At 39.3% G+C, this 72,089-nt stretch overlaps 2 protein-coding genes and 1 non-coding gene across 3 annotated transcripts; 1 reads left to right on the forward strand and 2 right to left on the reverse strand.

The window, feature by feature from the left end:
• Positions 1-55,314: 55,314 nt before the first annotated feature.
• On the reverse strand, positions 55,315-57,319 carry LOC110897775 (probable (S)-N-methylcoclaurine 3'-hydroxylase isozyme 2). The gene is made up of 2 exons (XM_022144506.2): positions 56,391-57,319; positions 55,315-55,994 (listed from the first exon to the last, which is right to left on the reverse strand). The coding sequence occupies exons 1-2, from the start codon at positions 57,297-57,299 to the stop codon at positions 55,374-55,376; spliced, it is 1,530 nt and encodes a 509-aa protein (XP_022000198.1). The 5' UTR covers positions 57,300-57,319; the 3' UTR covers positions 55,315-55,373.
• A 908-nt stretch (positions 57,320-58,227) lies between these two features.
• LOC118485757 (secreted RxLR effector protein 161-like) lies at positions 58,228-58,776 on the reverse strand. Its single transcript, XM_035982193.1, has one exon. The coding sequence runs from the start codon at positions 58,774-58,776 to the stop codon at positions 58,228-58,230; it is 549 nt and encodes a 182-aa protein (XP_035838086.1).
• An 8,058-nt stretch (positions 58,777-66,834) lies between these two features.
• Positions 66,835-66,941, forward strand: LOC118485997. The gene has a single exon (XR_004877854.1). It is a non-coding gene; the product is annotated as a small nucleolar RNA R71 (small nucleolar RNA).
• Positions 66,942-72,089: the final 5,148 nt, after the last annotated feature.

Genomic DNA, 72,089 nt, shown 5'->3' on the forward strand with positions numbered 1-72,089 from the left:
TAGAGGAAAACACCTTAACAAAAATCAAAGGAAGTTTTGAAAATAATCAAAAGGATCCGACAATTTTCCAGTAAATTCATGATCATATCATTCTCAAGTTATTTTGACCATTGTTTGGGTCAATTTCTTGTCAATTGATTGTAAATTCCTTTTAAGCACCATCACTGAAGATGCTATTGTTACCAGAACAATTCCTGTATTGATGAATGCACACAGTTGCACAATGACCACTGATGATCTAATTTGAACCTCAAGAGTGTTTTATGCTTATACTCTTTTGTTTTTGATTTCAAAAGTTTGAGATAGCCACACTTTAAGATTTGTTCATTTTCCTTTTCCCTTTATACCCTGTTTATTCATATGTTCAGAAATACTCACTAGGAGATTATATTTTGAACATACTTTGTCCATAATCATTTTGAAGCAATGTTTTGAGAGATCTGACCATGTATGAGCATGTTTTTTTTTTTTTTTTTTATTTACAGATCTCACATTACTTATGATTAGGACTGTCTTGACATCTTATTTTCTCAATGTGTTTTTGACAAAGTTGATTTGGTCCTTTTGAAGGTACTCAACCTGCCTTTGAGCACTTGAGAGATTTTGACTAAAGTTTTATTCCCTCTTTTCTTTGTCAGCAGTATTCTAGTGTTTTAGATGAACACAAGTTTTGCTGAACTGAGGTACATACTTTAGTTGTTTACTTAAAACATCACAAATATCAAAACAACAATTGAAATCAATTTTGAAAACATCGAACGATCCCATAATTTATCAGATATTTTACAGATCTGAAAACTATGAGTGACATGTGCATGATAACGCTTGTTGTGTGAGATTTGTGTGTCATATGACATCTTGGTTGATTTTCAGAGTATTTGAATATTCATTTAACCATGATTCACTCGTTACTTTGTTTTTCAACTGAATACAACCAACCTTGGTATCAATGAATTTTGAGCTGAACTGTTATGTCAAATTGATTGTAAGATCGAATTGGCCTGTCCAAGCTCTGATACCAATTGTTAGGATCTAAGGCTGTCTGTGATTGTGTTTGTTTGCATAAAACGAATAAGTGCAGCGGAAATGAGTAGCAAACTTTGTAAACACAAACAAAGGAAAGTGTAGATTGATAAACAATTGCTTTTCATTGAGTCAAAAGATTTACATAAAAGAAAAAGATTACAGTGCAGGCTTACAATCTAAACTCCCCCTCAGCCTGATACACTAGAGTTGGTTGCACAAGATGAAAGGATGAATTGAGGAGAAAAATTCACTCAAAACGATCAAGTGTAACAGTACAGAGTACTATCATACTTATAGGCAAACCAAACTACTGATATGCTTCAGCTGACGTCACCATGATAGTGACATCTAACGACCTAACAAACTATAAATACTGTTCTATACAAACTACTGTTATGTAACATCTGATAATCACTAAAGTACAAAACATAAGGAAACTACTGCTTCACGTTCCACTGTTGTAGCCTTAGCACAGATGTTGAGTCTTCAGTGCTTTCTTCAAAGGTGATCAGTCTTTGAGAGGGCAGTGCTTGAGTCTTCAGCAGTACTTAGGATACAGCAGTAGATAGAGCAACAGAGTTTGTCTTCAGCAGTTGTTAGATAATTATCAGAGTTTGGTTTATCAGTTGTTGTAGTTGAGCAGCACTTAACATCCATCAGCTGTTAGATAACCACTGTCAAGGGGAGAGATTAGAGTAAACTGCTGCTTATTAAGTGTCCACTGATGGGATCCGGTTTTGGCTTTACATTATCTGTTCCTCTGTGAGGGTTCAATCCCAACATAATTGTCGCATGTATTTCACCCCCGAAGTATAAAACTGAAAACTAAAAGAGAAAAGGGGGACATGAACTCACAGAAGTGCGTATCCAGAAACGTCAATCTCCAACTCTATCTGCTGCGTGACGACCTACACGTACTAATTCCTATTAGACGGACGGCCGTGCCTTGGCTTAGGGTTTAACGTTGTTGGTAAAATAGTTAGGTAACTATTTCATATTCACACTTCTTATTTATCTTATAAGTATATTTTCCTTCCCAAGGATGGGGGTTTTTATACATTTACACGTTATAATTCCGAAAAATATATTTTTAAGTCTCACTTGAAAGATATATTTTAATCACTTGTCTAAAATGTTTTAAATTCCAAAATATATATATTTTTTCCCAAAAATATTATATTTTATTTCATAAGTTTCTCCAAAATAATATTCTACCAAAATATACGTAAAAGAGTATTTTTCAGAAATACTACATAAGTTACGTTTTAAGGTTCGCGTTGTAATAACAATACTTGTGTAACTTAAATATTTATTTGGTGAGAGCGTTGATATTATTTTGGAGTCGTAATTTCACGGTATTTCCAAGTTATATTATTTTTGCCCTAAAAATAATATATCTAGTTCACATAATAAACAAACAATCACACAAACGTTTTATTATAAAATATATATTCTAAATATATATTTAACAAGTTTTATTTACGAAAATCATCCTCCGGCACTTGGTATTTTTGTAATAAAAATCATGGCGAAGTTTCTTTTGAAAACCATGTTATAAATATTTTTGTAAACGCTTGTTAGAAAAATATTTCTAAGTGTTATATTTCTAGAAAAATTTCGCCAGAGTTTCCTCTGTAAATGGAGGTGTCCATGCTTTTTAGCATATCATTTTCTTTTGTAAAATCATTCAAACAATTTAACAATCAACAATATACAATCTTTAATCACTAATCTTGACAAAAAAAATAAGTCTAAATCATAAACTCATGAACTTGAAAGTTTGTAAAAATATGCAGTAAGTTACTAACATGTTTAGTGGGTCTTGTTATCTTTAAAAATAAGATTAGTTACTTAAAAACTTTATTTTTAAAGAAAGTGTATTTTCACAACTTCTAGTCTTATTTTCCAAAAATATTTCTTTGTTAATTTTTCTTGTTACACAAGTGTTCCTACACTTGTTTACCCACTAAAAATGTGTTTAGTTCATACAAGATCCGGGTTTTACCAAAACTAGTATTTTTCACTTGGTTTTTTCAAAAAACCACTTGTAGATCTTTAGATCTACAAGTTTACAACTTTATTTTTCAAGAAAGCTTATGTTTATTCAAGTTTCAAGTTCATGGGTGGATGGTTTCATCATCCTTCATAATTCTAACATTTACATCTTGCTAGTTCATGTTCTTAAACATGATCTAGCAAGTCTTGATGATGATCCATCTTACTTCTACTAACAAACAACATCCAAATATCATAAGTACACAAGATCGACATGATTTAACCATACATCCACTCTTTATCACTCTTTATCCCTTTATGTTTCAAGATTAGTTTATGTTCTTTAGTGTTTCTTAACATTTCACCATTCAATCATCTATTAACCACTAAATACAAGAACAAGATGAGGTTTTAGAGCACTTACTACTAGCACAAGGCTAGGGAAGAAACAACGCGTAAAAGTGGTGGATAAAAGGATACTAGAGTCTTCCTTGAGCTTCCGAGTGCACCAAGCTTGTTTGTAGGACTCCTTGCACCTTTGTATGTATGTAGATGGCTTGGAAATGGCTTGAAGGTGGTGGTAGTGTGGTGTGGTGGTGGCGGCCATGAGCTAAGAAGAAGGGAGGAGGAGAGCTTTGTAGGATCGTGTAGTTGACCCGAACGAGTTGTTCAGAGGAGTTTTGATCTGTTTCAGGTGCGGAAAACAAGAAACAGACTTAGAAACAGCTTGTTCTTCACTTTAAACACCTTGTTGATTGATATTACAGCTTGTACAATCACTGGATAAACCGGCAGCACTTCGGTATCCAAGTTCACAAAACATACAATTGATTTCGCTTGTAACCTATTTATAGCCTAGTGATTTCACTTGAAAGAGACAGAAACCAGTTCAAGCGAAATCTGATTGTGTTGATTTCGCTTGAAACACATTCAAGCAGAATCTCTCAGTTCAAGCGGAATCAGCCTATTCAACTTTACCAAACCCTAATTTCTCGTACAACGTGCCCTGATCTAACCTATCTAGTACAAGACTCAATACAAGACGAAGTCGACAGATGCATGCACAACGAGTCGTTCAGAGGAGTTTTGATCTGTTTCAGGTGCGGAAAACAAGAAACAGACTTAGAAACAGCTTGTTCTTCACTTTAAACACCTTGTTGATTCATATTACAGCTTGTACAATCACTTGATAAACCGGCAGCACTTCAGTATCCAAGTTTACAAAACATACAAATGATTTCGCTTGTAACCTATTTATAGCATAGTGATTTCACTTGAAGGAGACAGAAACCAGTTCAAGCGAAATCTGATTGTGTTGATTTCGCTTGAAACACATTCAAGCGGAATCTCTCAGTTTAAGCGGAATCAGCCTATTCAACTTTACCAAACCCTAATTTCTCGTACAACGTGCCCTGATCTAACCTATCTAGTACAAGACTCGATACAAGACGAAGTCGACAGATGCATGCACTAACAGACTCCCCCTCAGATGTTGACGAGCCTTACGGCGTCGAGTCTTTGCAACTTCGGTCTTCATCAGTCTCTGGGCTTCACTCTTACTATCAGCAACAACAGACTCCCCTTAACGATGTGCTGGCATTCCTTAAGTTCATCAGCATCATTAGCTTCAGGATCGTAATCTGGCTTTCACAACTTCAAGATCATTGCCTGGCTCACACTTTGTCTGCAGAATCGAAACCTGGCTCATGCTCTTTCCACAGAATCCTTAGGTATTGGAACCTGGCTCTTTAAACACAAGCTTTCTCAGGATCGATCATCCTGGCTCAGACTTACACCTGCACAATCTCTACCTCAAAGTAAATTTTACACATTTAAACATTTCAAATTAAGGTATTCAAACTCCCTCTCAAGTTTAACCATAATCTTGATGAACCACTTGTAGATTTGTAGAATCATGTTTGAAACATATTTGATTAAATATACTTCCCTTCACAAACATGTCATCATGTTTAGCACTAGGAACTTTGAAAATCAGCTTTTCAACACCAGTTGTCAAAAATCTTTTTGAATTTTTCAAACTTTATGCTAAACACACTGAAAATCTTTTTGAATTTTTTTAAAGTTAAGAAATGCATTAAAAAAATATTTACAGACAATATTTTTGTGAGTTTGTGTAAGAGGATCATATCAGTTAATGAGACATATCACTAACACCGTTAAGCTTTATTTCATTTTAAGTTCTAAACAATTCACTTAGATTGTCAGTATATTGGTCCACTTAAATTTTCACACAAAGTTCAATTGTTTCGAGATACGAGATTAATGTCTTAAGCACTTAAACTTATTCGTGTGTCCTACTACTTGAATATACTCCCGTATCCAGATCCCAATATTCAGTCTTACAGGTGAATATACCACAGATGATATCTGTAAGGGGTTAGATGCGAAACCGTGAGAGCTCAGGTCAGAACTTCCGTTTAGCAGAGAGATGACAGTTCGACTTTTGGTGTGTCCCCTTTAGAGGATCTTTTCTTCAACAGCACATGATTAGCATTTTTCAATGTTTCATCATTTTTTATGCTGAGGGCGGTGCTATATTTCAAGAAATGCGAAAAGTATTATGCGGGGACTAGGTCAGAATTTCCATTTAGCAGAAGTCCCGGGATAATACCCCAGATATCACTGAGCATAAAGACCTAGTATCTCAGAAAGAGGGACCTTTCAAACAAGATTTCAGGGGTTACCTATATATCCAAGTAATTGTTCCCCACGAAATAAGCAAGTTTGAAATTTAGGTTTATATCTTGTCACAATCTACTAAATGTTTAAAAACCTACTGACATATCCACAGTGAGATTGTTTATCACATTTTTAACTTTCCATTTCTTTAGCATGTTGTGACAGTCCACTGATGTACTATCATTTCCTCTTTTTCACAACAAAACTCATTTTTGATTTTATCATGTTTTTGTATTTTTCAAATTTTCTAATGTTTTTGGATATTCTGAAAATTTTTATTCCCCCTAAAATTCAAACACATTTAAGAAATTTGAAAAGACTAATTGAGCTCTTGACCCACTTAGAAAAACAAAATTTTTAAAAAACAAACTATACAAGTGAAATGACAACTGATATCGAATCGCATCAATTCACCATCCACTTAGCATAAACAATCAGAACTCCCCTTTTCAACAAACCATTTTCTCATTAAGATTTCAAAACATTTAAGTTTGTTTTAATCCAAATGATTTTTCCGGAAAATGAGTTTGTTTTTACCACTTATAGGTTAGGGTTCATCATCTTGTTCAATATCACATGTATGAGGATTACATCAAGTTCAATTTAATGACCTTGATGAATCACTTGTACCACTTGTAAGAAAAAACCTATGTACCAATTGTAGGAACACAATCACCTGTATTAAGAGTAGGAATAAAACACATACACTCAAACATTTCACCAACTAGAATGCCGATTCCTGCTTCGCACTTACCAACCTGGAAGCTCCGGCAAGTCACACTTAACCTGTAAAATTTATCAACTTTAAACTTTTTCACAATAACCGTTTAAACAAGAATAATGCCGATTCCTGATCCACGATTACAAACTTGGGATCTCCGGCAAGTCCTGATTTTTCAAGGGAAAAGAATTTCCACCCAAGTCTTACCAACCTTGGGTGACTTCAACTCTTGTTCAGTAGGGTTATATGTTGCTTTCTTCGTAGCATAAAAATCTTTAACCCCTTTTACTTTCCCATCAATCATTTTCCCAAAAATTTTCTTAACCTTCCCATTGAATGCTTTCTCAACATCAAATTCATTCTTCTCAGAATAAAATTGATTCGAGATCTCAACCTTACCAATTTTTTTTTTTTAAAATTCTCATTCTTCAATGGTGGAATTTGAACATCACCCACTGAAGACACTGATTTTTCTTCTTTAATCTCAACCTGTGGCTCCTCTGATTTTGTGGAATCAGGTTCATCGCCGACTTTCTTAACAACCCACACTTGGTTGTCTTTAGCTTTCTTTTTATAAAAATTTTTCTTTGAACTCTCACCAACTTCATAAGTTGAATTTTCAAAAGTTTTAGAATTTTCAGTTGGTTGTTCAACATAGACAACTTTTTCTTTCAATTTTTCAGAGACTTCCTGTTTTGTCTTTGTCATTTGAGAACAAGTTGATGCAATGTGACCAACTTCACTGCATTTAAAACAGGTTCTAGTCTCTATTGGATGAAACACTCCAGTTCCTTTCCTTTTCTTCTCAGCAAGAAACTCCTGGTTTGATTGTTTCCAGAACGGTTTCTTCTGTGCATCCTCAGCACTTCCACCTGAAACAAATTCTGTTTTTGTTTTAGAATTTTTCTCATTTTTATAATTTTCTGATGGAATAAAACCAAGTCCTTTCTTTTTGAAATTACCATTATGGTTTGGTTTCTTTTGAAAACCAGAACCAGAATTGTAACCTTTTTTCTTGTTTAAACGCTGTTGAACTCTTGAAGTGTACTTTTTAGGTTTTCCAGTAAGATTTAAATCTTTTATTTCAGAAATATTGATTTCTGTCATTTTGAAAACCTTTTTGATCATTTCAAATCGAAACCTTCTTATTGGAAATTCTTTGTCAGAATATAATTTGTCAGTATCATTTAAAGTGTATGCCACTTCAAATGTTTCATCATCGAAATTTTATTTTGATAACAAAAACTCTTTACTGTAAGCCCTTTTAACCATCGGTTTTGGACTGTTGACTGACGAACTTGAACCTCCATACTCAGAATTTGGCTCAGACTCCTCATCAGTATCCAACACCTGATCGACCACCTTTTTGATTAACTCAGACTCATGATCAGTGTCAGGCGATGTGAAAGTGATGTCAATGTTTTCTGGTAATTCATCAGTTGTATCGGTTTTTAACTTTATATTGACTGCTTTTTGAACTTGCTCCTCATTTGGTTTTCTGGGAGAATAACCTTCCCAGATCGGAGGCGGACACTTGTTATAGCTAACAGTTGGTTTCTTACCAGTATCCTTCTTCTTAGACTTGTCATCTTGAAAAGCTTCCATACCTACAACAGTTGGATAAATTCGATCAATAAGATAATCAGAACTAGAATAATTCTGTAATAAGCGTCTGATTCTCTCATTCTCAATTTTTTCAATTTCCAACTCTTGCTTCCACTTCGCACTTTCTTCGATGTAGAAGTTTATAGCTTTCTGCTTCGTCATCATTGTTGCATTCATCATCGTCAATGCATTTTCTCTCTCAGTGTTTGTTTTTTGAAGACCAGTTACTGTTCTGTTCAAAACATCATAATGTTCCTTCACATAGTTGAGGTTGAACAGTAATTGCTCTTTCATCTTTTCATACTCGCCTAGCTTTTCATCTTTAGCTACACATTCTTTGCATGATTCTAAACACTTCAAGTAAGGCTTGATGACTTCCACAATCTTTTCGACTTCGATAATCATTTTAGATTCAACAACCTTTTCAGCTTCAGCCACCTTCTCAGCTTTACTAATCTTCTCAGCAACAATTTTAACTTCTTCATTTTGGACCATCTCATCTTGTGGAGTAGCACCTCCAGACTTCATCTGCTTTTTTTCTTTTGCTGCTCTTCTCTCCCTCAGTTTCTCCAGACGATCTGCAAAATAAAAATGAAAGCTTTCAGGAGATAGATGAGATTTTGCAACATTAATATGTTTTTCTTCCTCATCATCACTACTGTCATCAGTTGGTGATTGATCAAATTCTACTGATTTGTCAGAATTGTCATCTGAAGAACCAGAATCAGATGGTGTTTGATCAAAGATAATTTCTTTTTCTGAGCTTTCATCACTTTGTAAGTTTTCATCTGAAATCTGTGAGCATTCTTCTGATGAAACAGACTTTTCTTCTTCATTCTTCACATTCTCACCGATAGATTTCATCCACTCGGTAAACATATCTGGTTCTTTCACGATCTTAGCAATGAAAGCTTTGAACTCTCCTTTTTCATCTGCAAACATATCCCGGCTAAAACCTTCAGGTAGCCTTTCATCATATTGATTAATTAAGCATGCTTTGCTGACAGGTGAAATGTATTTGTTCCAGTCAAAAATTTCTTGATTCCCCAAACATGCTCTCTTTGAATCCTCACTCACTTTTCTACCATGAGCCACTTGTGGTTCTTGTTGTTGTTGCTGACCAACTTGTTGATATATGGCTTTCCGGTAGTAATAATCTTTTCCGAACGGACTCTTAGCTTCACTTGCTTCTCTGTTCTTGCATTCTCTTTTGAAATGACCTTTCTCCCTGCATCGAAAACAAGTAACTTTAGATTTATCAAAACCCAAAGTTGAAACATGTGCATCAAGAAAATCATTTCTTCCAGTAATCAGTTTGAACTTTTCTGCTCTTCTTAGGACACTAGCTAGACACCATTTGATGTCCATGAGCTCCATCTCTTCAGCGTCTATCTGATGGTAATCCTCTTTGGTAAGCATAGGATTTCCGATCCGCCCTGCAACTAAACCTTCATAGGATAGCAACACAGAACCAAGTAATGCCATGTGATCTTTCACAATTTCTTCAGAGAAACTTTGACCATCAGGAAGATTCAAAGCAATGTTGCATTGTATCACATAACCATTTCTGTCACACCCCCAAAATCCACCTGCGGATAACACCCGCTTCGGGGGCGTGACCGACCAGGATCCAGCCACCAATTATACTGAATACTTAAGTTGATAACAAAAGTAATACTTACTAATCATAAGCTTAGCAAATATTAAGTTCAGAGTTTAAAGTGTTAAGTTCAAAACAGTAATAAATAGCGGAAGCATAAGTAAGGTAGTTTAAAACAAAGTTCATGATTCAAAATAAGGTAACACCCAACACAAGGGTGAACAGACACTACACGTTCCCAAGCTGCAAGCTCCTTCGTCACTGGTTACCTGCAAAGCATGCAGTAAGGGGTCAACAATAATGCTGAGTGAGTTCACTAGTTGTCCAGTTTTAATTACCAAAAACTTTGTTTCGCCGGTAAATTTATCCGTTTATACATGCCCTGGGGAGCTACCCCAAAAGTTAGCGACTAAACTGTTTTTCCAATACCGAACACTAGGTAACCGTTGCGTATCCGCAGGATGCCCCGATGTCAATGTTCTATCATCATTGACGAATATCTGAGTACATTAGTTCACGCCCGTCCCAAACCAGGGCACGGTGTGAGGCTGGTAAACACCTAAATAGCGCTATCAACTAATAACCCGTTCGCCTAACCCGGCGACTAATCGGTATTTGTAGTAGGGACTTGAGTGATAGAGTTTCGTTTAGTGCCGTTAGTTGCAATCCGTATAAACAGTAATTAACCAAAAGGTTTCCCAATACCCGGGAAGAAAAAGTAGGTTTTGTTCCCAATAACTAGGGAAGGTATGTAAATGGTATCCCCTTTTACCAGGGGATAGGGTTGTTAGTCTCGTGTCCCAAACCACCGGGACGCATGCTTTTAAGTTGTGAACTCACCTTGGGTTGCTCGGTAGGTTTAGGTTACTTGTCAATCACGTTGGTCACCACGTCCTAACATGGTTACCGGTATAGGTCAGGTTCGGTGCACAATCATTCACGTAAAACACATATAGGCACGTATCAAGCATATAAGTAAACAGTCATTGGGTTATTGGGCCGGCCTAAACAATTAAACAGTCAACCGCATCACATAGTCCATTTAACAGATAGTCCAAGTTAACACAGAATGGCCCAATAACCAAAATGGACAGCCCACTCGCAACCAGCTTGTCTCGAGTCGCAACCAGGTGGTCTCGGCTTGTCTCGTTATGGTTGCGAGTCGCAATCGTGGTCTCGAGTTGTCACGTGTTGGTTGCGAGTCGCAACCGTCGTAGTCTCGAGTCGAAATCTCGTGGTTTCGACTTGTCATGCTTTGGTTGCGAGTCGCAACCGTATGGTTTCGAGTCGTAATGCCGTCGTTGCGAGTCGGAATGCTGTCGTTGCGAGTCGGAATGCTGTCGTTGCGAGTCGTAATCTGTCACTTTCATATACACGTGATGATGCAGAAAAGACAGTCCAAATTGTACATATGAAATCAGACCCATATTTGGAAACAGCCAATAGGGTTTCTACAAACACTTTTCCTAATTTTGACCATATACAACAATAGATCAAACATTACCATTTTAAAATCTTCAAACTATCTTCAACAAGTTCATCAAGTTCATAGTTTTTCTAGGGTTTTCATGCCAACATAATCACACATTTTGGACCGAAAATCACCTATTTCTAACAAGATTAATATGCAAGAACAAGTAAAACATACACTTAGTGGCATTAACATAACTCGGTTGGCCCTAAACATCCTTAAACCATTATTCCATAACCATTTAAGCATGTTAGCAAGTATCATACATAGGGTTTAACACACATAGTCAAAACTTCACAATCTTCCTAAAAATCATGCATAGTATTTCTAACCAAGCATAATATTTCTAGTTCATTTAACCCACATAAATCTTATACACAAAAGATACACAAAGATAACACTAACCGGTTATGAAAGGAGGAGCCGAAAACAAAGAAAAGAGAACCGAGAAGATGGAGTGTCCGAATTGGTCTTGACCGAGTTTCCTTGTCCGAGATCCTTGAGCTTGAACCGAAAGTTTGGAAGAGTTTGGATGTTGTTGGCTTGGGGTTTTTAGTTGAGAGAAAATAGAAGAGGTGTGTGTTTGTTTGGTGTAACAAATGAAGGAAATGAGGAGGAGGTGGGATATATATTCATAGGGTGTTTCGGGTTGGGCTTGGGGGTTTCGACCCAAACCGGTTACGGCCCAAAGGCCCACTCGCAACCGAGTGACCCACTCGCAACCGCCCGGTTGCGAGTCATGGTCTCGGGTCGTGGTTTCGGCTCTCATATTTACATATATAATACATACATACGTCACATATCAAGTAAAAATCACGTTTTCATTTACTAATATATATATATACACAAAATATTACAAGGTGATCGTTCGGAAAAACCTCGAGTGTCACATTATCCCCAAGTTTTAAGAACTTTCGTCCCGAAAGTTGAAGCAGCCACTGCCAAGCTGGCGTGTTTCAACGGGGTGTCACATCATCCCCCCGTTAGTTTGGAATTTCGTCCCGAAATTCGGTTGTAGCTTCAGTGCTGGGGTTTTCGTTTGGGAATAACTGGGGATACTTGGACTTCATCTGGTCCTCCCGCTCCCAGGTAAACTCTGGGCCGCGCCGTGAGTTCCAACGAACTCGTACAAGGGGTATCTGGCTACGTTTGAGGGTTTTGATCTCTCGATCCGTGATCTCAATCGGTTCCTCAGTAAAATGTAGCTGTTCATCAATCGTCAGTTCCTTAAAAGGAATCACAAGTGTTTCATCCGACAAACACTTCTTCAGGTTAGATACATGAAAGACGTTGTGCACTGCACTCAGCTCTGCAGGCAGGTTCAATCTATAAGCAACCTTACCGATTTTCTCGGTAATTTCGAATGGTCCAACATACCGTGGATTCAGTTTGCCTCGTTTACCGAAACGAACCACACCCTTCCAGGGTGAGACTTTAAGTAGAACCCGGTCCCCGACCTGGAATTCTAACGGTCTCTTACGCTTGTCAGCGTAGCTTTTCTGACGGTCACGAGCTGCCGCCATGCGTTGCCTGATCTGGGAAATCTTTTCCGTTGTATCTACCACTAGTTCTGGGCCTGTGAGTTGACTGTCACCTATTTCCGCCCAGCAGAGTGGTGATCGGCATTTACGACCGTACAATGCCTCAAAAGGTGCCGCCTGAATACTGGTGTGGTAGCTGTTATTGTAGGAGAATTCCACCAACGGCAGATGCTTCTCCCAGTTCTTGCCAAAATCGATCACACATGCTCTAAGCATGTCTTCCAGGGTTTGGATGGTGCGTTCAGACTGCCCATCCGTTTGCGGGTGATAAGCGGTGCTCATGTCCAAACGTGAGCCAAAGGATTTGTGCATAGCTTGCCACAATTCGGAAGTAAAACGAGCGTCTCGGTCAGAAATAATAGAAGTTGGCACCCCGTGCCTGGAGACTACTTCCTTCAAATAGATTTCTGCCAAGGTAGAAAACTTGTCTGTTTCCTTAATGGCCAGAAAGTGTGCAGACTTAGTCAATCGATCTACTATCACCCAAATAGTGTCATTCCCGCGTTGAGATCTAGGTAGCCCTGTAACAAAATCCATGGAAATCTGTTCCCATTTCCATTTCGGGATTTCGGGTTGCTGTAGTAGGCCTGCTGGTTTCTGATACTCGATCTTGACTCTTGCACAGGTCAAACATTTGCCAACATAGGCTGCTATGTGGGCTTTCATGCCAGGCCACCAGTAGGTGGTTCTTAAGTCGTGGTACATCTTATCTGAACCAGGATGTACTGAGTAACGGGACTTATGGGCTTCGTCCATCACAAGCTCTCGTAGATCTCCGTAAAGTGGGACCCAAATGCGCCCTGCCACATAGTAGGCGCCGTCCTCTTTCTGTTCTAGTTGCTGCCTCGATCCTCGCAGGGACTCAGCCCTGATGTTTTCCGGTTTCAGAGCTTCAATCTGAGCATTTCGAATCTGGGTAGGAAGACTAGACTGGATGGTAAGTTGTAATGCTCGCACGCGCTTTGGTATAGTGTCTTTCCGGCTGAGGGCGTCTGCCACAACATTGGCCTTGCCCGGATGATACTTGATGGCGCATTCATAATCATTCAGAAGTTCGACCCATCGGCGTTGTCGCATGTTTAACTCCTTCTGCTTGAAGATATGCTCGAGACTCCTATGATCGGTGTAAATGGTGCACTTGGTACCGTACAGGTAATGTCTCCATATCTTAAGCGCAAATATCACTGCTCCTAGCTCCAAGTCGTGTGTTGTGTAGTTCCTTTCATGTGTCTTAAGTTGTCGGGATGCGTAAGCAATGACTTTCTCGCGTTGCATCAACACGCAACCGAGCCCATGAATAGACGCATCACAGTAAACCACAAGGTCGTCCGTTCCTTCAGGTAACGAGAGAATTGGAGCACTGCAGAGGTTATCCTTAAGCCTCTGAAAAGCAGATTCCTGTGCTTCATTCCACTTGTAGGTGACGCCTTTCTGAGTGAGTGTCGTGAGAGGTTGTGCAATCTTAGAGAATCCCTGAATAAATCTGCGGTAGTAACCTGCCAATCCCAAGAATTGGCGAACTTCAGTGGGAGTTTTAGGGGTAGGCCAATTCTTTATAGAGTCGATCTTAGCTGGGTCGACGTGGATTCCGTCCTTGTTAACCACGTGCCCAAGGAAATGGACTTCTCGAAGCCAGAAGTCGCATTTCGAGAACTTGGCATACAGTTGCTCGTTGCGAAGGAGTTCGAGGATAAGGCGTAGGTGCTGTTCATGCTCTTCCTGACTTTTCGAGTAGATCAAGATGTCGTCTATAAACACGATCACAAATTTGTCGAGGTAGGGTTTGCATACCCGGTTCATGAGATCCATGAACACTGCAGGGGCGTTGGTCATTCCAAAGGGCATAACGAGGAATTCATAATGACCATAACGAGTTCTGAATGCAGTTTTGGAGATGTCTTCGTTACGGACCCTTAACTGATGGTAGCCTGATCGCAGGTCAATCTTAGAATAGTAGCTCGATCCTTGCAGTTGATCAAACAAATCGTCGATTCGCGGGAGAGGGTAACGATTCTTGATGGTAACCTTGTTCAACTCACGATAGTCTATGCACATTCGGAACGTGCCATCCTTCTTCTTAACAAAGAGTACCGGTGCTCCCCAGGGTGATGAGCTAGGACGGATAAATCCTTTATCCAAAAGTTCCTGTAGTTGAATAGAGAGTTCCTTCAATTCTGCGGGGGCTAGTCGATAAGGTGCACGAGCTATAGGCGCTGCTCCGGGAGCTAGCTCGATTTGGAATTCGACCTGACGATGGGGAGGGAGTCCAGGTAATTCCTCAGGAAATACCTCGGGATAGTCGCGTACTACTGGAAAGTCTTCAATCCTCTTTTCCTTTTCCTGCGTGTTGGTAACAAGTGCCAAGATAGCGGTGTGCCCTTTCCGTAAACACTTCTGGGCCTTCAAGAACGAGATAATGCCGGAGATTTCTCCACCCTTGCCACCTTGTACAATGAGGGGTTTGCCAGAACGGCGAGGAATACGAACTGCTTTCTCTTGACAGAGGATCTCAGCGCGATGCTTGGATAACCAATCCATACCAATAACGACGTCGAAGCTTCCAAGAGTAACAGGGAAAAGATCGATACTAAATGTCTGACCAGACAACTCTAGTTTGCAGCCTTTGACAACATGTGAGGCTTCGATGTTTCTTCCATTAGCTAACTCGACGATATGAGGAGAACTTAGTAACGAAAGCGGACGCTTAAGCTTCTTACTAATACGTAGGGATACATAACTAGCATCGGCACCGGAATCAAATAACACAGAAACATAACGATCATCGAGTAGGAACTTACCCGTCACGACATTGGGGTCATTCCTTGCTTCACCAGCTCCAATCACGAAAGCCCTTCCTCTAGCACCATTCCCAGCATTGTTGTTCTGGTTGTTGTTCCCAGCTCCCTGATTATTGTTGCGATTCTGATTCAGTTCAGGGCAATCCTTCTTAAAGTGCCCCTCAGCTCCACACTTAAAACATGCCCGGTTGTTTCCCTGCTGCTGTTGCTGTTGGGGTTGCTGCTGGTTCTGTCTAGCTGGGAACTGACTTCTGCAATCCTTGGCCTCATGCCCCATTTTGTTACATCGCTGACACTGACCCTTCACACACTGCCCGCTGTGATGTCGATTGCACTTGTTGCACTTGGGGTGGTTTCCACGATAGCCACCCTGTTGTTGAGCGCCCTTGTTGTTTTCGGTTTTCCTTTGCTGTGCTGGGGCCTGAGTGGGGTTAGCATCCTTGCTTGGATTTCCTTCCCACTTACGTTTGTTGTCACTAGAAGTTCCGACGGTAGCATTGATCCTTTTGGGCAACCGGCCCTCTTCTACGGCCTGATCAGTAAGTTTGTGAGCAAGTCGAACAATCGGCTGAATGGTAGTGTGGTTGGCTGAAGTGACATGGCTTCGAATCTCTGGAGCCAAACCTTTGATATACAGTTCGATCCTTCGGTACATTGGTCGGGACATGTTCGGGCAGAGAGCAGCATAGTCATTGGACAACTTGGTGTAGGTTTCAATCTCTGACCCAACCATCTTGAGCTCATAGTACTCGTTCTCAAGCTTGTGGATGTCATCCCGGTGACAGTATTCATCCTTAATCATATCCTTGAAATCCTCCCATGCCGTAGCATTAGCAGTTTCCAACCCAAACATCTGAATCTGCGCCTTCCACCAAGAAAGCGCGCTTCCTTCAAGCGTAGCAGTAGCAAATTTCACCCAATTTGCAGGAGGACACTCGCAAACGGCAAAAACAGCTTCAATTTTCTCAATCCAATGCAGAAGACCTATGGCACCCTCAGTGCCGTTGAAAGGGAGAGGCTTGCAATCCATGAAAGTTTTGAAAGTACACACTGGTGGTTGCGCCGGTGCATGCTGACCTGTTCGTGAGAAGCGAAGCGTATAGGTTTAGAGGCGAAAAGTCGATGTGGCGGTAGGATCTATACATCCTAAAGCAACGAGCTTACCTATGGGGTGGGCTGCAAAAGCCGCAGCCACTGTGTTGAGCAGGTTAGTGAACTGAGCCTGCGTCATGTTAATGTTTCCTCTTCCGCGTCCACTCATTGTCTTCATAACCAGAAAACACAGTATGAGTGTGATGTCGTAGTGTAGCGAGAATGAGATAGAAGAGAGAGGTGTATCTATCTAGTTTAGGCACACTAGTACGTATATCATAACAGGAAACATAAAGCAAACAAGTAAACACTGGTCCGAGCTATGAGGTCAAATGTGTCGAGCCTTGCACTTGGAGTGTAGTGTCGTCGCGAGTCACGGGTTATAGTCTGGTTTTCTCCAAAAAGATTTTCCCCTTTTTAAAACCAAGTTCACTATAACCAATGGCTCTGATACCAATCTGTCACACCCCCAAAATCCACCTGCGGATAACACCCGCTTCGGGGGCGTGACCGACCAGGATCCAGCCACCAATTATACTGAATACTTAAGTTGATAACAAAAGTAATACTTACTAATCATAAGCTTAGCAAATATTAAGTTCAGAGTTTAAAGTGTTAAGTTCAAAACAGTAATAAATAGCGGAAGCATAAGTAAGGTAGTTTAAAACAAAGTTCATGATTCAAAATAAGGTAACACCCAACACAAGGGTGAACAGACACTACACGTTCCCAAGCTGCAAGCTCCTTCGTCACTGGTTACCTGCAAAGCATGCAGTAAGGGGTCAACAATAATGCTGAGTGAGTTCACTAGTTGTCCAGTTTTAATTACCAAAAACTTTGTTTCGCCGGTTAATTTATCCGTTTATACATGCCCTGGGGAGCTACCCCAAAAGTTAGCGACTAAACTGTTTTTCCAATACCGAACACTAGGTAACCGTTGCGTATCCGCAGGATGCCCCGATGTCAATGTTCTATCATCATTGACGAATATCTGAGTACATTAGTTCACGCCCGTCCCAAACCAGGGCACGGTGTGAGGCTGGTAAACACCTAAATAGCGCTATCAACTAATAACCCGTTCGCCTAACCCGGCGACTAATCGGTATTTGTAGTAGGGACTTGAGTGATAGAGTTTCGTTTAGTGCCGTTAGTTGCAATCCGTATAAACAGTAATTAACCAAAAGGTTTCCCAATACCCGGGAAGAAAAAGTAGGTTTTGTTCCCAATAACTAGGGAAGGTATGTAAATGGTATCCCCTTTTACCAGGGGATAGGGTTGTTAGTCTCGTGTCCCAAACCACCGGGACGCATGCTTTTAAGTTGTGAACTCACCTTGGGTTGCTCGGTAGGTTTAGGTTACTTGTCAATCACGTTGGTCACCACGTCCTAACATGGTTACCGGTATAGGTCAGGTTCGGTGCACAATCATTCACGTAAAACACATATAGGCACGTATCAAGCATATAAGTAAACAGTCATTGGGTTATTGGGCCGGCCTAAACAATTAAACAGTCAACCGCATCACATAGTCCATTTAACAGATAGTCCAAGTTAACACAGAATGGCCCAATAACCAAAATGGACAGCCCACTCGCAACCAGCTTGTCTCGAGTCGCAACCAGGTGGTCTCGGCTTGTCTCGTTATGGTTGCGAGTCGCAATCGTGGTCTCGAGTTGTCACGTGTTGGTTGCGAGTCGCAACCGTCGTAGTCTCGAGTCGAAATCTCGTGGTTTCGACTTGTCATGCTTTGGTTGCGAGTCGCAACCGTATGGTTTCGAGTCGTAATGCCGTCGTTGCGAGTCGGAATGCTGTCGTTGCGAGTCGGAATGCTGTCGTTGCGAGTCGTAATCTGTCACTTTCATATACACGTGATGATGCAGAAAAGACAGTCCAAATTGTACATATGAAATCAGACCCATATTTGGAAACAGCCAATAGGGTTTCTACAAACACTTTTCCTAATTTTGACCATATACAACAATAGATCAAACATTACCATTTTAAAATCTTCAAACTATCTTCAACAAGTTCATCAAGTTCATAGTTTTTCTAGGGTTTTCATGCCAACATAATCACACATTTTGGACCGAAAATCACCTATTTCTAACAAGATTAATATGCAAGAACAAGTAAAACATACACTTAGTGGCATTAACATAACTCGGTTGGCCCTAAACATCCTTAAACCATTATTCCATAACCATTTAAGCATGTTAGCAAGTATCATACATAGGGTTTAACACACATAGTCAAAACTTCACAATCTTCCTAAAAATCATGCATAGTATTTCTAACCAAGCATAATATTTCTAGTTCATTTAACCCACATAAATCTTATACACAAAAGATACACAAAGATAACACTAACCGGTTATGAAAGGAGGAGCCGAAAACAAAGAAAAGAGAACCGAGAAGATGGAGTGTCCGAATTGGTCTTGACCGAGTTTCCTTGTCCGAGATCCTTGAGCTTGAACCGAAAGTTTGGAAGAGTTTGGATGTTGTTGGCTTGGGGTTTTTAGTTGAGAGAAAATAGAAGAGGTGTGTGTTTGTTTGGTGTAACAAATGAAGGAAATGAGGAGGAGGTGGGATATATATTCATAGGGTGTTTCGGGTTGGGCTTGGGGGTTTCGACCCAAACCGGTTACGGCCCAAAGGCCCACTCGCAACCGAGTGACCCACTCGCAACCGCCCGGTTGCGAGTCATGGTCTCGGGTCGTGGTTTCGGCTCTCATATTTACATATATAATACATACATACGTCACATATCAAGTAAAAATCACGTTTTCATTTACTAATATATATATATACACAAAATATTACAAGGTGATCGTTCGGAAAAACCTCGAGTGTCACAATTTCCATTTTTAGAACTTTGAGAACTGAAACTTGAAGTTGAGTTCTTTGGATTGACACTTGGGTATGAAGAGAAACCACTGCTGCTTTAGGACTTTGATCAACAGTTTCAGAAGAGTCTCCAGCACTAAATGCAGTTTGTATTTTCGGGCTTCTCTCAACTTCTGGAACACTGCCTTTATAATACATCTTCACGTCTTGTTGACCACTCGGATTATTCATCCTTGCAATCTTTTGCTGTTCCAGATCTTGACCCTCAATCTTCTAAATGAACTGAGAAATTGTCAACCCATCATATACTCCAGTGTTTTTCAGAATCATTAAGTAAGTACCCCACTCTTTCTGAGGTAAAGCATCTGCTAACTTGTCAACCCATTCTTCACGATCTTTGGTAATACTCAACATCGACATCGATTTTACTAAGTGACAATATCGTTCAATTAGCTTCTATGTATCTTCCCCGGGCAAACTGCTGAAAAGATCAAATTCTTTCTTTAGCAATGCTTTCTTGCTTTTAATCATATTTTCACTACCCTCAAACTTGATTCGAAGAGCATCCCAGATTGATTTTGAGGTCTTGTCATGTTGAAGCAATACAAAGATGTCTTCTTTGATGGCTTGCTGAAGAAGGCTGATCATCATCTTTTCGGCTTTGTACATATCACGTTCTTGGTCACTAAACTCAGAAATTGTTTTCTCAACTTGCAAATCAGTACGTGGTAAGACATATTTTTTCATAATACACTCCCATGATCTCAGATGGTTAGCCTGAACCCAGTTTTCAAATCTGTCTTTCCATCCATAATACTCTTCTATGCTCATTAGCTTCGGGGGCTTTTGTAACGTTCCGGTCTCGTTTTCCAGATTCATGTTCTGAGCAATGGACGCTAGAGTAGTCGGGGATGTGGCGAACGCGTTATAAAACTCTTCACTCATTGTTCTTGTTCAAGCGATATAACCAGTTTTAGTTCAAGCGGAATATCAGACAATCCTTTCAAGCGAAATAAGCAAACTACAATTTCAAGCGGAATGTTAGTTGAAGCGAAATCACTTAGCACTTTTCAAGCGGAATCTCCTAAGTCGGTCTGAAGCGAAATCACTAATTTCTCTTGAATCTTTTCAAGCGGAATACTGACTTTGAAGCGGAATATGTCAAGCGAAATTACAGTCTCAAGTGGAATCAGTAAAGGTTCTTTCGAGCGGAATCACTTCTCGAGTTCATTTTGGTCATTTTTAGGCCGAATTTAGCTCTGTAACTTTCCAGGGTTTGTTAAAGTGTAGTTTTGCACAATCTGTGAGAAATTGAACCGATTTTGACTGTTAAATTTTGTTCAAATGATGAAAGAAGGTGTAGAAGTAAGAAAAAATCGATGAAATTCAGCTGAATTCTGCAGAACTCCTCCTCCTGTGCTCTGATACCACTTGTAGGATCGTGTAGTTGACCCGAACGAGTCGTTCAGAGGGGTTTTGATCTGTTTCAGGTGCGAAAAACAAGAAACAGACTTAGAAACAGCTTGTTCTTCACTTTAAACACCTTGTTGATTGATATTACAGCTTGTACAATCACTGGATAAACCGGCAGCACTTCGGTATCCAAGTTCACAAAACATACAAATGATTTCGCTTGTAACCTATTTATAGCCTAATGATTTCGCTTGAAGGAGACAGAAACCAGTTCAAGCGAAATCTGATTGTGTTGATTTCTCTTGAAACACATTCAAGCAGAATCTCTCAGTTCAAGCGGAATCAGTCTATTCAACTTTACCAAACCCTAATTTCTCATACAACGTGCCCTGATCTAACCTATCTAGTACAAGACTCGATACAAGACGAAGTCGATAGATGCATGCACTAACAAGCTTTGTGTTTGATGGGTGTTGAAGTGAGAAGGTGATTATCTACTAAACTTATTTATAAACCAAGTTCCTCATTATCCATCATGTATTATGCTTCATATCTTCCAACATTTAGCAATTAAATAATCAAAAGCAAGCAAGGGTGGGTCACCCTTGTGGTGACCGTCGAGTGGGGGGGGGTTATAGGGTTGGGATGCAATGTGATGGTTACTCATTAGTTAGGAACTAGTTAGGATCAAAAGTGTTTAGTTAGAATATTAAGGTGTGTATTATAATATAAAGTGTGTTAGGGTGTTCGGGGACCCTAACTAGCTCAGAAAAGTAAAAACAATGTATTTGTCAATATTTTTATGTTCCGGGTAAAGTCCGGTTGTTCGGTTGGATGTTGATCCGTTAAAGTGCTAAATAAAGCTTTAAAGTGTCTTTTATATTGTTTTTAGTGACACATTAAATTCCCAACACTTTTGGAAAGTGTCTAGGTATATTTTGCCAAGTTTTTGCACTTTACTAGCATTGTTAAATGCTGAATTTTGGTATTTAGTGCAGGATTTTGCACTTAAAGTATGTTTTAGGCACTTCCGGTTACTATAACTATCACCTAGTGATGCAGTTTTATGGTCCTCACCTCCCTACACTCCCTACTAGTGTAGTACTCTATTCCTGGCTCATACTGGCCTCAAAAATATTGTCTGTCTAGGTGCTGGCATTGTCAGCATGTTTCTGGGTTATCCGCTCACTGTGCTAACTGTGCTTTGGTGCATCAAGTTTGTCACTATTGTTTGTGTGTAAATAATAAAGTGACAGTATAAAATGCGATGCATGAGTATGTATGCATCAGAAAACAGAAAAAAGTTTAATCATAATTGTAATCAAGCACAGTAATTAAGCACTAATTAAATATTAATTAATTCGTACGGATACCTGGATTTGTGAGGGTTGTTGTTGGTGCATCTGTCTGTCGCCTACGTCCTGTATCGAGTCTTGTTTAGAGTTAGTGAGAATAGGGCACGAAATCTAAGAAATCTGTCCTTGAAGGTGATTCCGCTTGAAATGACATCTTGTCATTTCAAGCAAAACCTCATATATATCTGATTTCGCTTGAGTGTATCTAGTTCCTGATTTTGCTTGAGATATTAAGTTGTGATTCCGCTTGAACCGGATGTGTAACATTCAAGCGGAACCTGTACCCTATATATAGGTCTTGTGGAGCGAAATCAGTAAGTAGTATATGTGTTGTCTTCCGGTGAGCCACGAAGTGCTGCCGAAGTGTTGTCAAGCTTGTAAACGGCTTTTTGATCAATAAAATCAACAATTTAAAGTGAATACGGCTGAGATAGCACTGAAACATTAGTTTCCGCCTCTTGTTTTGGATATAACTCTTCTGACCGACTCGTTCGGATCCAAAAACGATCCTACAAGTGGTATCAGAGCTCAGGAGGAAGAGTTCTTGCAATTTCAGCTGTGTTTTCTGATTTTCTACACCTTCTTCATCAAAATCGAAAATTTTTCACGGTAAAATCGGCTCAATTTCACACACAGCATGCGCAATCATGTTTTGATAAATCCTTGAAAGTTTCAGAAGTAAAATCGACCTAAAACTTGAAATTTTTGACCTTCCGCTTGAAACTGTTTTCGGAAAAGATGACGTCAGGGTGATTCCGCTTGGATTGCTTCTTGATTTTGCTTGAGAATACACTGATTCCGCTTCAAAACCGGGATTCCGCTTCAAAACCGGGATTCCTCTTGAAAGCTAGAAGTTAATTCCGCTCGAAAAAGGGTTCCGCTTGAAACCTTGACTGATTCCGCTTGAATTGACGTGATTCTGTGTAAAAGTTGATTTCGCTTGAACAAACATTGATATTCCGCTTAAAACAGAGAAATCTTGTTATTTCGCTTGAAGATTACTAGTGTTATTTCGCTTGAACTTAGTAGTTTGTGAACTTTTGAAAATTGAAACATGGACAACGAGTTCTACAATGCCTTTGCTGGACCAATGAACATTACTCAGACCACGTTGCTTGAAAATGAAACGGGGACTTCACAAAAACCGCCTAAGCTTTTGGATATTGATGATTATAACGGATGGTCTGAACGTTTTGGCAATTGGGTGGAAGCTTATCATTTGGATGCTTAGGAACACATTGAAGTTCCATATGAAAGGCCCACAAAGAACGGTAATCCGATAATGATAATCAGAGAAATGAGTGCTAAGGTGAAAAACGTAACGCCCCAAAATCCGAATGTTTATATTTGTCGTGTGTTCCTATATAACACGTCATGAAATAAATAACTAGGCTATTTAACCTAGTTAAATGTATGGTAAAAATTATTAAAAGATGGAAGTAGTGCACATTATGTTAAGTGGCAAACATGAGGGGTTAAATGGAACAAGATGGAAGTTGAGTTATTAAAATGAAAGTTCAACACACACAAACACACACTTCGTGTGTGTTCACGAATGTTCAGGAGCTCCAAAGAGCTCTAACCCTAAACTCAACTAAATCACCAAATTGAAGGATGATTCATGGCTTAAATTCGTGAAGGAACATGGATTAATGATCACCATCACAAGGGACTCACAAGGTATGCTTTAAAAATTAGATTGGTGATCTTTCACGAAGTGGGTTTTGATGTAAATCGCGAATTTGTATGAAACTGAGTTTAGGCATGTGTTAGAATCATCATATAGAAGTTGTGTTATGTGCAATTTTGATTGTATCAATGAGTTGGGATAAAACCCACTTAGAAATTGTAAGAAGATGAAGTTTAGTGAAGATTTATGATAAACTATGTAATGTTGATGTTAGAATAGTGTTATAGAAAGTAGTTAGATGGATAATTTGATATAAAACATATGATGCTTGGTTATGATAATGATTTGTGAAAGATTATGTTAATGCATGGATGAACTAGGAAGAATGTGCTTTAATTAGTTGTACAATATGCACTAAATGGTGTACGCACACCAAGTGTATGATGAAATGTCTAAGTAAAGTTTATATGTGAGATCGTATGAAATAGCTTGATATATGATTGAGATTAGGTAATGATGTAATTAGTATTATACTAACGTGAAGAAGGTGCTTTAGATGGAACTTATTCAAGAACTCGGGTTGAATGTATGTCTTGGTCAGGACTATGCATTAAGGACTTGTACGTTGTGTTTAATATCACTAGGTGATCATGTGGTTGTAAGCTTATTTGCATTATAAGTAAGAAATGTATATAGTGTCATTGATATAGCACAAATGATGATACGGATACATGAGGATAAGCCGAAAGTTTGTATGATGAACTGTTGACTTTTGAAGGTCAACTACGCATAAGAAGCATGATTTGGTTTGTTGTCGTAAAGGCAGGATTATAGGAGGTTGTATGGTACATGTTATGTTAATATGCGTTATTTTTTATTACATATTGAATTTCATGAGGTTGAAAGGATATGAATTGGATTATATGTCATATGCTTGTTAGTCGTCACTAATGAAAGTAAAAAATGTGAAATATGCAATTGATATGATCTTTAACATGTACAATTGTGTATGCTAACGAGAATGTGAATTGGTGGCATGAAAGTAGAGGAATCATATCAAGATGGACTCAAGCATGAAAGGCTAACGGGTCAAGAGGAGGCAAGGAAGTGGATACGGACACGGATGCACAAGGTAAGTGATTTCTGAATCACTTCTTAGTTTGTTAAGTAAGGTTATGTTCTAGTTAATTAGGCATGATAATTGAAGTCAAATAAGAAGGGTTGTATGAAATTGATGATTTACGTTAAGTAGGCCGAATGGGTCAAAATTGTGATTTTATTACTATACCAGAAGGGTTGCATAAGTAATTGATTACGGTACTATAACCGGGTATGGGTAGAATTGTACATAGGTACGCTAACCAAGAATCAAAGACGCGGATTGATAGTCTAAAGACTCGGTTGTGAGTCATGGTTAATAGACAAACAATTTCGCATTTGAAATTGTATTAACAAAGTTTGCTTTCGTATAAATGAATGACATGAATAGGTTTAACGCATACCGGGTATTGGGTGCATGAATCCCAAGTACGAACCCTGGATAATGTGAAAGATTATAGTTATAACGTTTATGTAAGTTTTGGGTTAAAACAAATGAGTAGTTTGACGAAAACATGAACGGGTCGAATAAGTGAAAGTGGATATATAAAGCCGAGAGCTTAAGTGAATATTTTCCTTAAACCGGATGTTGGATTTCAAGTTCATATGATAGAATGTGAATTTACAAGCAGGTAGGAAGAAACGGGAGGTTAAACGGGTAAACGGTTCAAAAGTTATGCGCGTTTTAGTGCATACGGACGACGTACCGTAGCTGCAGCAAGAAACACATCTTAACTTAAGAGGAGTGCAAAAGAAACACATCTTAACTTAAGAGGAGTGCAAAAGAAACACATCTTAACATAAGAGGAGTTCAACAGAACACCTTTTAACTTATGCGCCTTCCAAACATGATTTTGATCGTTCTTTGACGTTTATGGGCTATAAATCTAAGTCTAAGTACCATGTAATTAATGTATGGATATATAAAAGGTATGTAAGATCTTGAACGTGTACGTAAGAGTATATATACATATGTAGACGTGTATTTAAGTATATATGAAGGCACGTATAAGTGTATGCAAGTAAGTAGAGACGTAGTAATGTATGTAAGTATGTAGACGTGTATGACGTAGTAATGTATGTAAGTATGTAGACGTGTATTTATGTATATGTGAAGATACGTATGTGTATATGAACGTATGTAGAGACGTAGTGATGTATGTGCGTATGTAGATGTGTATATGGTATATATGAGGGTACGTATGAGTGTATGCATGTATGTAGATACATAGGAAGGAATGTGCGTATGTAGATGTGTATGTATGCATGTAAGAATGTATGTATGCATGATTTAGATACGTCGAGTAATACGTTATTAATAGTGTGCCTTGAGAATGAAAGGTAATGCAGATACATTATTGAAGCCTCACCAGAACATGGATACGCGGATGAAATGCTTAAAGTTAGAAAGATAACGCATTGGGAAGTGTACGAGATTGAATCTTGTTTATGTATTGTGTACTAATGTGATGAATGTATGTGGTGAGTGCAGGTTGTACGAATCACGAGCGGTTATCATGAGGAGTAGAGATCGAAGACCGAGTCACAAGATAGATTATACGGGAATAATTGAGTATGTACTTTAGTAAGCAGGACTTACACTTTGTTTTTGTAAAAAAATACATATTAAAAGGAACTTTCAAGTAGGTCAAGATGTTTGTAATGAAAGAAATTTTATGGAACGAATTTCCGCTGCGACTTTTTGTCAAATACGTATTAGGGTCTAACAAGTTGGTATCAGAGCCCCGGTTTGAGAGAATCAAGTACGAGAGGATAGGTACTTGGACTCAAACCTGTGTGCTCTTGTGATAAGGAACCCGTACAATCCATGACTCGATCAAGATCTAAAGGTAGAAATGGAATGAAAATGTGTATGTATTCACATGAATAAAACTAACAATATGTTATGTGTAAGGTAAGCATAGTTGCTTGGAAAGGATGATCCGTGAATGCGGTCTAGGACCAGCATCAAGGCAAGTAATAAGACGAATTGACCCCAGGTACGTAAACTTAACGTGTGGGCATATGAAATGGTATAATTAAGCAAGTGAAAGCATATTTTATATGAAATATAATAATGACATGGTAAAGAAGTTTTGAAAATATTACACGTGCCGAAACTTAATTCTACGGACATAAGGTGGCGATTAGGCGAAGACACGAAATTAGTATGTGGATTGTGTACCTGGCCAGTACACAAGAAACGTATGACGTTCGTGAGACCGTGATAATTGTTACAGGTATGTCCGATAGACTTAGGTAGCAGGTAGACGTGTGGGTGAAATGGGTAGTAAGACTCTCGGGAGATTGAGAGTACTATGTAAGAGTGAAAAGTGTGAGGGATAAGAATGAGGAATGTTGAATATGTAAGAAAGTACGGATCAACAATATATGAATGAAATGTTTGAATCTGCAAGACGGATTCAAGGAATGAAAGATATGAATGCAATGCTTGAATCTGCGAGACGGATTCAGGGAATGGAAGATATGAATGTAATGCTTGAATTTGCGAGACGGATTCAAGGAATGAAAGATATGAATGTAATGCTTGAATCTGCGAGACGGATTCAAGGAATGAAAGGCATGAATGAAATGTTTGAATCCGCGAGACGGATTCAATGAATGAAAGATATGAATGCAATGCTTGAATCCGCAAGACGGATTCAAGGAATGAAAAGCATGAATGAAATATTTGAATCCGCGAGACGGATTCAAAGAATGAAAGATATGAATGTAATGTTTGAATCCGCGAGACGGATTCAAAACATAGAAGGTATGAATAATGTATTCGAATCCACGAAACAGATTTAAGATATAAAAGACGAAACCAGTCTACATAAGAAGAAGTCGATAGCTTGACCATGCTTGCGTCAAACAAGTCACATAAGTAAATGTAAGGCAAATGAATGAATGAATGATGAGAATGAAAATATTCGAATACGTAAGTAATTACGGACCAAACAAGTAAATATTCCTTAAGTGATATGATCCAAATTACGTTTAAACTTTCATATATAAATGTATGAATATATTTATGCAAATGTGTTGCATACAAGAATGGTCGAAAGGATAAATGGGTCATACAGGTCAGATGGCGATCGCTATTTGAACTCGATAGTTAATGTGTTGATTTGTTAAGTTTATACTCATAGGTGAGTTTGATGAATGGACACGCAAAATCACTAATCGAAAAGGAATGATCATTGTAAGGTATGGATAACGATCAATGGATCTACTTCCGTCAGGTATGTATAAAAAGGGTTGTAGCTTTAGTAGGAGGTTATGACTCGACTAGAGATGGATATGTCATAATCGAATATATATATGCAAAACTGTAATGCAAAATGTGGAATGAATTTCAAAATGTACGTAATGATCGTCGGGTGGTGCTGAACTTGAATGCTCGTAACTGTGGAAATTCTGATAGAATATACGAGACGGCAAGTATCGTTAAGAAATGCTAACCTTGATGCTCGGCTTGTTGGCCATGTTCATTTGAACAAGACCTTGTAGAAAAGATAGCATGGCATAAATAACAATAGTAACCATGGAAATAATGCTTAGTCTTCGTGTTAAGTACGGATAAGTAAGTTTAAGAAGGGTGATTTTAGTTGTAATAATAAGTCTTTGAATGATTATACTATGCGTATGATAATATATCGACTCCTCCTAAGAGCTTAAAGGTAATCAGAAGTAATGATAGTAATGGAATGTTTAAGATGGCTCATAGTGAACAAAATGAAAGATAGCATATGATGTATGAGTAGTATGAAATAAATCGAATTATTTCGATTAGTAAATATATGAATGTAATATGCTTAAATAGGAAGTTAGAAACAAGCCGTAGACTTAGGTTTGTACGATTAGATTTATTCATGAATAAGACTTTTGGCAAAGATCCCGAATGTATTCGTGTTGTATCGAACATCATGAATGGATATATGAAAAAGTAAGAGTAGTATTGGTCTACTAAGAATGAGAAAGGTTTAGGGGACGAAACCTTCTTTAAGGGGGATAGACTTGTAACGCCCCAAAATCCGAATGTTTATATTTGCCGTGTGTTCCTATATGACACGTCATGAAATAAATAACTAGGCTATTTAACCTAGTTAAATGTATGGTAAAAATTATTAAAAGATGGAAGTAGTGCACATTATGTTAAGTGGCAAACATGAGGGGTTAAATGGAACAAGATGGAAGTTGAGTTATTAAAATGAAAGTTCAACACACACTTCGTGTGTGTTCACGAATGTTCAGGAGCTCCAAAGAGCTCTAACCCTAAACTCAATTAAATCACCAAATTGAAGGATGATTCATGGCTTAAATTCGTGAAGGAACATGGAATAATGATCACCATCACAAGGGAATCACAAGATATGCTTTAAAAATTAGATTGGTGATCTTTCACGAAGTGGGTTTTGATGTAACTCGCGAATTTGTATGAAATTGAGTTTAGGCATGTGTTAGAATCATCATATAGAAGTTGTGTTATGTGCAATTTTGATTGTATCGATGAGTTGGGATAAAACCCACTTAGAAATTGTAAGAAGATGAAGTTTAGTGAAGATTTATGATAAACTATGTAATGTTGATGTTAGAATAGTGTTATAGAAAGTAGTTAGATGGATAGTTTGAAATAAAACATATGACGCTTGGTTATGATAATGATTTGTGAAAGATTATGTTAATGCATGGATGAACTAGGAAGAATGTGCTTTAATTAGTTGTACAATATGCACTAAATGGTGTACGCACACCAAGTGTATGATGAAATGTCTAAGTAAAGTTTATATGTGAGATCGTATGAAATAGCTTGATATATGATTGAGATTAGGTAATGATGTAATTAGCAGTATACTAACGTGAAGAAGGTGCTTTAGATGGAACTTATTCAAGAACTCGCGTTGAATGTATGTCTTGGTCAGGACTATGCATTAAGGACTTGTACGTTGTGTTTAATATCACTAGGTGATCATGTGGTTGTAAGCTTATTTGCATTATAAGTAAGAAATGTATATAGTGTCATTGATATAGCACAAATGATGATACGGATACATGAGGATAAGCCGAAAGTTTGTATGATGAACTGTTGACTTTTGAAGGTCAACTACGCATAAGAAGCATGATTTGGTTTGTTGTCGTAAAGTTAGGATTATAGGAGGTTGTATGGTACATGTTATGTTAATATGCGTTATTTTTTATTACATGATGAATTTCATGAGGTTGAAAGGATATGAATTGGATTATATGTCATATGCTTGTTAGTCGTCACTAATGAAAGTCAAAAATGTGAAATATGTAATTGATATGATCTTTAACATGTACAATTGTGTATGCTAACGAGAATGTGAATTGGTGGCATGAAAGTAGAGGAATCATATCAAGATGGACTCAAGCATGAAAGGCTAACGGGTCAAGAGGAGGCAAGGAAGTGAAAACGGACACGGATGCACAAGGTAAGTGATTTCCGAATCACTTCTTAGTTTGTTTAAGTAAGGTTATGTTCTAGTTAATTAGGCATGATAATTGAAGTCAAATAAGAAGGGTTGTATCAAATTGATGATTTACGTTAAGTAGGCCGAATGGGTCAAAATTGTGATTTTATTACTATACCGGAAGGGTTGCATAAGTAATTGATTACGGTACTATAACCGGGTATGGGTAGAATTGTACATAAGTACGCTAACCAAGAATCAGAGACGCGGATTGATAGTCTAAAGACTCGGTTGTGAGTCATGGTTAATAGACAAACAATTTCGCATTTGAAATTGTATTAACAAAGTTTGCTTTCGTATAAATGAATGACATGAATAGGTTTAACGCATACCGGGTATTGGGTGCATGAATCCCAAGTACGAACCCTGGATAATGTGAAAGATTATAGTTATAACGTTTATGTAAGTTTTGGGTTAAAACAAATGAGTAGTTTGACGAAAACATGAACGGGTCGAATAAGTGAAAGTGGATATATAAAGCCGAGAGCTTAAGTGAATATTTTCCTTAAACCGGATGTTGGATTTCAAGTTCATATGATAGAATGTGAATTTACAAGCAGGTAGGAAGAAACGGGAGGTTAAACGGGTAAACGGTTCAAAAGTTATGCGCGTTTTAGTGCATACGGACGACGAAACGTAGCTGCAGCAAGAAACACATCTTAACTTAAGAGGAGTGCAAAAGAAACACATCTTAACTTAAGAGGAGTGCAAAAGAAACACATCTTAACATAAGAGGAGTTCAACAGAACACCTTTTAACTTATACGCCTCCCAAACATGATTTTGATCGTTCTTTGACGTTTATGGGCTATAAATCTAAGTCTAAGTACCATGTAATTAATGTATGGATATATAAAAGGTATGTAAGATCTTGAACGTGTACGTAAGAGTATATGTACATATGTAGACGTGTATTTAAGTATATATGAAGGCACGTATAAGTGTATGCAAGTAAGTAGAGACGTAGTAATGTATGTAAGTATGTAGACGTGTATGACGTAGTAATGTATGTAAGTATGTAGACGTGTATTTATGTATATGTAAAGATACGTATGTGTATATGAACGTATGTAGAGACGTAGTGATGTATGTGTGTATGTAGATGTGTATATGGTATATATGAGGGTACGTATGAGTGTATGCATGTATGTAGATACATAGAAAGGAATGTACGTATGTAGATGTGTATGTATGCATGTAAGAATGTATGTATGCATGATTTAGATACGTCGAGTAATACGTTATTAATAGTGTGCCTTGAGGATGAAAGGTAATGCAGGTACATTATTGAAGCCTCACTAGAACATGGATACGCGGATGAAATGCTTAAAGTTAGAAAGATAACGCATTGGGAAGTGTACGAGATTGAATCTTGTTTATGTATTGTGTACTAATGTGATGAATGTATGTGGTGAGTGCAGGTTGTACGAATCATGGGCGGTTATCATGAGGAGTAGAGATCGAAGACCGAGTCACAAGATTGATTGTACGGGAATAATTGAGTATGTACTTTAGTAAGCAGGACTTACACTTTGTTTTTGTAAAAAAATACATATTAAAAGGAACTTTCAAGTAGGTCAAGATGTTTGTAATGAAAGAAATTTTATGGCACGAATTTCCGCTACGACTTTTTGTCAAATACGTATTAGGGTCTAACAAAAAAGAAGTATAGAGATGAGAAATTAATGGCGAGTCTGCTACAGCAAGCAATTAAAGAGGACATTTTTATTTTGCTTCAACATGATGGAAGTGCATATTCGATCTGGACTGAATTGGAAGCAAAATTTATAGGAAGTGATGATATGCTTAAATACAAAATGTCACTCATGAAGAAAGAATTTGATCCATTTCATGGGTTGAAATCTGAAAAAACCAAGCAAATTGTTGAGAGATATTGTAACTTGGTGAGAAATATGACAAAGTTTGGCATCAAAAAGGATACTGATGAGCTGATTGAAAAACTTGCAGATGCATTACCACATGATGTTTGGGGAACGTTTCTGATGATGTTGAGAAACAATAGAAAAGAATATAAAAAGTTGACACTGGGAGAGTTCATCAAACATCTGGAAGCTCAAGAGATGGAGCAGAGGAAGATTGCTAGGATGAAGAACTATGATGGAGAACAAGACATCGGCTTGTATTTCAAAAGTGGTGTTAGTGAAAAGACAAATTTTTCTTCAAAGGTTGAAACTGCTTTTAACGCAAAAGGTTCTTCAGAAAGTCCATCTCAGGGATCAAGCAGCACAACAGGATTCTCTTCATTTCTAACATATGATCCACAGTTTTCTACGACAAAGAGTGGCAAAGTTCTTCAATGCAACATTGCCTTAAAGCTTGAAAATGATCAGAACTATACTGAGGAAGTTGCTAAAAGTCACATGTCTTTGTTGGTGACCGTGCTTGAATCCTATGGAAGCTTAGTTGCAGGGAGGATCGGAAATCCAATGCTCACGAAAGAGGATTACGATCAAATTGATGCCGAGGAAATGGAATTGATGGATATTAAATGGTGCATGGCTAGTGTGTTGAGACGGGCTGAAAAGTTTAAACAAATTACAGACAGAGATGATTTTCGCGAGGCACATGTTTCAACTTTAGGTTTTGATAAATCTAAAGTTACTTGTTTTCGTTGCAGGGAAAAGGGGCATTTCAAGAGAGAGTGCACAATTCGAGAAGCGAGTGGAGCACAAAACCCTTTTGGAAACAATGATTACCACAAGAAGGCGATTTATCATCAAGTCACTCAACAGCCATATCAACAACAACAAGCACCACATCAAGCACAAACTGCACATGGTAAAAATGTGCTTAAAGATTCAAAGAAAGCGTGTCTGGTTAATCAGGGCAAGGATGGTGGATTCAGTTGGGATAAATACATTCCAACAGACAGCAAAGTGTGTTTGGCAGATCAAGACGATGAAAAGTTGCCTGAAGGTTTTAGTTGGGACAATTTTTGCCCAGACCAAGAGTTCATGGCCAAAGAGATGTCCAAAGAGATGTCAAATGTTAAAGCTTTTGCTGCTAATGCTTATGATGAGTATTGGGCTGCAAAATACAGAAAAGTCAGGGAAGCTGAAGAAGAAAAATGGAGAAAGATTGAAGAAGAGGAAGAAGAAGAAGAAGAAGAAGAAGAAGAAGAAGAAGAAAGGTTAAAAGCTGAAGCTGAAGATGAGAAAAAGAAAAGAGCTGAGTTTTTCCAAGCGAGAAGAACAATCAAAGATGTTCCGGAATTTGAAGTCAAAGTTGATGCTGAACCTATCAAAGTTCTAGAGAAGTGTATGAACTATGATTTTTTAATCAAGCAAAACAATGAGTTGCTACACAACATAAAGAGATTGAAAGAATCTTATGATACAATGAACATAGAAATTAACAAGTACACTGAGTCAAACAGTGAACAAGCTGTAGCAATGAATACACTCAAAGGAGCTTACATGAGACAGCTTGATGACGTCAACTATTACACAGAGAAGTGTGCTGAGCTGGAATTGAAGTTGGCAACACAAAGAATAGAAACTAAGAGAGTTAACAATTTATTAAAAAGCTACTCATGTTCTACTTTTGTTGTTGACAGGATTTATCCGATTGTAGAAAGATTGAAGACTTTTGAGGAAAAGAAGACTTCGGAAGAAAAGATGTCCGAGACAAAAGAAGAGAATGAAGTGGATAGTTCTGGTAAGAAACCAAGTGTTGTCTTTAATAGATGCCCGCCCCCGGTCGAAAATGGATATTCACCTCAAAATCCAAATTCCGAAAGAGTCAAAAAAGGCAATTAACCTACAATGGGAGTCTGGGCCGTTAGATAACTTGCCGGAAAATATTGATGTCACGTACACATCGTCCGACACTGATCATGAGTCAAAGTTGATAAAAAGTGTGGTCGATCAGGTGTTGGATAAAGATGACAGTGAGGAGTCAAAAATGGAGTCCAAACACGAGTCAAAGTCTGAGTCCGATGCGTCAAAGCCGACAATCAAAAAGGACAAACGGGTTTATGATAAGGAATTTTTGTTATCAAAATCTAATTTGAATGATGAACCGGTCAAAGTAGCATATACTTTGAAAGATTCTGACAAATTATATTCTGATGAGATTTTTCCAATAAGAAGTGTTAACATTGAAATGATTGAAAAGGTTTTCAAAATTACAGAAATAAATATATTATTGAAATAAAAGATTTAAATCTTTCTGGAAAACCTAAACAATACACTTCAAGAGTTCAACAAAGAATTAACAAGAAAATGGGTTACAATTGTGGTTATGGTTTTCAAAAGAAACCAAACCGTAATGGTAATTTCAAAAAGAAAGGTCTTGGATATAATCAACCGAAAAATTACAAAAATGAAAAAGTTTATAAACCAAAAACTGTGTTTGTTACAGGAAAAACTTCAGAAGCTGAGAAGGAGCAAGCTTTCAGAAAACAGACAAATCAAGAATTCCTTGCCAAGAAGCAAGAGAACACGAAGAAAAATGGTGCTCAAAAGACTACAGAGACGAGAACCTGTTTTCAGTGTAAAACAGTCGGTCATATTGCCCGGAATTGTCTAAAGGCAATACAGACAAAACAGGGAGTCTCTGGTAAACTGAAAGAGAAAGTTGTTGAGAAAACTAAACTGATAACCAAAAAATTTGCAGGCTTTGAAAATTCAACCTTTGAGATTGGTGAATGCTCAAAGAATGTTGAAAAAAGAAAAGACAATCTGAAAAATCAAAAATGGGTGGTTAAGGGTTCAGGAAACAGTTCTGGTGATGAATCTGATTCCACAAAATCAGAGGAGCCACGTATTGAAGAAAAAGTTGAGAAATCAGTTCTGACAATGGATGATGTGAATTTTCCACCACTGAATGCTAAAAATTTGAAATCTGGAATTGGGAAAGTCGAAATTTCAAATCAATTCTTTCCTAAAAAGAAAGAATTGGATATTGAAAAAGCATTTAACCCTGCATTGAAAAACTTTTTTGGAAAAATGATTGAGGGGAAGGCTAAAGGGGTAAAAGAGTTTTATCAATTAATAAGGAAAGATGGAACCCCAAATGAGACTGAGAAGGTTACACCCAAGGCTGGTCAGGCTTGGGTGGATATATTCTTCAAAGAATAGAAACCTGTCTTGCCGGAACTCCCAGGTTGGTAAGTGTGGAGTAGGAATCGACATTTTGAAAATTCAACCATCAAGTGTGAATTGGTTGAAAGTGTTTGATGTTTGATTCTTTAAGTGGTTAATCAAGGTCATTAAGTTGAACTTGATTTAACTATCATTCAAAAGTTTTGGTAAACAAAGTGATGAAGTGACCCCAAACCTACAAGTGGTTGACAAACAAAACTAATTTTCCGGAAAAACCATTTTGATTAAAACAAACTTGAGTGTTTTGAAATCATAATGGGAAAATAGTTTGTTGTGAGGGGGAGTTCTGATTGTTTATGCCAAGTGGATGGAGAATTGAGGCGATTCATATCAGTTGTCATGTTTCTGTACAGTTTGTTTTCAATTTTGTTTAATGTGTTTGCATTTTAGGGGGAGTAGAAAATTTCAGAAAATCCAAAAACATTAGAAAATTTGAAAAATACAAAAACATGATAAAATCAAAAATGAGTTTTGTTGTAAAAAGAGGAAATGATAGTACGTCAGTGGACTGTCACAACATGCTACAGAATTGGAATGTAAAAATGTGATAAACAATCTCACTACGGATATGCCAGTAGGTTTTTGCACATTTAGTAGATTGTGACGGGACATAAACCTAAAATTCAAACTTGCTTATCTCATGGGGAACAACTTCTTGGATATATGGGTAACCCCCGAAATATTGTTTGAAAGATCCCTCTTTCTGAGATACTAGGTCTTTATGCTTAATGATATCTGGGGTATTATTCTGGGACTTCTGCTGAATGGAAATTCTGACCTAGTCCCCGTATAATACTTTGAAAAATTGCTTGAAACATAGCAAAAGCCCTCAGCAATTATGATTAAATAATAAAATTGATAATCATTGCTGTTGAAGAAAAGATCCTCTAAAGGGGACACACCAAAAAGACGAAGTCGTCATCTCTCTGCGTATACGGAAGTATCGACCTGAGCTCTCACGGCCCTCGCAATTTAACCCCTTTACAGATATCATCTAGGTATACTCACATGTAAGACTGAATATTGGGATCTGGATACGGGAGTATATTCAAGTAGTGGAACACACGAATAAGTTTAAGTATCTAAGACACCAATCTCATATCTCGGAACAGTTGAAATTTGTGTGAAAATTTAAAGAGGACTAATATACTGATAATCTAGGTGAATTGTTTAGAACTTAAAATGTTAAAAGCTTAACGGTGTTGATGATATGTCTCAGAAACTAATATGATCCTCTTGCACGAACTCACAAAAATATTGTTTGTAAATATTTCTTTACTTCATTTATCTTCATTCAAAAATCCAAAAAGATTTCAGTGTGTTTTAGCATAAATTTTGAAAAATACAAAAAGATTTTCGACAAACTGATGTTGAAAAGCTGATTTTCGAAATTCCAAGTGCTAAACATGAAGAACAAGGGTTGGATAAAGAGTGTGTGAAAGTGATTGTATTTTTGTAAAGTGATTTTCAAAGAATAAATCATTTTTGAATATTTCTTGCAATAGTTTCTAAATTTTAAAGATTTAAACTTTGAAAAACTAATTTGTGTGGTAGAGAGTTTGCAGGTATGAAGAAGTGATTAAAGCCAAATTCAGATATCTGAGCAGATGATAATTTCCAGACTATGATCCTAGCAGATTGAGAGGGGGAGTCTGAAGACATCAAGATAGAGATTAAGTAAGGATGCTTTCAATGGAGAATACTTCGAGCAAAAGCACAAAGACTGATGAAGACTGAAGGTTTGACAATCAAAGACTCGACACTGAAGACTCCGTCAACATCCAAGGGGGAGTTTGTTGGTGCATTCGTCTATCGCCTACGTCCTGTATCGAGTGTTGTTTAGAGTTAGTGAGAATAGGGCACAGAATCCAAGAAATCTGTCCTTGAAGGTGATTCCGCTTGAAATGACATCTTGTCATTTCAAGCGAAACCTCATACATGTCTGATTCCGCTTGAGTGTATCTAGTTCCTGATTTCGCTTGAGATATTAAGTTGTCATTCCGCTTGAACCGGATGTGTAATATTCAAGCAGAACCTGTACCCCTATATATAGGTCTTGTGGAGCGAAATCAGTAAGTAGTATATGTGTTGTCTTCCGGTGAGCCACGAAGTGCTGCCGAAGTGTTGTCAAGCTTGTAAACGGCTTTCTGATCAATAAAATCAACAATTTAAAGTGAATACGGCTGAGATAGCACTGAAACATTAGTTTCCGCCTCTTGTTTTGGATAAAACTCTTCTGACCGACTCGTTCGGATCCAAAAAACGATCTTACAGTTGTCACATACATCTAACTAATGTAACAACTAATTTTGTTTATCGCCACTGATAACAAGGTTCGAACGGTAACAAGTTTTGCTACGGGAGCGAAAGTGTCGTGTTAGTCAACGCCTTCTTGTTGTGTGAACCCTTTTGCCACTAATCGAGCTTTATATCTTTCTACCTACCCATTAGGTTTGTGCTTAATTTTGTAGACCCATTTGGAGTCAATAGCACGCTTTCCTGGTGGTAATTCTTCAAGAGTCTACGTTTCGTTTGCTTCGAGAGCTTGGACTTCCTTTTGCATGGCATCTATCCATCTCTAATCCTGCATAACTTCATAAAAGGTTTTCGGCTCATTTTGTTCACTAATGGCCGTGAGAAAAGCTCGATGTGAATCAACAAATTTCTCATAAGAAACATAATGAGTGACTCATTCTCACTAACAGGTGGGTAATCTTCCATGTTCAGTGGGCCAAAGTTTATGGTTTTCTCAAGCACTGACTTAGTTTTTTCAAAGGGAAAAACATGTTCAATAAACCTTACATGTCGAGAATTCACAAACTTATCTCCCCCTGTCTCAATATTCCAAAAAAATGCCAAACACCCAAACACTTTCAAATCGCCATAGTTTGGTTTTTCATTAAAAATGATTTCATACGGAGTTTTGTTACCAATAACTTTGGATGGCAAACGGTTAATTAAAAAAGTAGCGCTTTCGATGCATTCACGCCAAATTTTTTTTGGTAAGGAACCTTGAAACATGAGGGCTCGAGCCGTTTCAAGGAGATGGCGGTGTTTGCGTTCCGCTATCCCGTTTTGTTGTGGGGTATGTGGGCAGCTAGTTTCTAGTAAAATTCCTTCTTGAGCATAAAAATTCTTCATTTTGTTCGAGACGAACTCCCCCCGATTGTCACAACGGATTCTTTTGATTGGTTTTCCAAATTGGGTTTTTATTAATCTTTGAAAATCTATGAGACAATCACTTGCTTCACTTTTGTGTTTGATCAAATAAACTCAAACTGCATTACTAAAATCGTCTACTATTGTTAAAAAAAATCGTGTGTGTGACGTGGTTTGTGTACGATAATGGCCCCAAATGTCACAATGAATGAGATCAAACAAGCAAGAGTTTTAATTGTGCTCTTAGGGAAAGGTAAACGAGTCTGCTTAGCTATAAAGCATGTTTCGCAAACATTGTCTTTGACTCTAAAATTAACATCACCAAAAAAAACCGACTCGACTGAGTTTGTTGTAAGATGTATGACCCAACCTTTTGTTCCAAATTTCCGCACCGGTGTTAGACATCATAGCTTTCCTTTCTCCTACCACCATGCCCATCCGATAGAGACCATTTACGCATCTACCCACACCAATCAGCTTCTTCGAGTGTAAGCCCTGCATGAAATAGAAATCACGAAGAAAGCTCACTGCACAGTTCAGATCTTTGGCCAAACGGCTTACTTACTGACAGTAGATTACAATTAAATTGAGGAATATAAAGCACATTTTGGATTCTTGTGTCTTTCGTTAAGAAAGACTCGCCTATTCCCTTTATGGGAACGGTTTCACCGGTCGGGATAACCATGGGAATCTCATTCTTCCCGTCAATCATGTTATCGAAATATTGTGGGTCATACAACACATGATCGGTTACGCCCGAGTCAATGATCCATTCATCTTTAATGAACGACTTACCGGCCATATTTGCCCTAGGCGTGTAATCAACTTGATTTGTCGGTTCCTTGGTGTTACTGAAGTGTTTCAATAAGGACTGGTATTGATCCTCGCTTAGACCTGCTACGCCACCGCTCCTCCTTCTGTTTCAACACAGCCTGCTCTCGGCTTGCCCTTTTCTCACTTTGTTTTTCCCGGCCACCATTCTGGGTATCCAATAACTTCGAAACAACTGTTGCGGTTGTGACCCGTCTTCCCACAGTGTCCACAGACATCATTTTTATTAGGGTTTTTGGGTCTTTTTGACCCCTGGTTAATGGCGCTACATTGTTGTAGGTTTCGATTTTCTTTGCTGGTTTGAACGGACATTTGAAAGACAGCCGGGTCACTATTTCTTCTGCCTGAAGTTAGGTTGTGCTGGTGTTCATCTTCTGAAGTGAGGCGGTATGCTTCCCGGAGATTTGGAGTCGGTTTCGTGGCTAGGACCTGAGTTGTGACACTCGAGGTTTTTCCGAACGATCACCTTGTAATATTTCGTGTGTATATAAATATTATTAAATGGAAACGTGATTTTTGCATGATATGTGATGTATGTATGTATTGTATATATATTTATATGAGAGCCGAAACCACGACCCGAGACCATGACTCGCAACCGGGCGGTTGCGAGTGGGCCTTTGGGCCGTAACCGGTTTGGGCCGAAACCCCCAAGCCCAACCCGAAACACCCCATGTATATATATCCCACCTTCTCCTCACTTTCCCTCATTTGTTACAACACACAAACCCACAACACTTCTATTCTCTCTCAACTAGTAACCTCCAACAACAACACCCCTCTTCTTCCTCTTTCGGTTCAAGCAAGGATTTCGGACAAGGAAACTCGGTCAAGATCATCACTCGGACACTTCATCTCCTCGGCTTCTTCCTTTATTTCGGCTCATTCCTTCCCTTTTCAACCGGTTAGTGATTATTATGTGCATAGGGTTTATATTGTTGTATGAACTAGATTTTTATGCATGTTTGGTTAGAAATATTATGCTTGGCTAGAAATACTAGGCATGATTTTTAGGAAGTTTGTGAAGTTTTGACTATGTGTGTTAAACCTTATGTATGATACTTACTAACATGCTTAAATGGTTATGGAATAATGGTTTAAGGATGTTTAGGGCCAACCAAGTTATGTTAATGCCACTAAGTGTATGTTTTACTTGTTCTTGCATATTAATCTTGTTAGAAATAGGTGATTTTCGGTCCAAAAATGTGTGAATATGTTGGCATGAAAACCCTAGAAATTATGAACATAGGATGAACTTGTTGAATGTGGGTTGAAGATTTCAAATAAGGCAAAGTTTGATCTATTTTTACTACTAGTCAAATGAGGAAAAGTGTTTGTAGAAATCTTATTGGTAGTTTCCGGATTTGGGTCTGAATTCTCGGTACAATTTGGACTGTCTTTTCTGCATCATCACGTGTATATGAAAGTGACAGATTACGACTCGCAACGACGGCATTACGACTCGAAACCACACGGTTGCGACTCGCAACCAAAGCATGACAAGTCGAAACCACGTGATTGCGACTCGAGACTACGTCGGTTGCGACTCGCAACCACAGCATGATGACTCGAGAACACGGTTACGACTCGCAACCACAGCGTGACAAGCCGAAACCACCTGGTTGCGACTCGAGACCAGCTGGTTGCGAGTGGGCTGTTCATTTTGGTTACTGGGCCCATATGTGTTTAACTTGGACTATCTGTTGACTGGATTATGTGTTGCTGTTGACTGCTTAATTACTTAGGCCGGCCCAGTAACCCACTGTTTACTTATATGCTTGATACGTGTTAGTTACGTGCCTGTATGTGTTTTACGTGAATGCTTGTATACCGAACCTGACCTATACCGGTAACCATGTTAGGACGTGGTGACCAACGTGATTGACAAGTAACCTAAACCTACCGAGCAACCCAAGGTGAGTTCACAACTTAAAAGCATGCGTCCCGGTGGTTTGGGACACGAGACTAACAACCCTATCCCCTGGTAAAAGGGGATACCATTTACATACCTTCCCTAGTTATTGGGAACAAAACTTACTTTTCCTTCCCGAGTATTGGGAAACCTTTTTGTTAATTACTGTTTATACGGATTGCAACTAACGGCACTAAACGAAACTCTATCACTCAAGTCCCTACTACAAATACCGATTAGTCGCCGGGTTAGGCGAGCGGGTTATTAGTTGATAGCGCTATTTAGGTGTTTACCAGCCTCACACCGTGCCCTGGTTTGGGACGGTCGTGAACTAATGTACTCAAAAATCCGTCAATGATGATAGAACATTGACATCGGGGCATCCTGCGGATACGCAACGGTTACCTAGTGTTCGGTATTGGAAAAACAGTTTAGTCGCTAACTTTTGGGGTAGCTCCCCAGGGCATGTATAAACGGATAAATTAACCGGTGAAACAAAGTTTTTGGTAATTAAAACTGGACAACTAGTGAACTCACTCAGCATTATTGTTGACCCCTTACTGCATGCTTTGCAGGTAACCAGTGACGAAGGAGCTTGCAGCTTGGGAATGTGTAGTGTCTGTTCACCCTTGTGTTGGGTGTTACCTTATTTTGAATCATGAACTTTGTTTTAAACTACCGTACTTATGCTTCCGCTACTTGTTGCTATTTTGGAACTTAAAACTTTAAACTCTGAACTTAATATTTACTAAGCTTATGAATAGTAAGTATTACTTTTGTTATCAACTTAAGTATTCGGTATAATTGATGGCTGGATCCTGGTCGGTCACGCCCTCGAAGCGGGTGTTATCCGCAGGTGGATTTTGGGGGTGTGACAGATTGGTATCAGAGCCATTGGTTATAGTGAACTTGGTTTTAAAAAGGGAAAAATCTTTTTGGAGAAAACCAGACTATAACCCGTGACTCGCGACGACACTACACTCCAAGTGCAAGGCTCGACACATTTGACCTCATAGCTCGGACCAGTGTTTACTTGTTGCTTACTTTATGTTTCCTGTTATGCTATACGGACTAGTGTGCCTAAACTAGATAGATACACCTCTCTCTTCTATCTCATTCTCGCTACACTGCGACATCACACTCATACTGTGTTTTCTGGTTATGAAGACAATGAGTGGACGCGGAAGGGGAAACATTAACATGACGCAGGCTCAGTTCACCAACCTGCTCAACACAGTGGCTGCGGCTTTTGCAGCTCACCCTATAGGTCAGCATGCACCTGCGCAACCACCAGTGTGTACTTTCAAAACTTTCATGGATTGCAAGCCTCTCCCTTTCAACGGCACTGAGGGTGCCATAGGTCTTCTGCATTGGATTGAGAAAATTGAAGCTGTTTTTGCTGTTTGCGAGTGTCCCCCTGCAAATTGGGTGAAATTTGCTACTGCTACGCTTGAAGGAAGCGCGCTTTCTTGGTGGAAGGCGCAGATTCAGATGTTTGGGTTGGAGACTGCAAATGCTACGGCATGGGAGGATTTCAAGGATATGATTAAGGATGAATACTGTCACCGGGATGACATCCACAAGCTTGAGAATGAGTACTATGAGCTCAAGATGGTTGGGTCGGAAATTGAAACTTACACCAAGCTGTCTAATGACTATGCCGCTCTTTGCCCAAACATGTCACGACCAATGTACCGAAGGATCGAACTGTATATCAAAGGTTTGGCTCCAGAGATTCGAAGCCATGTCACTTCAGCCAACCACACTACCATTCAGCCGATCGTTCGACTTGCTCACAAACTCACTGATCAGGCTGTGGAAGAGGGCAGGTTGCCCAAAAGGATCAGTGCTACTGTCGGAACTTCTAGTGACAGCAAGCGTAAGTGGGAAGGAAGTCAGAGCAAGGATGCTAACCCCACTCAGGCCCCAGCACAGCAAAGGAAAACTGAAAACAACAAAGGCACTCAGCAACAGGGTGGCTACCGGGGAAGCTACCCTAAGTGCAACAAGTGTAACAAGCACCACAATGGGGCATGTAACAAGGGCCAGTGTCAGCGATGCCACAAGATGGGGCACGAAGCCAAGGATTGTAGAAGTCAGTTCCCAGCTAGACAGAATCAGCAACAACCCCAACAGCAACAGCAGCAGGGAAACAACCGGGCATGTTTTAAGTGTGGAGCTGAGGGGCACTTTAAGAAGGATTGCCCTGAACTAAATCAGAACCGCAACAATAATCAGGGAGCTGGGAACAACAATCAGAACAACAATGCTGGGAATGGTGCTAGAGGAAGAGCCTTCGTGATTGGAGCTGGTGAAGCAAGGAATGACCCCAATGTCGTGACGGGTAAGTTCCTACTCGATGATCGTTATGTTTCTGTGTTGTTTGATTCCGGTGCCGATGCTAGTTATGTATCCCTACGTATTAGTAAGAAGCTTAAGCGTCCGCTTTCGTTACTAAGTTCTCCTCATATCGTCGAGTTAGCTAATGGTAGAAACATCGAGGCCTTACATGTTGTCAAGGGTTGCAAACTAGAGTTGTCTGGTCAGACATTTAGTATCGATCTTTTCCCTGTTACTCTCGGAAGCTTCGACGTCGTTATTGGTATGGATTGGTTATCCAAGCATCGCGCTGAGATCCTCTGTCAAGAGAAAGCAGTTCGTATTCCTCGCCGTTCTGGCAAACCCCTCATTGTACAAGGTGGCAAAAGTGGAGAAATCTCCGGCGTTATCTCGTTCTTGAAAGCCCAGAAGTGTTTACGAAAAGGGCACACCGCTATCTTAGCACTTGTTACCAACACGCAGGAAAAGGAAAAGAGGATTGAAGACTTTCCAGTAGTGCGTGACTACCCCGAGGTATTTCCTGAGGAATTACCTGGACTCCCTCCCCATCGTCAGGTCGAATTCCAAATCGAGCTAGCTCCCGGAGCAGCGCCTATAGCTCGTGCACCTTATCGACTAGCCCCCGCGGAATTGAAGGAACTCTCTACTCAACTACAGGAACTTTTGGATAAAGGATTTATCCGTCCTAGTTCATCACCCTGGGGAGCACCGGTACTCTTTGTTAAGAAGAAGGATGGCACGTTCCGAATGTGCATTGACTACCGTGAGCTGAACAAGGTTACCATCAAGAATCGTTACCCTCTCCCGCGAATCGACGATTTGTTTGATCAACTGCAAGGATCAAGCTACTATTCCAAGATTGACCTGCGATCAGGCTACCATCAGTTAAGGGTCCGTAATGAAGATATTTCCAAGACTGCATTCAGAACTCGTTATGGTCATTATGAATTCCTCGTTATGCCCTTTGGAATGACCAACGCCCCTGCAGTATTCATGGATCTTATGAACCGAGTATGCAAACCCTACCTCGACAAATTTGTGATCGTGTTCATAGACGACATCTTGATCTACTCGAAAAGTCAGGAAGAGCATGAACAGCACCTACGCCTTATCCTCGAACTCCTTCGCAATGAGCAACTGTACGCCAAGTTCTCGAAATGCGACTTCTGGCTTCGGGAAGTCCATTTCCTTGGGCACGTGGTTAACAAGGATGGAATCCACGTCGACCCAGCTAAGATCGACTCTATAAAGAATTGGCCTACCCCTAAGACTCCGACTGAAGTTCGCCAATTTTTGGGATTGGCAGGTTACTACCGCAGATTCATTCAGGGATTCTCAAAGATTGCACAACCCCTCACTACACTCACTCAGAAAGGCGTCACCTACAAGTGGAGTGAAGCTCAGGAAACCGCGTTTCAGAAACTTAAGGATAACCTCTGCAGTGCTCCTATTCTCTCGTTACCTGATGGCACTGACGACTTTGTGGTCTACTGCGATGCGTCTATTCATGGACTCGGTTGCGTGTTGATGCAACGCGAGAAAGTTATTGCTTACGCCTCTCGACAACTTAAGACACATGAAAGGAATTACACAACACACGACTTGGAACTGGGAGCGGTGATATTTGCGCTTAAGATATGGAGACATTACCTGTACGGTACCAAGTGCACCATTTACACCGATCACAGGAGTCTCGAGCATATCTTTAAGCAGAAGGAGTTAAACATGCGACAACGTCGATGGGTTGAACTTCTGAATGATTACGAATGCGCCATCAAGTATCATCCGGGCAAGGCCAATGTCGTGGCAGACGCCCTCAGCCGAAAGGACACTATACCACGGCGCGTGCGAGCATTACAACTTACTATCCAGTCTAGTCTCCCTACCCAGATCCGAAATGCTCAGATTGAAGCTTTGAAACCGGAAAACATCAGGGCTGAGTCCCTGCGAGGATCAAGACAACAGTTAGAGCAAAAAGAAGACGGCGCCTACTATGTGGCAGGGCGCATTTGGGTCCCACTTTACGGAGATCTACGAGAACTTGTGATGGACGAAGCCCATAAGTCCCGTTACTCAGTACATCCTGGTTCAGATAAGATGTACCACGACTTAAGGACCACCTACTGGTGGCCTGGCATGAAAGCCCACATAGCAGCCTATGTTGGCAAATGTTTGACCTGCGCAAGAGTCAAAATCGAGTATCAGAAACCAGCAGGCCTACTACAGCAACCGGAAATCCCGAAGTGGAAATGGGAGCAGATTTCCATGGATTTTGTTACAGGGCTACCTAGATCCCAACGCGGGAATGATACTATTTGGGTAATAGTGGATCGATTGACTAAGTCTGCACACTTTCTGGCCATTAAGGAAACAGACAAGTTTTCTACCTTGGCAGAAATCTATTTGAAGGAAGTAGTCTCCAGGCACGGGGTGCCAACCTCTATTATTTCCGACCGAGACGCTCGTTTTACTTCCGAGTTGTGGCAATCTATGCACAAATCCTTTGGCTCACGTTTGGACATGAGCACCGCTTATCACCCGCAAACGGATGGGCAGTCTGAACGCACCATCCAAACCCTGGAAGACATGCTTAGAGCATGTGTGATCGATTTTGGCAAGAACTGGGAGAAGCATCTACCGTTGGTGGAATTCTCCTACAACAACAGCTATCACACTAGTATTCAGGCGGCACCTTTTGAGGCATTGTACGGTCGTAAATGCCGATCACCTCTCTGCTGGGCGGAAGTTGGTGATAGTCAACTTACAGGCCCAGAACTGGTAGTAGATACAACGGAAAAGATATCACAGATCAGGCAACGCATGGCGGCAGCTCGTGACCGTCAGAAAAGCTACGCTGATAAGCGTAGGAAACCACTAGAATTCCAGGTCGGAGACCGGGTTCTACTTAAAGTCTCACCCTGGAAGGGTGTGGTCCGTTTCGGTAAACGGGGCAAGTTGAATCCACGGTATGTTGGACCATTTGAAATTACCGAGAAAATCGGTAAGGTAGCTTATAGATTAAACCTGCCTGCAGAGCTGAGTGCAGTGCACAACGTTTTTCACGTGTCTAACCTGAAGAAGTGTTTGTCGGATGAAACACTTGTGATTCCTTTTAAGGAACTGACGATTGATGAACAGCTACACTTTACTGAGGAACCGATTGAGATCACGGATCGAGAAATCAAAACCCTCAAACGTAGCCAGATACCCCTTGTGCGAGTTCGTTGGAACTCACGACGCGGCCCAGAGTTTACCTGGGAGCGGGAGGACCAGATGAAGTCCAAGTATCCCCAGTTATTCCCAAACGAAAACCCCAGCACTGAAGCTACAACCGAATTTCGGGACGAAATTCCAAACTAACGGGGGGATGATGTGACACCCCGTTGAAACACGCTAGCTTGGCAGTGGCTGCTTCAACTTTCGGGACGAAAGTTCTTAAAACTTGGGGATAATGTGACACTCGAGGTTTTTCCGAACGATCACCTTGTAATATTTCGTGTGTATATAAATATTATTAAATGGAAACGTGATTTTTGCATGATATGTGATGTATGTATGTATTGTATATATATTTATATGAGAGCCGAAACCACGACCCGAGACCATGACTCGCAACCGGGCGGTTGCGAGTGGGCCTTTGGGCCGTAACCGGTTTGGGCCGAAACCCCCAAGCCCAACCCGAAACACCCCATGTATATATATCCCACCTTCTCCTCACTTTCCCTCATTTGTTACAACACACAAACCCACAACACTTCTATTCTCTCTCAACTAGTAACCTCCAACAACAACACCCCTCTTCTTCCTCTTTCGGTTCAAGCAAGGATTTCGGACAAGGAAACTCGGTCAAGATCATCACTCGGACACTTCATCTCCTCGGCTTCTTCCTTTATTTCGGCTCATTCCTTCCCTTTTCAACCGGTTAGTGATTATTATGTGCATAGGGTTTATATTGTTGTATGAACTAGATTTTTATGCATGTTTGGTTAGAAATATTATGCTTGGCTAGAAATACTAGGCATGATTTTTAGGAAGTTTGTGAAGTTTTGACTATGTGTGTTAAACCTTATGTATGATACTTACTAACATGCTTAAATGGTTATGGAATAATGGTTTAAGGATGTTTAGGGCCAACCAAGTTATGTTAATGCCACTAAGTGTATGTTTTACTTGTTCTTGCATATTAATCTTGTTAGAAATAGGTGATTTTCGGTCCAAAAATGTGTGAATATGTTGGCATGAAAACCCTAGAAATTATGAACATAGGATGAACTTGTTGAATGTGGGTTGAAGATTTCAAATAAGGCAAAGTTTGATCTATTTTTACTACTAGTCAAATGAGGAAAAGTGTTTGTAGAAATCTTATTGGTAGTTTCCGGATTTGGGTCTGAATTCTCGGTACAATTTGGACTGTCTTTTCTGCATCATCACGTGTATATGAAAGTGACAGATTACGACTCGCAACGACGGCATTACGACTCGAAACCACACGGTTGCGACTCGCAACCAAAGCATGACAAGTCGAAACCACGTGATTGCGACTCGAGACTACGTCGGTTGCGACTCGCAACCACAGCATGATGACTCGAGAACACGGTTACGACTCGCAACCACAGCGTGACAAGCCGAAACCACCTGGTTGCGACTCGAGACCAGCTGGTTGCGAGTGGGCTGTTCATTTTGGTTACTGGGCCCATATGTGTTTAACTTGGACTATCTGTTGACTGGATTATGTGTTGCTGTTGACTGCTTAATTACTTAGGCCGGCCCAGTAACCCACTGTTTACTTATATGCTTGATACGTGTTAGTTACGTGCCTGTATGTGTTTTACGTGAATGCTTGTATACCGAACCTGACCTATACCGGTAACCATGTTAGGACGTGGTGACCAACGTGATTGACAAGTAACCTAAACCTACCGAGCAACCCAAGGTGAGTTCACAACTTAAAAGCATGCGTCCCGGTGGTTTGGGACACGAGACTAACAACCCTATCCCCTGGTAAAAGGGGATACCATTTACATACCTTCCCTAGTTATTGGGAACAAAACTTACTTTTCCTTCCCGGGTATTGGGAAACCTTTTGGTTAATTACTGTTTATACGGATTGCAACTAACGGCACTAAACGAAACTCTATCACTCAAGTCCCTACTACAAATACCGATTAGTCGCCGGGTTAGGCGAGCGGGTTATTAGTTGATAGCGCTATTTAGGTGTTTACCAGCCTCACACCGTGCCCTGGTTTGGGACGGTCGTGAACTAATGTACTCAGAAATCCGTCAATGATGATAGAACATTGACATCGGGGCATCCTGCGGATACGCAACGGTTACCTAGTGTTCGGTATTGGAAAAACAGTTTAGTCGCTAACTTTTGGGGTAGCTCCCCAGGGCATGTATAAACGGATAAATTAACCGGTGAAACAAAGTTTTTGGTAATTAAAACTGGACAACTAGTGAACTCACTCAGCATTATTGTTGACCCCTTACTGCATGCTTTGCAGGTAACCAGTGACGAAGGAGCTTGCAGCTTGGGAATGTGTAGTGTCTGTTCACCCTTGTGTTGGGTGTTACCTTATTTTGAATCATGAACTTTGTTTTAAACTACCGTACTTATGCTTCCGCTACTTGTTGCTATTTTGGAACTTAAAACTTTAAACTCTGAACTTAATATTTACTAAGCTTATGAATAGTAAGTATTACTTTTGTTATCAACTTAAGTATTCGGTATAATTGATGGCTGGATCCTGGTCGGTCACGCCCTCGAAGCGGGTGTTATCCGCAGGTGGATTTTGGGGGTGTGACATGAGTCCTTATTGTTGAGAAATCACTGTCAAGCCTAAATAGAAATTCGTAAAGTATTTCTTTTTCTTTAAATTCTGCAAGTTTCTTGCCTACATCACACTTGCACCCACTGCATGAGCACTTTGGTATTGGCAGCACAGACTCGATCTCATCCCAGAGAGATCGAAGTTTGGTGAAGTAAACAGCAACGGAAGCGTTTTCTTATTTGGTTGTTGTGAGAAGGTGCAAAAGTTCGTAGGCTCTAGGTGCGCTCTCTTTCCCAAACCACTCCTTTAGATTGCTCCAGATTTATTCAGCCGAGTTAGCGTATTTAACGCTGCCCCGGATCTCTTTATTCATAGCAGTGGTCAGCCACCCTTTGATCATTGCATCGCATCTCTTCCATGGCATGTGCATAGCGTGACCTTCGGCTGGTTTTGGTATGGATCCGTCAACGAAACCCATCTTGTTCTTGGCGAAGAGAAGGTTCATCATCTCATGTGCCCAATCGATGTAGTTGGAGTCGGTTATGCTGTCATTGACCTGCATCTGTCGGGGATAATCTGACGCATGGATGTAATATGGTAAGCTATGTTCGATTGGTTTAGGGTCAGCTTTATCGTCGGCCATGGTTGGATATTTTATGATCTTAATTTTGGTGTGGCTTCGAAACCCGCTCTGATACCATGAAAAACCTAGTATCTATTTGATGAGAGGGTTTCAAAGTTTCTGTTAGGAAACTTGGTTGGAAAAAACAAAGATAATAACCTAATCATTATCATGAATACAAAGATAATAAGATAATAAGATAAAGTCAGAGCCGAAGGAGCTGTAGCCGATGATGCCGTAGGAACTTGGTTGGAAAAAACAAAGATAATAACCTAATCATTATCATGAATACAAAGATAATAAGATAATAAGATAAAGTCAGAGCCGAAAGTCGTAAAGATGTTATCAATTACGACATCTTTAATTTAACGACATCATTGTTTTGTATTTTTTAGCATGTTTAGTATGTTTTCCAAGCAAGAGGGGGCTTGCTTGGAGGACAAGGCTCAGGGACTATAAATAGACCACTAGACCTCACTTGTGAGGTGTTCATTTTGGGAGCCACCACCCCAGGGGAGCTCACCCGGGGTGGATAATTATCTTTTAATCTTTAATCACTATCAATGAAACTTTCCATTTCTAGACTTAAAATCATTAAAGTTTCTATCTTTCTTGTTTGTTTTATCTTTGTTCTTGGCTCGAATCACCCGTCTCCATATTTTATACCGAACCGAGACTGAAATCGGATCGTTTCGGGCTATAAATAGAATGTGATGATTAGGGTTTTAGGGACACACACATTGTAGAAAGATTTGGGGGCTAATTGTATCATCACTTGTGCAAATAAATCTAGTGGGATTTTCAAGTTCAAAAAAAAAACGTTTGTTAAAAGTAAAACAAGTATCTTAAAAAGTTGTCCACCAAAAAGATTTTCTAGTCTTTAAAATTTCATTTTCGGGCAATGGATTTTCAAAAATAAAATTTTAGGGGGGGGGGGATATTGCAGAAAATCAAAACTTGGATGCTTGTGTCTGACTCCTATTAGAAGAAATGATAGAAAAATTGCTAACACTTTGTCATTTCTTGAAAAACAGAAAACAAAAGGAATCGGGGTACCAAGCAACGACATGTTAGTAGATTCAGCAATACCAACGAGTAAACTGCTATTAGGTGGCAAAACATAACATCTACACAAGGATTCTGGCTTCCCTCAGGCATTACGCATCATTGTGGGTAACACGTTGCGGCATATGGCTTAATGGTCTTGAATCTTGCGTTGACAGATTGCCAAAGTCCGAGATTTCGGGTCTTTATATTGGTTTTTCATTTGGGGATATCATAGTCGCTCTTCCACTGTATTCAGATACATGCTGACCTAGACGCTATGATATATTTTCAAGAAAAGAGCCAAAAACGGCCAAATCCCTATATTGAAGAAGCTTTCAAAGAAAGTCATTCAAATGTGCAAAAATGCACAAATCGTACCGTTTCTTATATCTGTCTTCGCCTTCTGTAGTTTTTGGTCTCTTTGCTATACGGAAGTACTGACCTGATCACCAATTATCTATCCTTGAAAAGCAAAACGAATGAATCCAATATACTCACCTATTATGAGGAACCTTTGTGCATACCTTGATCGCGGGGGTATGTCCTGATGTGGGACTCATGTGCGTAATGATTCTATTTTCAATAGCTTGTGTGGGGGGCATAGAATCCTTGTCAATATTACTAAAAACATGATAAACACGCACACCGAAAGCATGTTGAAAGAAGGATGCATGGATTTAAGCGGACAAACATACTTGCAGTTTTTCTTGTGCCTTGATTTGCTAAAAAGAATAATTACAAGATTTGATAAGTGTTGACAATATGATCTTTTGCAGGAATGTCGTCGAGCAGTTAAAAAGAAAATCAGTGAAAAAGGAACCTCCCAGATTTGAAAAATGAAGTTCGGAGTCCAAATTACCCAAATTTTCTATAGTTTGTAAATATTTTCTCAATTTTCAATACATTTTAAACTAAAATGGGCACGTTTTTCAAGAAAGTTTGAAATTCTCGAGCGTATTTAAATTTGTTTTCTGAAAAGGTGGATACATTCAAAGAGACGGTGGAATTAAGATTCCAGCGGATTTAATTAAATCCGTTGGTAACTGTCTGTGTCTATAAAAAGGGCATAACCGACCGTATTTCAAAATTTTTCAAACATTATCTTTTCATATCTCTCACTGAAATCGGTTAACATCATCATCACTTACAAACTTCTCATATTTCTCATATTATCTCTTAGAATCTGTTCGAGAATCATAGGTAATGCATCATCTGAATAGATGTCTACGGATCTTCTTGTTTGGCAGTCTATGATTGTGGTTTTTCTTGAAAGTTTATTAAGGTTTTTATTTTGTCAAAATCATTGTTTGAATCGAAGGATATTAGAGGGTATGAGACAAGTTATGATCGGTTTTGTCTGATTGTTTTTAATCAAAGATTCATATAATGTTCTTCAATAAATAGTTCTGAAATTTAGGGTTTTAAAAGGGTTTATCAAGAAATTTATGATGTCAGCGAAAATATGATGAACACAGCGATGAGTTTGGCGAAATTAAAACGGACCAACGAAGCTCAAAAGTCCCGAACGGGAGTTCTAGCAACCGACGAAATAGATTATTTCGCCGGTAAGTCTGCTTAAACGAATGTCTTCGCTGCTTTGACTCGTTCTGAGAACATGCCTCTTCTTCGCCGGACGAAATTAATCCTTGCCGAGTCACTTTATCTTCTTTGTCGGCGAAATAGTCCTGGTTCCTATCTTCGTTGCCAGCGAAATTGTCTTAGTCTGGTCTTGATCATAGGCAGCGAAGATAACCCTTTCAGCGAATTTGACTGTTTATTTCTTAAAAATTGTATTTTTTTTAATATTTGTAAATCCCTTATTTTTCTTATATATCATATATGTAAGTACTTTAATAGTTTCTGTTAAACTTTATAAATATTTTTCTTAATACTATCTATGTAAATTTCTGTAAATATTATATCTCTGTAACGTTGTTGATCTTCAAAGGTTTCTAACTTGGCCTGTTTGTGTTAATATCAGCAGAATGGTAAAAATAGTCGAGTGGGATAAAACTCTCAAGCATAATCAGCCAATCATTCTCGATCCGGCACCAAAGAATTTGAAGACGTGGCTAGATGGATAGATCGAGAAAGATCAGTTATGCAGTTCAAACGGAAGTCACCATTCATCGTATTCACATTCAAGAATTTTGGGAAACCGCAAAAGCCGAAGTCGTTAATAAAGCCAAAAGGATCTCTGCAACAGTTCGTAATAAACAAGTCATTGTTACTGAAGAAAGAATTCGGAAGGTGTTGAAGCTAGGAGATGAGCACAATGATCCTATCAGCTTCCCTGTCACTTAAGTTGTTAATCTGTTGCAAGCGTTCAACAAATTCGTCTTCAACGATCATGTTGTACATGTAATATTATGCACGCGTACATTATATCAGATATTACCCTTGGCTTCCAAATCCTTTTTGGACCTTGTATAATATACCATCGAGGCTGAAGGACACCAAACGCCCTTTCCACATCCTTTCTTGCTGACTCGTTTTTTTTTTTTTTTAATAACTTCATTTTATCGCCTTGTGGATATGAGAACCTTTTAACAAGGGTGCTCCATTCAGGATAATTCCATCTCCTAGATAATATCCTTGGCTGTATTCCATGTCATTCGTTGTAAAATTTCAAGGTGTCGTAAAGCCATGTAAGATGTTATTGAATATCGGTGGCTGGTTTATGACGTTGATGTCATTGTTCGAGCCGGCAACTCCAAAAATAGCATGCCAAATCCAAATGTCACATGATGCTACTGTCTCGAGCATTATGGTGGGAAATCCGTGATCACCATGAGTAAAGTGCCTGTGTCATGAAACATGCAATTTTCCACCTACAGTGCATATAGTCAATACTACCAAGCATTCTTGGTAAGCCGTGTCGGCTTAGATGAGCATCTAATAATCATCGGATGTCCATTGCATTAGGCTTCATCATGTACTCTTTAGAATATGTTTCAATAATATACTTACAAAAATACCTTAAACGTTCCAAGGCCTTAGTTTCACAACTTGTATGTACTCATCGCTTGCGTTAGCGCCCGTGCCGAATGTCAGTTGACGTATGACGGAAGTGCATTTCTGAATCAAAGATAACCCCATCCTGCCAACTGCATCCGTACGTTATGTAAAGTACAGATACTTTCACATATGTCGTTTACAATTCTAAAGGAAAGTGAATGCCTCATCCCAAAACGACGTCTAAATTTGCCTTCATCAAACATAGGTTGTGGGGTAGAGTAGTCATTCCATAGATGCTAGTCTCCTTCCACTCGACCCCTAGTTATTTCTTTGCGCTTCCCCTTTTTTCTATTTCTGGAACTTGAGCTTGCTTCGACATTAGGCGAATCATATAATGCAAGTACATTTCTTCGACGTCGTCAGACTGCAATACGTCAACCTTTTGCATGACGACTCGCATGAGACACAAGTAACAAAGGGAAGGGAAGGTAGTGTTGGAGATTAAGTGGACTATTTGTCATCGGAGGTATCCGCTGCAATATCACGTATAGGCAGGTGTTACGCGGTTTCTTCATCGTTTGAGCTCATTGTGATTAAAATGAAATTTGGAATTGGTAAATTGTAAGTGGGGGTTGAGAGTATTTGTTTGTGTGAGATGTGTAATATAAATGTTTGTATATATAGTGCATATGTTGGTTTAAAAGTTAATTATTTTAATATTTAAAAATATAGCCGTTGCAAAAAATAATAATAATAATTGGGTCAACAGTCAATGGGACCCACCATGCCTTCACCATTCTCGTCCGCTTGAGCGGACCATCAACACACCAGACCGCCTAGTCACCACCACACAATATGGTCGTCCGCTTTTGGTACTCATTCGAAATCCAAACCTTAGAGGTGCTGTTAGTGGTGTAAAAGTGAAAAAAAAAGTGCGCCTTTGTGGCAATTGGCTACACTTTTTTTTCTATAAAATGCCCATTTAAAGCCACTTCTCTAATACAATAAGCAAAACAATCAAGCATAATTATCAATATTTCCTCAACGTAGTGTTTCCTCCTAAATTGTGACATACTACATACAATGATATACAGATGTGACATATTTGATTAAGCTTATTTTAGATAAGATTTGTATGTTGAGTTTTTCAAATAAACATGAGAAAATTGCAAACGAAAATGTATTCATTTATTTAATTTAGGCACATACAATGTATGAATTGAACTTACACTTCTGTTGATCCCTGTTTTTGTTTAAAGATTAGTTTTAAAGGTTTCTCCCTTCCCAAAGTGATCTGGAATCTTTCCTCCATATCAAGCTGTGACGGATCCTTAATGTCTGGAAGAACCCAGTCAAACTCATGAACTAAAGATGCTATAATAAATTCCATACTCTTGCTACCTAACGGTAAACTAGGACAAATCCTCCTTCCGGAACCGAATGGTAATAACTCAAAATCTTGACCTTTAAAATCCAAATCTGAGACAAGAAATCTTTCGGGTTTGAACGATAATGGGTCATCCCAAACATTAGGATCTCGACCGATTGCCCAAACGTTAACAAATATTTGAGCGTTTTTAGGGATGGTGTAATTCATCACCTCACAAGTTTCGACCGCAAGGCGTGGAAGTAGAAAAGGGACAGGTGGGTGCAATCTTAGAGATTCTTTGACACAAGCTTGTAGATAAGGTAACTTAGATAGTTGAGATACCTTGATTTTATTCGAACCGATCTCTCTTTTCATCTCTTCTTCAATTCTTTTCACGACGTCTTGGTTTTTTACTATCTCGGCCATCGCCCATACCAATGAAGTTGTTGTAGTGTTTGTTCCAGCCACAAATAACTCCTAAAGAAGGTAATTGAAGTCATCCAATGTTTACATTAACTAAAGACATCTAGGAAAGAAGACTACTTTTGTACGAACTAAGTACATATGTTCATCCTATGTGTACCTTATGTATCATTTTGATTATGTTGTAAGAAGATAATAAATAGACACCAGACGCTTATCCTAACATTAATTTCGACATGAATTATTGGGTGGTCCAGTGATCCACCAATCACTTTCATGTGATATTTCTGTTACTACAGTACAATAACATATTTTTTTCTTGTGTTTCAATATAAACTTTACTTAAAGTAGTAACGTTCATAATAAAGTATTTTTATATTTACAAGAGTAAAAAAATACTATATTTTGAACACAGCTCAGCACTACGAAGAAACTAGCCGCTAAACTTACCGTAACATATTCATTGATCCGATCATCTGAGAATCCATTTTCAAGCAAGCGATCCAAGAAAAATTTTGATTGCCGTGACGACGATGTTGAAGAGCTCATTTGAACTTTTCGTTCCTCTATAGTGTCCTTCCAGAAATCAAACACCTCCTGGATGTGTTTCATGCCTCCTTTTCTAATTCCTTGAAGGTCAAATCTTTGAAATACAGGAAAAAATGACCCAAAATCCTTTACACGGGATACATACTCAAGTATCATAAGTATTGACCTTTTCACCCCAACAAAAGTCTCATTTTCCTTTTCCAAATCAAGAAAATCTTTGCCAAACACAATACAACTCAAAGTGTTGAACAACGTAGTAAAAACTATGTCCCTAGCATTAATTACTTGCCCTTGTTTTTTATGCAAGAACTCCAACAACTGATCGATCTTTTCCTCGCGTAATCTAGAGTGGGCTTCAAGGGCATTAGATGAAAACATTTCGGCCCGGCAAAGGGATCTTAAAGTTCTCCATGATTCATTGCATTCTGAAAAAAGAATGGAGTGAGGTAGCAGGGATTTTTGTTGCATGGCAGTCGGGACAACACGCGATGAAAGATGACGATCTTGAGTCTTGAGAATTCCCTTGGCTGCCTCTGGAGAAGAAGCAACCACAAGAATTTTTGTGCCTAACTTAAGAGATATGAGAGGGCCATATTCTTGGGCAAATTTGGCTAGGGAAACATGAAGTTGGTCACCGACTTGATGTAAGTTTCCTATGATTGGTAACTTTGGTGGACCGGGTGGGAGGTTTATGATGTTTTGTGAAAATAACCATTTGGTTTGTTTGATGAGGAAAAAGAGGAAAAGAAATGTTGATAGAATGAAAATAGGAGATGACAAATTTTCTGTAAGGAAAACTTTGATGTTCATTGGAGATTGTTGGTGCTATTTTTTTTACAAAGATGGGGATATAATATAAAGGGTGGAGAACTTATAATTGGGATGAAAACACGTGGATCTTTTTCTAACACAAATCATGGAAGTCAGGTCAACGTTGAACGAGCACGTTGCCACTTGCCAGCAACATTTATGTTCATATTTCTTTGAAAAGGAGGTAAGTAGGTGTCATTTGTTATAATATAACAAAAATTAATATGAGATTAGTGCTAAAACTTTAAGAACTTTAGAAATGTTATAAGAAAAAGAAGAAGAGAATTGTATAACTTATGAAAGTGTATACATAAGGTGCATTTTCTCTTCTACCTCGAGTTAGTATTTATACTATAAAAAGATTAACTATTTGGTAGACAAGGTTAACTATTTGGTAGACAAGATTAACTATTTAGTAGATAAAGCTATCTCTAAGTTTGACAAAGAGTTCATCCACTTGTTTGGTAAATCCACAGCTAAATCTTGATATTCATGGTAAATCTTTAATAATATTCATAACACTCCCCCTTGGATGACACTTTGCAAATTTCGGGGTCTTTAAGTACTGCCTCATTAGAAACCTTGCTAAAGAAAAACGCAATAGAAAAAAAATTAGCTAAGGGAAAAAGAGTGCAGTCTATAGCTCCCCCTCAAGTTTGCAATTTCTAAGGAATCACATTCTCCGTACATGACGCATGCCAATGTCATGAACATGTTTCCTGAAAGTTGTTGTAGGTGCTTTTGTGAAAAGATCGGCTGATTTATTGCAGGATTGGAGATATCTCATCTCAACCTGATTGTCTTTAATAAGGTCCCGAGTATATGCAAAGAATCTTGGTGGTATATGTTTTGTTCTGTCACTTTTGATATACCCTTCTTTCATTTGAGAGACACAAGCGGCATTATCTTCATGGATAGGAGTTGGACTTCAATCTTTCTCTAGCCCACAAGAAGTCACTATGTGTTGTGACATAGATCTTAGCCATACACATTCTCTTGAAGCTTCATGTAGTGCAATGACTTCAGCATGATTTGAGGATGTTGCGACAAGTGTTTGTTTCTGAGAACGCCATGAAATTGCAGTTCCTCCATTCATAAATACATATCCAGATTGAGATTTTGCTTTATGAGGATCGGATAAATAACCTGCATCTGCATAACCAACTAACCCTTCTTTTGAATCGTTGGGATAAAACAAGCCTAAATGAACAGTACCTCGAAGGTATCGAAAAGTATGTTTAATCCCATTCCAGTGCCTTTTAGTAGGAGTTGAACTAAATCTTGACAACAAGTTCACTGCAAAAGAAATGTCAGGTCTCGTACAATTCGTAAGAAACATAAGTGCTTCAATTGCACTGAGGTATGGTACTTCTGGATCAAGAACTTCTTCGTTGTTCTCACAAGGACGAAATGGATCATTTTCGAAATTAAGTGATCTAACGACCATTGGAGTGCTTAAAGGATTTGCTTTGTCCATATTGAAACGTTTCAACAGCTTTTCAGTATAATTCGTGTTAGGCGCGATGCAGGAACGGTTCTAGTAGAAGAACGTGGCGGAATCGATCAATGACGAGGTGCGGAATCCCTCGGCATCGTCTGAGAATCACATACAACAATCTCAATGCATAACATGTCCAACTTCATTAATAGAATGTGAAAATACAAGAGTTCCAGATGAAAATCAGACAGAGCTTCGCTATGACAATCAAGCAAAAAGTTCTAGACTAATGGCCCTAAACCACTATTTATTGGCAACACAGGGAAATGAGGGGTGTCACCCGATCGGATGGTCATCCGATCGGATTGCAATCCGATCGGATGGCCATCCGTACGAATGACATTTGACATTCGTTTGGACCACACTTGACAGTTACCATTCCGTTCCCTGTTTTGTCTAGACACAAAATACATACATATACAAATATACAACGACACATACAAGACCAAAATACAAAGACTCGATACAGACATAATGCACTAACAGACTCCCCCTTGGATGTAGCTGTAGTCTTCATTCTTGCATAGTCTTTAGTTCATCCTCCTGCTGCGTCTCCTAGCTTTAGCTTTCTGTCTTCTTTGTTCATCACGTTCAGCAAGCATTTTCCGCCTCAGAGGCCTTCCAACTTCATTCCAGTATTTTCTGTATTCAGGATCACCATCTCACTTCCTATCCCACCTTGGGATCTTGTTTTCCTCCTTTTCTATTGGTGTTTGGTTAGTTGGTGGAGGTCTCATAAGCTTTCTTCTACCAACAACTGCAGCTCTTTCAGCAATCTGTCTGAATCTTTCACTACACTTCTCTTTCTTCAAAAACTCCTCTAGCTCCAAGTCTCTGAACTTTGAATGCCAATATCTACCAGAATTTATATCCTTTTCGAAGCATAAGTTCGCCATCTTTTGATATTGTTGAGCCTGTGCTTTATCAGGAGCATCATAAACAATCTTGTTGAAGCACAAGCACTCAACATCCTTCTTTGAACAGTTAACCAACCACATAGGATCCAACACACAGATCCTCCTTGATTCTCCAGTCTTCTTTTCAAACAAAGAGATAACCGCTTCTGTTGTGCTCTGATTGTACATCCAACCTTGGAAGTCTTCATAGAATTCTTGCACCATTGCACGCAGTGGCATGTTTTTCAAACATCTTGGCGGCTTAGTTATCAAAGTAATATCTTTCTCTTTCGTCACTGGATCAAACTTTATGTCTTGTTTAGGAAATTGTGGCTTCCAATCAGGAAATCTATGCTTTGCTTGATGCTTGATGTATTTCCACAGCTTCTGATCATGTACTTTCACATCTAGACCATGATAGAACTATTTGATATTCTTGATCTGCACCAACTCCTCCACATCCCACCACAGGAATGTCTTGATGTCTGACAAGAATTCGAAATACTGACACTGATGTGGGGTAAAATACACATATTTGTCCCGTGTAAATTGTATAATTATTGTGTAGGATTTATTTATTTTTATTTAGTTTTAGTATTATATTACATTATTTTGTGTTTTGGCAGGTTCTGGTGTAAATGGAGCAAAAACGAGTAATATGGAAATGACCATCCAGTTGGGCAGAGTGGGGTGCCAGAGACCGAAGTAAAATTGCAGCCATTTTCTGTGATTGGGCTGAGCCCGCTAATCTCTATATATTAAAAGAGAGGCGGCACATCATGATATTGGTGGAACAACAGACGAAACAAAAAGAATTGAATTGAAATATTATGATGATTGGCTTTGGATGAAATTCACATGCATCAATTTGGAGGACTCCTATTGGGCCGCGATCACATGACCAGTCTATTAAAATGTGAAATTGGATTGTGGTTTTGTTTTGATACATCAGACCTTAGACGTAATTACATCACTTTTGGACATACGTGTATGACAAGGAATTAAAATAATATATAGCCGCATATATATAAGAGACGAAATCGAGAGGAGAGACGCACGAATTCTGGACGCACGGAGGACATCAGGGACGAAGAACATCAGTTTTTGAGGATTGTCTTGCAAGAAATCAAGCTCGGGAATCATTGGGGTCAAGTGGGAAGTTTAGAGTTCAAGAAATTTACGGGTTCTACCTTACGATTTCTTTTATTTTCTAGTTTCTTGTTTTTTACTTCAATGAATTCTTATTTGAGATTTTGTTTGATTGTTTTTATGACTATTTTTCTTGGCTAGCTCATTTTAACTACCTAGGCATGACAATGGTTTAATCAAAGATTGGATTTTTATTCGGTATTTAAGTGGTTTATGGATTTTCTTGTATTGTAAACGGCTATGGAATTTTAACTTGGTGTATATGCATGCTTGATTTTGTGTTATCACTATTTATTGCTTCGTATAATCCTTGGTGACGGTCTATATCACATAATAGGGTTGTGCTAGGGTTCTTGATTTAGGTGAGTGTCTATATCACGTAATAGATCATTAATCCTTTAGGGTGAAAACTCGTAAGTAACCTTAGAAGTAATATTCGGTAATTTAATAAAATCAAGTGTTCTACTAATCTTGTCGCTGTAAGGCTCGAGGTTGTTAATAGGTCTTCGTTTGGTTTATAACTAGGGTTAGGTTTTGTAAGAAATCGGTCTAGTTCTTTAAACATTCTCTTGTCTATTAAACCAAGTTGAAACCCATAGTTGCCTTAGACTTTCGCGCTGTAAGGTAGATCGTCATATTAAGGAACTTTCAAGAAGTTAGAGGACTGTAAGGAAATTTAAAAACCGGTAATCGTAACAGCCTAGGTAGTGCCACAAGAATCACCTTGAGAAGGATCGAGGGGCTTAGTTGGTATCTTAATAGGTTTAGCATTTAAAGATCCCGGTTCCATACCACAATATTATCGAATAGAAATCCTTTCCGAGTTAAGCTTGCGTCTATGATGCGTGTCAGTGTATATATGTTTTAGGTGTATATTTTAAGCCCATTTTACACTTTTTAGCCAAGTTTTAAATTTATAAACACGATATTCACTAACACTAAACACACATATGGGCAAGTGCACCCATCGTGGACGTAGTATAGTGTTGGTAAGATACCGAGGTCGTCCAAGGACACAAGAGCTTTTAGTACCGGTTTATCCTCAACGTCTAATCAAATCAAAATGTTAGAAAAAGGTTTTTAAACTAGAAAAATAAAACTAACTAAAATGCTGAAAATAAAAATAAAAATAAAAACAGATAGACAAGATGAATCACTTGGATCCGACTCGTGTGTAGTGAAACCTTTGATTATTTTCGCACTTTTGAACTTGTTTAAGAGATTATCTTAGTTATTGTAGTAGGCCCCTCTTTTGAAGGCGACGTTACCCTCAACCCAGTAGTTTGAGTCAGCAAGGATACAATCCTAAAGGGTCGGATTATTGAAAGATAATTAATTAAGTTATTAATGCATAATGTGGTAGGCCCCTCTTTTGAAGGCGACGTTACCCTCGGCTAAGTAGTCTGAGTCAGTAGGGATACAGTCCTAAGTAGCCGGGTTAAAGTTTTAATAGTAGTTTAACTTATGAGGGGATCAAAGAGTTTGGACACCCGCCATCCAATACCTTTGGGCATTGAAGGAGGTCCTACTAATTTTGACCCAGGTCCTTTGCAGGATCTATACACTGAACAATGGCAGGACTCTTACCAAACCGTTCCCTTAACCCCCAACCAGGTAGCCAACATACCTCCATATAGACCGTGGAGATATGAATGGTGAAAATCTTTTATTTTATATAGACAGTAAAATAATGTCAAGACACCACGGACAAACGATAAGGAAAAATCACCTTAAACATAAGAAACTAGTAACTAAAGTCATTAATACAAAACCAATTAAAAAGTGCAAAAGATTAAAAATAAAAAGTATTACACTAAACCCTTGTCTTCACCAAGTGATGTAAGAGACTTAGGCAAACATGGCCTTTGATTGTCAAGAACTCTTACGATCAATCTTGGATCCCGAGACGACTCACACACTCTATGATGGACAATGGATGATGGTGGTGGATGATGGTGTTGTGATGGTGGTGGGTGGTGGGTGAAGTGTGAGAGTGGTGGTGTGCCAAGGGATGAGTTGCAAGAGCTCCAAGCACTCCTATTTATAGGCTGAACAGAAGCTCGGGCACGGCCCCATGTCCGCTGGACACGGCCCCGTGTCCATCCTCCTCTCTTTCTTCATTAAATGCAGTTTGTCTGCATTAGTTGACCACGCCCCCGTGTCCGCTGAGCACGACCCCGTGTGCAGAACCATCGTTGTACTATCAAGATTTGCCTGGATTTCGCGAATCTTATAGTTGACCACGGCCCTGTGTCCGCTGAGCACGACCCCATGGTGGGCGATGGAAGCTTCTACCACTTTGTATTTTCTGCTGACACTTGGGCACGCCCCCGTGCTCACTGAGCACGGGGCGTGTTCAGGCTTCTGTCTTCTTGTTTTGCTTGAGAAGATACTGTCGGGAGGTCGGGCATGCCACGTTTGTTCCTTTTCTTGTATTTATGTTAGATTTTGCTTCTTTTGTTTATTTGAGCTCATTTAATCCTGAAAATACAAAAGGAAGACAAAAGCACACTTTTTCCAACATTAGTACTAAAAAAAGGTTAGTTTTATGCCACAATTGATGAAATTTACATGTTGCATTTTGTGCACATCAAATACCCCCACACTTGAATCTTTGCTTGTCCTCAAGCAAAACTCTTTATAATGTGCCTTATTCACTCCCAAATGGAATGGGTAGAAGAGAAGGTTTTTGGGCTTGTCATAGAGTGTCGGGATTTCCAAGATTCTTTATTAAGTTTTAATTTTATTTATTTACGATCCTATTCGTCATGATTTATTAAAAACGTTTCATAAGATAAATTACTTATTAGGGCATAACATGCCATTTTAAAATTCCATTTATATACAAGTTCACATACCTCACGGTGGATCACTCAACACTCGGCCGAATGTGTATTTTTAGTGAATCACTCGAGAGCGGCATGGAACTTATTCCTACCATAAGCTTGCCAAGCAATAAATCCTCCTCCTTTTTAACTATATACCTTATAAATATCAAGAGGACTTTTTTTGGGTGAAGGGTTAGGCTTAGGCTAAAGGTGGGTGGTTGGGTTAGTGGTTAGTGAAAGGGCGAAAAGCGTAAAAAGCGTCGGTTTTTCGAAAGACTTTTTATTTTTTTTAAATTTTATTTTATTTTGATGAACCATTTCTTTCAAACAAAGTTATTTTTGATGAACTTGTTTGTTTATATGGTTTCATCATCATCATTTTTTTTAACTATAAGAAAAACCGAGCTTTGTTACTAAAAGAAAGGGTTTTAATAAAAAGGTTTAGGTGGATAAAAGGGTGATTGTTTTGGGTTAAGAAATGAAAAGGTTTAGGCTCAAAGGGGTTAACTAGGGGGATTTTGGGTAGGTGGTGAAAAAAATGAAAAATAATGGTGTAAAAAGAAAAAGGGTTAGTCCTAATGCCTCCATCATTTACTTACTCGGGTTTAAGTTGGTAAGGACTGGGAATGCATTGTCGTGACAAGTTCTAGAGTCATAAGAACCAAGCGGCTATTCACACAAGAAACGAAAAATGAGCATTTAGTGTAAAGATATGTATTTGTATGCTCAATAAAGGCTCAAAACTCACTTTTGTGGGAATGGGTTTTTATGTGATCAAGTATATATAATCAAATTTTAACTAAGCTTGTCATGCCGTTTCATAATTTTCTTATGTTGGTTCTTTTTATCACGACGCTATCGGTTGTAAATTTGTAAAAATATAACCTTTTTAGAACTTGAAATTCCCAACTTAAACTTAAACAAGTAAAAAAAAATGAAAATTTTTGAAAAAATTTGGGGCGATTAGCGGTTCCAATAGAGTTTTGTGTAAGGCTTGTTAATTAGGACTTGCAAGATTCAAAGTTTTAGCATCTCCCCCACACTTAAATTACACATTGTCCTCAATGTGTCCCAAAAATAAGTTTTTAGGTTGATTGAATGTGTAAAAAGGTGTTAAAAAGCAAAATTTTATGTTACTGGCACTCTAGACACGGCCCCGTGTTCAGGTGCCTGTGACAAAATTTAGTAAAGAGAAACAGAAGCCTGGACACGGGGGCGTGTTCAGTGAACACGGCTCGTGTCCAGTTACCTGAACTGGGCGTTTTCTGCAGATTGTGCAGCACGGGGCCGTGTCGGGCGGACACGGCCTGTGCTGAACTTGCTGTAATGAAGGATTTTTGTCGGGAAGCTCTGTTTTCGTGCATGGGGTTATGTTTCTCGTTTCCCTTGTTATCCTTCACCATCCCGAGTGTGTTTTATTCCTGAAAATGAAAATTAAACTAAAAATTAATCTAAGTTAAACTAAGGATAGTTCCGCGGAATGCCTCCGTGGTGCGCCACGTTTATAAGGGTCCTTGGCTAGACCCAAAGTTAGGTCATATGTTATCCGAGCGGGATGTTTTGCATCCCATGTTGCACCGTCGGAGAGCATCATCCAAACTCGAATCAATGACCTTCATGTAATTGGCCGGGTCATCGTCCTCTACTATCTTCCCAACTCCAAACTTTACTTCCTTTTCCCCGAACTTCAAAGTAAGTGTTCCGTCATTGATGTCTACCACTGCTTGTGCAGTGGCTAGAAATGGCCTCCCTAGTATGAGGGGGACTTCGGTGTCCTCTTCCATATCTAGTATGACAAAGTCGGTCGGGTAGACCAAATTGTCGACTTTGAACAATAGATTTTCAGCGACACCTTGTGGGTACTTGACGGATCTGTCGGCAAGTTGTATACTCATCTTGGTAGGACTTGTTTTTCCTAGGCCGAGTCGTTTGAACATTGATGCAAGCATGAGGTTAATGCTAGCCCCAAGGTCGGCTAGTGCATTACGAACGGGGGATTCCCCGATCGAGCAAGGAATCGTGAAGCTTCCAGGATCAATCTTCTTTTGTGGGAGTTTGTTGAGTACAAGGGCGGAGCACTCTTCGCCTAAGATAACTAATTGCAAAGATTCAATTTTCCTTTTATGGGTGAGGAAGTCCCTCATGAATTTTAAGTATTTAGGCATTTGAGTTAGGACTTCGATAAATGGAATATTGACATGCAATTGTTTTAGTAAATTTTCGAATTTTGCGAATTGCTCATTGGTCTTTTGGTGAATTAACCTATCGGGGTATGGAACCGAAGGAGCCTTGATAGGCTCTTGAAATGGAGGAGAAGCCTTCTCTTGTTGGGGTGATGTTGCGCTTCCCTCAGTTGGCGGTGGCGGAGCTTCTTCAGAACCCACGGTACGATTTCTTAATGTTATGAGATGGACTTGTGCTTTTGGGTTTGTTTTGATATTACTTGGTAACGCGCCTTGTGGTCTATTGGAGAAATTTTGAGCTAATTGATTTATTTGTTTTTCAATGTTTTGTATACTAGCTTGTTGATTTCTAAAATTCGATTCCAATTGTTGAAATCGATCCGAGTTTTTCTTTTCAGTATCGGAGATGAGGCGAGATACAGTATCTTCAAGCCTTTCTCGTCCACCTTGTTGTTGAGAGAAATTTTGTGACTCGTTTCTTGGTTGTTGAAAGTTTGTTCGTTGGTTTCGGTTTTGTTGGTTACTACTATTGTCGGGTTCTCTCCAACCAAGGTTAGGGTGGTTACGCCATCCTTGGTTGTAGGTACCCGTTGGAGGACCCGACGGCCTAGGTCTGTTATCAATGTAGTTTACCGACTCTTGTTGTTCATCTGTTTCTTTCATACAACTCCAACTTTCATGTGGCCCACCACACCCTTCACAAGTCATAACCGAGACCGTTTTTGTCATTTCTAACTTTTTTATTTTTGAAGAAAGGGCCTCGATTTGGGCTTGTAAAGAAGTGCTTTCATCAACCTTATGGGCGCCCAGGGCAATAGATTTATTTCCGCAGGGAGTGTGCCACTGAAAATTGTTTTGAGCAATTTCCTCAATTTGATTGTATATTTCATTACCTAAAAGACCCCGGAGCTAGAGTCAAGTGTTTGTCTTATGTGTAGCAACAACCCATTGTAGAAAGTGGATACTTGTTGCCATACCGCAAGACCGTGATGAGGACACTTTCGTAATATCTCCTTGAACCTTTCCCAAGTTTCATACAAGGATTCCCCATCCTCTTGTGAATATGTATTAATTTCAGTCATTAATTTAGCCATTTTAGCAGGAGGGAAATACTTATATAAAAACTTTTGGGCTAGTTCATCCCATGGGTTTACCGAGCCAACTGGGAGGGCATTGAGCCAAGCCTTTGCTCGGTCTTTTAGTGAAAATGGAAACATCCGAAGGCGGATGGCGTCGTTTGATGCTCCATTGATCCGGAAGGTATCACATATTTCTAAGAAATTAGTAATATGTAGATGGGGATCCTCGTCCGCAAGCCCATGGAAGGTTGCGGAGTTCTGAAGCATCTGTATCAAACGTGGCCGAAGTTCGAAGTTGTTGGCTTCGACATTCGGGGCATTGATAGCAGTGCCGAGATTACCTACGGTGGGTCGTAGGTAATCCATGAGGGTACGTTGGTCCGCCATTGGAAATGGGTCCCCTGAAACTTCTTCTTGGTTTTTAGCTTTAAGTCTTTTTCTGAGAAAGCGTTCGGGTTCTTCTAGAGGTTCTTTTATGTCTCTACTAGAACTGGAGCTCATACACTACGTAGAAAGTTCAGATGTGGTGCCTGGGTTCCAAGTCCTGCAATAAAAACAGAAAAGAATGTTGGTCAGAAAGTTCACCACGGCCCCGTGCTCAGTGAACACGGCCCGTGGTCGGAGATACAGTGATTGTTTTCCGGATCCCTGTTACTGGGAAGTTGGACATGGCCCCGTGTTGCAGCGACACGACCCCGTGCTCAGCTCTCTGTAACTCGGAAAATAAAAACTGCCAGTGACACTGCTGGGCACGGCCCGTGTCCGACCAGGCACGACCCGTGCTGACCTCTGCAGAAGCTGAAAAATTAAGAAAATCCTAAAAAAATAAAAATAAAATAAAAAAATGATTAGGCCGCTGATTCCTAACTTTCTTAAAATCCTTGTGTCCTCGGCAACGGCGCCAAAAACTTGATGCGTGTCAGTGTATATTTGTCTTAGGTGTATATTTTAAGCCCTTTTTACACTTTTTAGCCAAGTTTTAAATTTCTAAACATGATATTCACTAACACTAAACACACATATGGGCAAGTGCACCCATCGTGGACGTAGTATAGTGTTGGTAAGATACCAAGGTCGTCCAAGGACACAAGAGCTTTTAGTACCGGTTTATCCTCAACGTCTAATCAAATCAAAATGTTAGAAAAAGGTTTTTAAACTAGAAAATAAAACTAACTAAAATGCTGAAAATAAAAATAAACTAAAAATAAAAACAGATAGACAAGATAAATCACTTGTTTAAGAGATTTTCTTAGTTATTATAGTAGGCCCCTCTTTTGAAGGCGACGTTACCCTCAACCCAGTAGTTTGAGTCAGCAATGATACAATCCTAAAGGGTCGGATTATTGAAAGATGGTTAATTAAGTTATTAATGCATAATGTGATAGGCCCCTCTTTTGAAGGCGACGTTACCCTCGGCCAAGTAGTCCGAGTCAGCAGGGATATAGTCCTAAGTAGCCGGGTTAAAGTTTTAATAATAGTTTAACTTATGAGGGGGTCAAAGAGTTTGGACCCCCGCCATCCAATACCGGTGGGTATTGAAGGAAGTCCTACTAAATTTGACCCAGGTCCTTTGCAGGATCTATACACTGAACAATGGCAAGACTCTTACCAAACCGTTCCCTTAACCCCCGACCAGGTATCCAACATACCTCCATATAGACCGTGGAGATATGAATGGTGAAAATCTTTTATTTAATATAGACAGTAAAATAATGTCAAGACACCACAGACAAACGATAAGGAAGAATCACCTTCAACATAAGAAACTAGTAATTAAAGTCATTAACACAAAACCAATTAAAAAGTGCAAAAGATTAAAAATAAAAAGTATTACACTAAACACTTGTCTTCACCAAGTGATGTAAGAGACTTAGGCAAACATGGCCTTTGATTGTCAAGAACTCTTACGATCAATCTTGGATCCTGAGACGACTCACACACTCTATGATGGACAATGGATGATGGTGGTGGATGATGGTGGTGGATGATGGTGTTGTGATGGTGGTGGGTGGTGGGTGAAGTGTGAGAGAGGTGGTGTGCCAAGGGATGAGTTGCAAGAGCTCCAAGTACTCCTATTTATAGGCTGAACAGAAGCTCGGGCACGGCCCCGTGTCCGCTGGACACGGCCCCGTGTCCGCTGGACACGGCCCCGTGTCCATCCTCCTCTCTTTCTTCATTAAATGCAGTTTGTCTGCATTAGTTGACCACGCCCCCGTGTCCGCTGAGCGCGACCCCGTGTGCAGAAGCATCTTTGTACTATCAAGATTTGCCTGGATTTCGAGAATCTTATAGTTGACCACGGCCCCGTGTCCGCTGAGCACGGCCCCGTGGTGGGCGATGGAAGCTTCTACCACTTTCTCTTTTCTGCTGACACTTGGGCACGCCCTCGTGCTCACTGAGCACGGGGCGTGTTCAGGCTTCTGTCTTCTTGTTTTGCTTGGGAAGATGCTGTCAGGAGGTCGGGCATGCCACGTTTGTTCTTTTTCTTGTATTTATGTTAGATTTTGCTGCCTTTTTGCTTCTTTTGTTTATTTGAGCTCATTTAATCCTGAAAATACAAAAGGAAGACAAAAGCACACTTTTTTCCAACATTAGTACTAAAAAAGGGTTAGTTTTATGCCACAATTGATGTAATTTATATGTTGCATTTTGTGCACATCAGTCTAGCCTAGGTAGTCTTCATCGCCTTTGATTAAAGTCTTCGTCCACATTCGTGTTTAGTATTTTATTAATATTCTAGTTTAATATTTTATTTAGGATTTTTAGAAACCCCCCTCATCAAATAAACAAATTAGTTGAGTCGTGTCAGTCTTAGTCTAAATAGAGTCTTAGCGTAATCATTAGAGTCTCGTGGGTTCGATACTCGGACTTGCTTTAGCTATACTACATTGATCGGTACACTCTCCGGTTGTGTGTTTTAGTTTTAGATCGAGTCTAGATTTATAAATTTAATGCTTAGAGTGTCTAGATTAGGGTTAATTTTAGTTGTTTTATTTAAACCACTTTTAGCACATCAGACACCCATGTTCCCTTCTTATTTCATATACCTGCAAGTCTTCAAGATATCCCCATGAAAGAATGTCACCCAGAGACTTATCTGGATGATCCGTGAAGTAGTGCAGTGGACGTTTGAACTTCCTTTCCTTGGGCATCACCTTAAACCAGTTCTTTCTTCCTTCTATCAATGTCTCTTGAGGGACTGTCTCAGGAATACCCTCTGTAGCTATCTTTTCAACTACTTTCCTTCGTAATTCATCTTCATTTTGACTTTTGAACATCTCAGCAAATGTAGGAAAAGTTTCATCAACCCCAAAGTAGTGATAGGGCATATCTTCTTTAGACGTATCAGACCCCTCTTCAATTTCAACATGATTGAAGTTATCAGCTTCATTTGCAAGCTTGAATTCATATTCTTTCTCTGGTGACGATGGAATTTCATCTTCTATATCAAACTTAAGATTACCATCATCCATCCCTAATTCATCCAACATCTCCTCTCTGGATATCGGTACCTCTAACTCCCCCTCAAATGTAGAATGTAAATAAATGACTTTGGGTTGTGTGAGGAATACCTGATCAGAGTGTTGCTTTCCAGAAGAAGAAGAAGACTCCTGATGTTGATCCTCCTGTTGTTCATTGATCTCGTCATTGTGAAAATCATCCAACGATTGTTGGACTGAAGGCTTCACAATCAGCAACCCTTTTGACCCTTGATCATCATCGTCATCATTATCATTCTCTGGATCGTAGTTGTCGATGTCATCAAATATATCCTTTAACACTTCATCATCCAGCTTCTCTTCTTCCTCTTCTTCTTTCTGTTCTTCTTCTTTATAACGTAGTAACTTCATTTTAGGTTCTCTTATCTTCCGTTTATGTTGTTCAACTCTCACTAAACGGGTTATATCATGAAAACTATAAGGTAGAGAGACTGAATCACCAACAAGTACAAAGCTTGGATCTTGATCCACTTCCATGTTTTCTTCCTCTGCATTTACCTCTGCATCAACCATCTCAACATCACCTTCAGGCTGACTCTAAGAACCTCCAGCCACTTGAGTTTCAACAATCAACTCTTTCTTCTTCTGAGTTGCTGCCTCAGCCAACTCTTTCTCCCTCTGAGCCCTTCGTTCTTCGACTCTTTGAATCTCTAAGCCATTGTATACAGCTTGAACAGTGATACCAAGCTGATGTTCTATCACTGTGTATAACATGTTAAGTTGCTCGTCTTTCACAGCTTTATCTGCCCTTAGAGCTTCTATCTCTAGCTTCAACACTTTGTTTTCACTGGAAGACGCTTCATGAAGATCATCGAGCATTTGATGCAGTGTCTGGTTTGTTTCATTCATGTTCTCGTACCTTGCATTCACTTCTGAAAGCTCATTAGTGAGTTGATCAATGAGTTTAGCATTATCAGTCAGATCCTCTGTCAAAGCATCTATTCTTTCAGCATGATCATTCACAACTGATTTCATTTCTTCATTCACTTCCACAGTCTTTTCAAGCGTCTTTCTCAATTCATCACGCTCTGCTTCTGCTTTGGCCTTTTCTTTCTCCCGAAGACTTACTTTCTTTGTTAGATCCTTGATCATTGCATCATGAAACATGTCATAGTCTTCATCAGGAAGAATATCATCCTTGAATTCACCATGAATGTTATGAAAACCTTCAAATAAGCCAGGAGTAGTATCTTTCTTTGGCGGTGATTGCTTTGGATTATCTGTAATATGAATGGTTGGATTTTCTGGTGGTGGTGGTGGTGTAGATACTCTTTCACCTGTAATTACTACCTCATCTTCATCATCACCCTTCTTTTCCACCTCAGGCTTATCAACCTTTTCAACTTCGACCTCTGGAGCACTTTGAACCTGTTGAACTTCAGGAACTTCAACATTTTGATCTTTATCAGCTTGATGAACCTTTGATGTTACAACATGCTTCTCACTTTTGCCACTTTGAATCTCAGGTACTGAAGCAGATCCCTTTCTAGCTCTGACCCTCCTAGGAATAACACCTTGAGGGTTTGCTTTTCGTTTAAGAACGCCTTTCTTTTTCTCTGCTTGTGGTTTAGGAATATACATTTCATCCTCTTCATCAGAATCCTTTTTCTTCTTCTGAGGCTTCTTTTTCAAGTTAACCTTTCCAACACCAATCTTC

Source organism: Helianthus annuus, chromosome 13 (assembly GCF_002127325.2).
Source record: "Helianthus annuus cultivar XRQ/B chromosome 13, HanXRQr2.0-SUNRISE, whole genome shotgun sequence".
In the NCBI taxonomy this organism is placed as follows: domain Eukaryota; kingdom Viridiplantae; phylum Streptophyta; class Magnoliopsida; order Asterales; family Asteraceae; genus Helianthus; species Helianthus annuus.

Coding starts and splice junctions, on each gene's coding strand:
- LOC118485757 (XM_035982193.1), bottom strand. CDS start 58,776: ATGGACAAAGCAAATCCTTTAAGCACTCCAATGGTCGTTAGATCACTT.
- LOC110897775 (XM_022144506.2), bottom strand. CDS start 57,299: ATGAACATCAAAGTTTTCCTTACAGAAAATTTGTCATCTCCTATTTTC. Junction 55,995..56,390: donor GGATCAATGAATATGTTACG/GTAAGTTTAGCG, acceptor TACCTTCTTTAG/GAGTTATTTGTGGCTGGAAC.